At 38.7% G+C, this 60,948-nt stretch overlaps 3 protein-coding genes across 3 annotated transcripts; 1 reads left to right on the top strand and 2 right to left on the bottom strand.

Moving 5' to 3' along the window:
- The first annotated feature begins 624 nt into the window (after positions 1–624).
- Positions 625–34,821, top strand: MFSD2B (MFSD2 lysolipid transporter B, sphingolipid). The gene is made up of 14 exons (XM_087716955.1): positions 625–1,163; positions 8,289–8,414; positions 9,879–10,003; positions 17,531–17,654; positions 22,388–22,466; positions 24,580–24,728; positions 25,785–25,875; positions 25,977–26,098; positions 26,850–26,933; positions 27,284–27,364; positions 28,516–28,625; positions 29,515–29,658; positions 30,533–30,709; positions 32,020–34,821. Exons 1-14 carry the CDS (start codon positions 1,029–1,031, stop codon positions 32,066–32,068), a joined length of 1,596 nt encoding a protein of 531 aa, XP_087573081.1. The 5' UTR covers positions 625–1,028; the 3' UTR covers positions 32,069–34,821.
- Positions 34,822–38,953: 4,132 nt separating this feature from the next.
- LOC106552067 (WD repeat and coiled-coil-containing protein) lies at positions 38,954–48,775 on the bottom strand. The gene is made up of 4 exons (XM_087716954.1): positions 48,569–48,775; positions 44,555–46,467; positions 43,569–43,686; positions 38,954–39,861 (listed from the first exon to the last, which is right to left on the bottom strand). Exons 2-4 carry the CDS (start codon positions 46,442–46,444, stop codon positions 39,578–39,580), a joined length of 2,292 nt encoding a protein of 763 aa, XP_087573080.1. The 5' UTR covers positions 46,445–46,467; positions 48,569–48,775; the 3' UTR covers positions 38,954–39,577.
- Positions 48,776–51,290: 2,515 nt separating this feature from the next.
- On the bottom strand, positions 51,291–60,297 carry LOC106552059 (WD repeat and coiled-coil-containing protein-like). Its single transcript, XM_087716952.1, has 3 exons — positions 58,387–60,297; positions 53,259–53,379; positions 51,291–51,682 (listed from the first exon to the last, which is right to left on the bottom strand). The coding sequence occupies exons 1-3, from the start codon at positions 60,295–60,297 to the stop codon at positions 51,537–51,539; spliced, it is 2,178 nt and encodes a 725-aa protein (XP_087573078.1). The 3' UTR covers positions 51,291–51,536.
- Between the last annotated feature and the right edge of the window lie 651 nt (positions 60,298–60,948).

The following is a 60,948-nucleotide window of genomic DNA, read 5'->3' as shown; positions in this document are numbered from 1 at the left end:
CAAGTCGCCAGTCTCTCTCTCTCTCTCTCTCTCTCTCTCCCTCTCCCTCTCAGCCCAACCCACCTCACAGGGTTGTTGTTGGGCAAGTCGCCAGTCTCTCTCTCTCTCTCTCTCTCTCTCTCTCTCTCTCAGCCCAACCCACCTCACAGGGTTGTTGTTGGGCAAGTCGCCAGTCTCTCTCTCTCTCTCTCCCTCTCCCTCTCTCTCTCAGCCCAACCCACCTTGTTGTTGGGCAAGTCGCCAGTCTCTCTCTCTCTCTCAGCCCAACCCACCTCACAGGGTTGTTGTTGAAGGAAAATAGGAAGAGAGAGGTGTATTGGATATGTTCCTCACCTTATTTATAAAATAAAGGCGGAAGAAAAAAAAACTTTTAAAAAGCCCGTATATTTTAGTCCATTTATTCAATGTTAGGGTCACATATCACGGAACCACTACCGTAAAATGGTGTACTGTATTTTACCGTCAAGCCAGCCCTCGTGGCTTGCATTCCAGTCGTTGCAACCAGCGCCTTCCTGCAAATTTAGTTCCAAGATGAAATGCAATGAGCTGCGTACCTGCGCACCTCAGGCGGCAACTAACAAGTTGCTCCGTACAACGACAGGTTTGCGCCAACCAACCCAGCGTGTCCCGGTGGAGCAACATTCGGGTGCAGTGAAAGAACAGTGCCGGGCGGGCAGGCTGCGCTTTAAGGGAGAAGGGGATGGGGATGATTTGAGACTCGGGTGCAATGCATGGCTCCCGCACGGGGCTTTGCGCTTAAACTGGAAGCTGCAAAATGCAGGCTGTATCCTTGCCCAGAAGACGCGAGTCCGACACGAGGTGAGGCTGGTTTCCTTCTCCGCGGCACAGGAACATTCCGTGTCCTACTGAACGGGTCCGGAAGGCTCTGGACGAAGCTGTGGGAAAAGCGGCTGGCTTTTTTCAGTGTTCTCCACACAAGGCTCCCTCCTGCGATCGGTCCCGCCCCGGATTATCAAGTGCCGAAAAGCCGGTGGCAGAAATCTGGAGAGGCTACTGTCTAAACTGGGATGGCAGGTGTTGGAGCCAAAGATCCGCCGCGGGGGCAAGAAGGCAAGCTGCCTCCGAACCCTCCATTGCAAGACACCGGTCAATCCAGCCACTTTCAAGAGCCGGAGGAGTCGCTGGGGCGGTCGGTCGAAGGGGTGAGTCTCGCGGTCCTCCAGCTTGCGCCGTCCGGCTTCTTCAGGCATGTTCCCGCGCTATTGGGACAGGGGAGAACCTTAAAAGGTTTCGAAGGTGCTTCTCCGAATCCTTTCAAGACGGCGAAGGAGGCGGTGCAAATTCCTTAGTCCAGGAATCTTTGGAGTGCCCGTGACTTCTTAATATTTCATTTCCTAATATACTCATTTCCTTTGCTCGTGTCCACGTTTATACTTTACCTGTTACAGGTATAGGATTCTTCATTGGCCAAGTGTGATTTGACAAACTAAATAAAAAAATATATTGATGTCTTGGCGACTGCATGAGATTTACCATTGACTTTCTGCCCAATATTTCTTAGACTTATTGATCTGGCTCCTAGCTCCTGGTTCCTGGTGGTTTCCCCGTTCATGGACTTAAACAGTGCTTACCCTTTTGGGGAGTGCAGTAGCCAGTGGTCTCCAACCTTGGCAATCTTAAGTCTGGAGGACTTCAACTCCCAGAATTCCCCAGCCAGCTAAGCTGGCTGGGGAATTCTGGGAGTTGAAGTCCTCCAGACTTAAGATTGCCAAGGTTGGAGACCACTGCAGTAGACTACCCAGCTGGGCATCTGATAATAGGAGATAAGATATATGGAAAGAAAAGAGGTTGGTGGAATGATGGAATTCAAGTACAGTATCAAAACCCTTGTTCCTTTTAAGGGAGGCAAAAGCTTGGTCTTTTTTTTTTCACGATGCAGAACTAGATTGAAGTAGCTTTAGCTGTAAGAAGGTAAATTTTAGATAAACTTTAAAAAGTGATCAAACTACTGACAATGGAAGTATTTCAAACTGATGGTTTTCCTTGACCAGTGATCTGGCTGGCCCATCTGTTGTGGAGATGCCTTTTCAAGAGCAGGGCATTAGGCCCCCTTCATTTTGGTGGCATCATTTCCAAGGGGACTAAAACTATAAAGCTTACAGTGTCTTATAAGTCGTGACCCGTCAAAAGCGCGGAGGACAAAATTGCGCTCGACGAAAGCGCGCATGTGACGTCATCACAGCGCGACGAAAAAAATTAAAAATTGAAATAAAATTAAAATTAAAGCAAGCCGATTCACATAAAGGTAAGGGTTAGGTTAAGGGTTAGGGTTAGGTTAAGGGTTAGGGTCAGGTTTACAGCGTTAGCATTAGGTTTAGCGTTAGGTTAAGGGTTAGCGTTAGGTTTTTCGTTACGTTAACGGTTAGGTTTAGGGTTAGATTTAGGGTTAGGTTAAGGGTTAGGTTTAGGGTTAGGTTTAGGGTTAGGTTTGGGGGGGTTAGGGGAAGGTTTTAGCTTTATTTTTACATTTTTCGATCACAGCGCGATGTTTTCGTCGCGCTGTGATGACGTCAAATGCGCGCTTTCGTCGAGCGCGATTTTGTCCTCCGCGATTTTGTGGTGGAACCTCTATAAGTCACTCAACATATTAAACCAAGGTGAAATGAGCATATTTCGGCTTGGTGCAATATGTAACTCTAGGTATCCTCCTTCCAAAGGGTGCATTATGATGTTAGGGTTATTCCAGCTGAATAATACAGGCCACAAGGGATGTGTTTTTGGGAAGGAAAAAAAAGTAGAAATTTTCAGTCTGTTTTTCCCCCTCCATGATGGCAATAGATATTGGGATGAAGTTCATCCTGGAAATGATACAAAAACAAGTGTATCTTAAAACTTCAGAACTATAAAAGGTGAAAATCATTGCCTTTTTCAGGTATTTAACCAATAGAAACATGCTTTAAGTTAAACCTTGTATAGGTAATGATATTGGGGTAATCAGGTGAAGAAGTTTGTTTTTGGCTAAGCACAGTCATTATGATGCGTTCAACAAACTATGGTTACGTAAGCATGAACCAGGTCAGAGTCTATGATCTAGGCATAAGTTGGGAATTTCAGTGAATTATGTTAATAATTATGAGGAAGATGGTGTTATTTAGATCTCAGTCAGAGGGCTACAAAGAAAATTATACTGTATTGTAATTTAAAATATTCTTCTAAAACTGTTTTCAATAAGCTCTATTAGAATTACTAACTTCCAATTTCAAATAGGCAAACTAAGTAAATTATACATTTAAAACTCGTTTGCAACTTTTTTTTTAAAGTTGTCTTGGCATTGTGAGTTCCTGAAATACTTTCTTAAAGATGAATGCTCAAAGAAAGTGCCTGCAGGCATTGGTGATAAGACTTTTCTAGAATTTTATCTGACAGCTCCATATTCTGTTGTTCCTTCCAGCCTTGACTGGACTAGTCTGATAGTAATGAAGAACAGGAGTAGCTGCATTAGCAACTTATAATTAATGAATTATTCTTTATTTTATATTTTAAATGGAGTTCATTATTGTTATTCAGCTATAAAATTCAAATATACACACACATACAAAAACATACATTTTAGACCAATGCAGTTGTACTTTAAAACCTCTTTTGTTATTCATCACATTTCTGTTAGCCCATGGTGCTCTTTTCAATATACTCAGTAGTGGGGATTTATTCTCACACAAACTTGCTCCTTCCTTATTAGTTTGAGTGAGGGATGCCTTTTCAAATTGTACATAATTTCTTTGAAATTTCTGGCTGCCTTATGACAGGATTCTCACATTCCACAAAAATGTAAAATGGTTGATTTGGATTTATAATTTTGTGTACTCAAAATAAATATGAATATGATGAAACATATGGTGTTAATATGAAAAGTGTGGTGGAACAAACCTAGAATAAAATAGAATAGAATAGAATTTTTTATTGGCCAAGTGTGATTGGACACACAAGCAATTTGTCTTGCATATGTTTTCAGTGTGCATAAAAAGACAAGATACATTCGTCACGAATCATAAGGTACAACACTTAATGATAGTCATAGGATACAAATAAGCAATCAGGAAACAATATCAATATAAATCCTAAGGATACAAGCAACAAAGTTACAGTCATGCAGTCATAAGTGGAAGGAGATGGGTGATGGGAACGATGAGAAAACTAATAGTAATAGTAATGCAGCCTTAGTGAATAGTTTGACAGTGGTGAGGGAATTATTTGTTTAGCAGAGTAATGGCATTAGGGGGGGAAACTGTTCTTGTGTCTAGTTGTCTTGGTGTGCAGTACTTTATAGCATCGTTTTGAGGGTAGGAGTTGAAACAATTTATGTCCAGGATGCAAGGGTGTGTGTAAATATTTCATGGCCCTCTTTTTGATTTGTGCAATGTACAGGTCCTCAATGGAAGGCACGTTGGTAGTAATTGTTTTTTCTGCAGTTCTAACCTTGGTTTAATGCAAACTAGGATAATGACTGGCTCATGCTGAAGTTATCAAATGCTGGTGGTTTGGATTAATGCAATGTATGAAGCCAGAGCTACAATATCTGGTTCACAATTCTGTCCTAAATAGTGTTTTACTACAGTACTTCAAATAAATTATGCCAAACTATTGTGCTATACCATGCTTTGCTGAATAAATTAGTTGGATTCACAAAGCAACCAGCCATAGTTGAGCCAAAATTTCTGTGGCTAAGTAAGATTGTTAAGTGTGTCTTAGCCCACTTTATGGTTATTTCTGCCTGAGTTGTTAAGTGAACCACTCCATTGTACAGTTGGTAACACAGTTGTTAAGTAAATCTGGCTTCCCCATTGACTTTGCTTGTCAGAGTTTTGCAAAATGCGATCACGTGACCCTGGGCACTGCAATCATCATAAATATGAGCCAGTTACTAAGGGTCTGAATTTTGATCACATGACCATGGGGATACTGAATGGTCGTAAATGTGAAAAATGGTCATAAGTCAGTACCATTGTAACTTCAAATAGTCACTAAACAAACTGTTGTAAGTCGAATACTACCTATATTTGTCTGGACCCATCCATTATGATTTGTATATCACAACAAATGAGTTTCACACAACCTCTCAAACTACAAACAAGCAAATGCAAATTTTGAATAAATTCAAGATATAACCCCTAATTAATTGATTCATACATTGTGCTAAGGCTTCAAATTGTTGGTTTAGTGTTGGCTTAATATGTGGCACATACCTAAATCCTGCAATCTACAAATTCTGTGTGAGCCCATCCAATAGTGGTGTATTCACAAACTATGGTTCCTTACCATGTTATGTGAATCAATTAACATGTTTTACAAAGGGAAAACAATCTCTTTCACTAGTTACAATAGGAAAGTTCATGACATTCGAAGTAAAATAAATGACTATTTTCTGTCCTTTAAAAAAAGCTCTGAACTGAATGTCTGAGCTTTCTTGACTTACTCAGCCCATTTCAGGCCTGCTATAATATTGTTTTTCTGTCATCAGGGTAGGGATAAGTGAGGCTGATAATTATTTGTGAGACAGAATGTTGTTTGAGACTGAAAAATAACTTTAACCAGTAGGATTTAAGTGCTATGATAAGAGTTTGTATTAACTGTATTAGTGCATTTACTATTTCTTATATTCTTACCAAGGAACAAGAACAGATACCTGGTACAAAGCAGATGTTTCATTTTTTAATCTTGGCAGTCCATCACCTTGAGTGGGACTGATTTAAAAAAAAAAAGTTTGAAGTCTTCTTGTCTTTACTTGAATTTATCAGCAATTAACAATACAACAATGTGTACGTGTGTGTGCAGGTCATGGCGTATTCGGGTCTTTTCCCGTGTAAGATTGAGAGTATCTTCGCAACGTTTTGGTGAGGTCTCACTCGCCATCTTCAGGCTGGTGCCTTCGGCTTCATGCTTGTGCGAGCAAAGCGTGATCAGAGCTGCCGTCTTTCTATAAAATCTTACATTCTAGCCTTATTCTCTCATAGACCAATGTAAAATTTTATGTAATTGCCTGGATTGTGACCTGGTCTATTTTAATAAAAATTTCCACCAAAAAAGACTGAACCACTTTAAAAGAGACAAATGATTTCTTTACATTTATATTTCTTTACATTACCTATTTCTTTACATTTTTTCCAGTACGATGATTTTATATTAGAATCCATCATGTTCTGTTTCCTTGATGTTAAGTAACTTTTTAAAAAATACTTAAATGAGTTTTCCCTAATTTTGGCCAACGTTGACTCCAATGCTCTTTTATGTCAGTCATAAAATTAAAAGTAAAGGGACTTTTATATCTGATTCCCATTTTGCTTTTAACCTATTCAAAAAGTTTGTCCTCTCTTCCAATAGAATTATTTATATAGAATTATTTATTTATTTAGCAAATTGGCGTGTAATTCCCTAGCCCTGCTCATACCCTTTATAGGTAGTCCTTGACTTATAACCACAATTGAGCCCAAAATTTCTGTTGCTAAATGAAACATTGGTTAAGTTGATTTTGCCTCACTTTACGACTTTTCTTGTTATAGTTATTAGGGCAGTGTTTCTCAACCTTGGCCACTTGAAGATGTCTGGACTTCAACTCCCAGAATTCCCCAGCCAGCATTCGCTGGCTGGGGAATTCTGGGAGTTGAAATCCAGACATCTTCAATTGACCAAGGTTAAGAAACACTGTATTAGGGAATCACTGAAGTTATTAAGTTAATAATACAGTTGTCAGTGGAATCAGGCTTCCCCATTGACTTTGTCAGAAAGTCGCAAAAGGACCCCAGAACATTGCAACTGTCATAAATATGAGTCAGTAGCCAAGCATCTGAATTTTGATTACGTGACCATGGAGATGGTGCAATGGTCATAAGTGTGAAAAACCATCAAAGGGCACTTTTTTCAGTGCCGTTCTAATTTTAAACAGCCACTAAATGAATAGTTGTAAGTCAAGTACTACCTGTATGGCCCATTCCCTTTCAGTTTTCAATTTATTAAGTTTACATCCTATATTTTAATTAAAAATAATATTCTGCACTATAAACGTCAGGTATATTTCTTGTGTGTCACTAATTTTCTTCAGATTGGCTTTTTAGGTATTATTTTATGGCTCATAGTATTTTCTTTTCTGCAGTTGCCTCAATGCTCCAGTTGCTTATCCCAGTCGGCAAGGCAATGCCATGCAAACAAGTTTCTTTTCCTAGAGCAGAACAACGTATGCTGCGTCTGTGCAGGAGCCATCACATGTGGCCCTGCCTGAACTTCTCTCAATGCACAGCATAAAAGGAAAACTTCAATAACAGTTTTGAAAACAGGCACAAGAAAACATGTTTCAGACAGTCTAGATTAACTTTCCTGTCATTGGTGAAGCACATTAGGTACAGCTCAGTGGTGGGATTCTAAAATCTTTACTACTGGTTCTGTGGGCATGGCTTGGTGGGCATGGCAGGGGAAGGATACTGTAAAATCTCCATTCCCTCCCCACTCCATGGGAAGGTTACTGCAAAATCCCCATTCCCTCCCGATCAGCTGGGACTCGGGAGGCAGAGAATAGATGGTTGTGGGGCCAGTCAGAGGTGGTATTTACAGGTTCTCAGAACTACTCAAGAGTTCCACTACTGATTCTCCGGAACTGGTCAGAACCTGCTGAATACCACCTCTGGTACAGCCTCACAAAATGAAATGAAAAAGAAGAGGATGGAGATTTTTTTTTTTCTGAAGGATCCAAACTGGATTAGTCATTGGGACCAGACCACCTTTGGGTCCGATCCAGAATGGACCCTAATTCCAACATTATTCTAGGACATATATGTTTTTTTCTGGACTATTATAAAGCCATATCAGGATAATCTAGCATATCAGGAACAATATTAGGATAATCTAGCATATTTAAAATAATATTCAGAGTAACTTTACTTTTATAACTTTTATTTATTTATTTCTGCCTTACATAAATAGCACTCCAGTGAAAATTAAAATTACTTAATACCCATTTAACTAAGTACAAGGGATTTTACTGTGGGGAGGGCCAGTTGGATGATCATAGCAACAGAAAATATTAAATCCTCGAAATGTATTACAGTATTGGTAAGATCCATTCCAGAATTCATGAGCCAGTTTTTAAGATATTCAGTTCTTTTCGTCAATCTAAAAGTTAAACAAGGTAAAACCAAAAGGAAGAAGGGAAATGAGGAATGATTTGACAGCGGTCATAAAGTCTTTATATTGCATTACGTAGAAGGAGGCCTCAACTTTATATTGAATCATGTCCTGAACTTTCAAGAAATTCTTTGGTCTTTTCCTCACCTTTTCAGCTTGCTCATGAAGACAAACTCTCTGTGTGCAGCAAACTATGCTATGGCATTGGAGGTGCTCCAAATCAGGTTGCGAGCAGTGCCACCTCGTTCTTTCTGCAAATTTACCTCTTGGATATTGCTCGGGTAAGCATTTTCGGAAGTCTAAGCACCAGGGGTGGGTTTCTCGCCCCGTTCCAACCAGTTCGGGGCCGGCAGCGTCCTCGTGCACGTGTGCGGTGCACGCATGCGTACTAGCATCTGCGCGACGCTCCAGCTGCTCCTGGACGATTGCGCAGGCGCTGTATGCGTCCTGCGCATGCGTGGAAGCGCAGAACTCGTCAAAACTGGGTAAGGACCGCGGGCGGGCGGGCGCGCCCTTCGCCGTTCCCGGAAGTTACTTACTTCCGGGTTCGGTGACCAACCGGTTCGCAGGGACCGCCGCGAACTGGTTGAAACCCACCCCTGCTAAGCACCCTCAAATTCCAAGTTTAAGCTTTAGATTTATTCATTTAAGAAAAAAAATATAGTATATGGCCACCCAACTCACTCTCAGGGGCTCCCGGTATCTTATAAAGATATTGCCATGGTTGGTCATGTCATGTGTGATAACTTAACATTTAATTCAGTTTATTCAATTTTTCTCTGGATTCCATACTCAGAGAAGAAAAGCCATGGAAAGCAATTAAGATATGGATGGTTAGTTTATATTATTTTAGCAAAAAAAAAAAATTTCCACAATTTGTTTTGCACTGCTTCCTATAACGAGCTGATTATTATAAAAGTGAGTTTTTGATTCATAGAAACTATTTTATTTATTTATATCCCACCTTTCCTATTTTATAAATAACTCAAGGTGGTAAACATAGCTAATACTCCTTTTTCCTCCTATTTTCTGCACAACAACCCTGTGATGTAACTTTAGCTGAGAGAGAGTGACTGGCCCAAAGTCACCCAGCCAGATTTCATGCTTAAAGTGGAATTAGAACACACCGTTTCCTGGTTTGTAGGACAGCATCTTAACACATAGACCAAACTATCATCTCAATGTTCTCCGCATTTAGCGTTCCCCATCATTCAGAGAGCAGAGGGAGGTTCACTCTTGATCTAATAAGGGAAAATCTTTTTTGAATCATCTGTCACTGTCGGTGCCTTCATGGACCAATCATGTAATTTTCATACCAGCAATATTGGTTTTCATTGTATTTTTCTGTAACCTTCGTCCAATATTTTGAAAAACTACCTCTAAAATCTATGGAGTGTGGATTATATGACATCACACACACACAAAATCAAATGAAATTGTTTATGAAGCACAGTTCAAGGTTTGCTGTCCTATTTCAGAGACAATAAACATGATAACTCTTTGGTGACCATTAGTTACAATTAAAATATGGCATGATGCAATATTTATTTAAATATGTGGAGCAAATTCCAGATGAATAAAATTATTTCAAATGAACTAAAGTTTCTCATAGGACATTGTAGTCAAAAATGTCCATGCTTTATACAGGGCAAAATATTGTGATTTGGGCAAGTTATTTAGCACTGATGGCTTTTTTAGATAAGTACGTTGGACTTCAGATAACTGCTGCTTGGGTTTTTTTCCAGATCCCACCATTCCAGGCCTCCTTGGTGCAGATCCTTGGCAGAGCATGTGGAGCAGCTGCAGATCCTCTTGCAGGCTTTTTTATTAATCGGACCAAAGCAACCAGATTTGGGCAACTCATGCCTTGGTAAGCAAAGCTAATATCTTTTTCTTCTTTGTTGATGGCTTAGGAGTTTTTTTAATGCATTCATTCACTTGCATAGTCTCCAGTCCGGGTACACGTCTTTGAATCTATTTGGCCTGGTTCATACACCACGCTAAAACTACATTGGTTGCTTCATCTAAAACACTAAGAATAAATCGTTTAGAAATGACTATAACTTTTGACCAATGGGTAAGCTAGAACAGAACAGAATGGAATAGAGAATGGAATTAGACTAGAGTAGAACAGAACAGAATAGAATGTGAATGGAATAGAGAATGAAATTAGAGTACAGTATAACAGAACAGAGCAGAGCAGAACAAAACAGAATAGAATAGAGTAGAATATAGAATGGAATATAGAATGGAATTATCCTAGACATAATAGAATATTACAAGGCGCATCCAGAAAAACAAATGGTACTGGTTTTCCTTGATGCACAAAAAGCATTTGACAATGTAATTTGGAAATTTAGAATAACACTATTAAACAGGATGAAATTCAGAGGAAATTTTTAAAAATGATAGAAAAATTTTATAACAGTCAGGCAGCCAAAGTTCTGATGAACGGAGAACTAACAGAGAAGATCGAAATACAAAAGGGAGTCAGACAGGGATGCCCCCTCTCTCCTTTGCTGTTTATATTAACCATAGAAATTTTATTAAATGAAATTAGGAAGGACCAGGAAATAAAAGGTTTGAGACTCAAAAACGAAGAATATAAGGCCCAAGCTTATGCCGATGACTTAGTATTTGTTCTAGAAGTCCATTAGAATCCAGTCTGAAATTAATTGAAAAATTAGAAGAATATGGCGAAGTGGCAGGATTAAAAATCAATAAAGTCAAAACAAAAATGATAATCAAGAATATGACAAAAAAGCAAGAAGAGGAACTAGAATTAGCAACCAGAATGCAAATAACTAAGAAAGTGAAATACTTGGGAATCTGGGTGTCTGAAAAATGTTACACAATTAAGGATGATAATTATAATAAACTAGTGACACAAATAAAGAAAGATTTAGAAAGCTAGAAAAATATTCAGCTATCACTAATGGAACGTATAGCCACAGTCAAAATGAATATTTTACCAACAACCTTATTCTTGTTGCAAGCCGCACCTATTAACCCGGGTAAAACTTTCTTTCAAGAATTAAACAAAATAACTGCTAGGTTCATTTGGCAAGGACGAAAAGCAAGGATTAAACTAAAGTCAATGCAAGATAGCAAGGAGAGGGGAGGTTTAGCATTACCAAATTGGGAATTATACACATTAGCAGTAACAATTACATGGGTGAAAGATTGGATAGAGCTAAAGAATAAAAGAATTTTGATCTTAAAAGGCCATGATTGCAAGCAGGTTGGCATACATTCCTATTGGATGATAAAAATAAAATGCACAAATACTTTCAAAAACATTTAATTAGAAGAGTATTATTGCAAAACTGGCTCAAAATCAAAAAAATCCACTATTTGAAAATCTTGAATTGGCTATCACTGACAGAAAGGACGATCCATCCAAATTTTATAGCTATGAATAAAATGCTAAGATACAGGGACATAATTGACGGACAGGGAAATTTAAAAACAATTAAAGAATTGGCAGAACAAAACATGAAAGTTGACTGGCTAATCTACTTGCAAATCAAAACTAAACACAATAATGACACTAAAATATATGACATCGAAACAGAACCACACGAATTGGATAAAATAATTCATAGCTCGGATAGAAAGATGATAGGGAGAATATATAAATTTCTCCTGAAGCATAAAATGGAAAAGGAAATCGTGAAAGAACAAATGATAAAATGGGTACAGAACTTTGGCTATAATATTGAATTGGATAAATGGGAAAAAATTTGGGGAACAAATTTAAAAGTGACACTATCAGTTGCATACAAGGAAAATCAGTACAAAATGTTTTACAGATGGCACCTGGCACCAACAAGGTTAGCTAAAATCTCAACAAATACCTCCCCAAAATGCTGGAAATGTGAATCAATATATGGAACATACTGCCACTTATGGTGGACCTGTGAGGAGGCTAAAATTTTTTGGAAAAGGATCAAAAAGTGGCTAGAGGTAATAACAGGTGTTAAAATAGAATGGAAACCTGAAGATTTTTTTATTAGGAATAATGACTATGAAATATAAAAAAGAAATTCAGTATTTAAAATTACAGATAAGTACAGCAGCAAGGATTGCCTTTGCCCAGAAATGGAAAAACAAATTAATTCCAAGTGAAGATGAAATAATAAGAAAGGTTATGGACTGTGCTGAAATGGACAAATTAACAAAAGAAATCCAGGGAAAAGAAGAAACAGAATACTATCAGATATGGGATAAATGGTATAAGTGGATGGAGGAAAGAAACAAGGAGCAGAACAGAACAGAATGGAATATAGAATGGAATTAGAATAGAGTAGAACAGAGCAGAACAGAACAAAATAGAATATTCTTTATTGGCCAAGTGTGATTGGACACAGGGAATTCGCCTTGTTTGGTTATTTTCAAATAAATAGCACTTTCATTTTCTGTTATTCTTTATAATTTTTTTCATTGATTAGTTTATGTTTGTATTCATATTCCAAACTCCTAGTATGGTTTAAATTGGACTCATTTCCTCTTCAAATTACCTCTATATGTTTGTAGTTTAGGCTAAGATACAAAGATCTCATAACAAATGAACTAATGATAAATATTCTTCTTGTTACAAAAAGAAACCAACCCACAATATTTGTTGTTCTGTTCTACAAGTGATAATCTACACTGGGAAGAGGAAAAGGGTGCTACATAGCTAGATATTAGCATTATTGTGGTTGACTGTTGTCTTATCAGCCTTTTACAGAAATTAGCCTCTTGTACAATTCCTTTTTTCCTCAGGAGAAACTGATGACTTTACAATTTTTTTTCTTTCAAACAGATTGTTGTCCTCAAGTCAATTAGAATTTAAAAATAAATTATTTTGTAATAGCCTTAGCGGGCAGCACTATATAGCTGTGACCTTGCTTGATCTTAATGATTTGATCCAGGTTAATACGTAGATGGAAAACAGCCTGATAGATGTAAAATCCGCTTGCTAAACTGAATAGTTGAAAACATTGCAAAAGAAGGCAATTGCAAGATACTTCCATAAGTCACTAAGAATTGAGTTTTACTTCAGGGCATTTGTATTTTTTTTAGTAAACCTCTCAGCCAAAGCCCCATGTCCTATTTCCACACACACACACAAAAGCCAACAGAATCTTATTGTATCATAAGTTTAGTACATTTATATTTATTTCGATGTACGATTCCTTAAGCTATTACCCATTTTATCACATGGCCAGAGCATTACTCTAATTTATTTATTTATTTATTTTTGTACTACTTAATCACCCATCTCTCCCTTGGATGTCTCCCCTTATATTTCTTTAGTTTATTTTCAGAATTTTAGATACAACAGAGCTGATTTAGAAAATACTGGGATAGGCACTGAACATAATAATGGAAGAATGTACCTATGTTAATTCTAAATGGTCTCTTTAATCTGTATAAACAGTCCTCAGCTTAAAACAGTTCATTAGTGACCATTCAAGATTACCACAGCACTGAAAAATGTGATTTATAACCATTTTCATAGTTACGACCTGTGTGGCATCCCCATGATCATGTGATCAAAATTCAGATGCTTGGCAACTGGCTCGTATTGATGACCCAAAATTTGCTGTGTCCCAGGATCATGTGTGAACACTTTTTGTGACCTGACAGTCAAAGTTAATGGGAGAGCCAAATTTACATAACAATCAGGTTTCTATCTTATCAACTGCAGTGATTCACTTAACAACTGTGTCAAGAAAAGTCGTAAAATGGGGCAAGACTCAATTAACCAATGTCTCACTTAACAACAGAAATGTTGGGCTCAATTGTGGTTGTAAGTTGAGGACTATCTATACTTAACAATCCATCACCTTTAGGGTCATCCTTATAGATTCTGTCCTCACAACCCTGAGCAGAGCCCTGGTGAAATTGCCGTCTCCACCACCTCCTCACTGACCCATGGAAGTACCTGCCATTTTGCAGGGGGGACTGGGAAACAGTGAGTTACAGACCATGACTCATTGTAGTTCCCACTCTGGGGAGTCTCCAAAGCCCCCTGTCCCTTCACTAAGGAAGAGAGCTTATCCATTAACTGTTGGTACATCTCTGCCCACACTACCATATTAGCAGTTATCCAAGTTGTTCTCTTGTCTTTCCTTGCCACCAACAGCTATTAAGAGATTTCAGTTTTCAGCCTTGTACCAAACCAGTCAATCATGATCAGCTGTTGGACCTTGCTGCCAGCTGATTGGATACAGTGGCCAGAGGGAAGTCGGAAAAAGAGTGGAGATAAGGCCTTCCCACTTCCCGCCATACAACCTATGGGTTTCTGGGAAGCATAGCCTGAAATTATGATCCTGTAGCAACACTGCAGTGGCCACAACTTTGCAAATACAACTTGGTTTGAAAATCCTTGAAATTTCAATTACAGAGAAGTAATGGGTCCTGAATCTTGGATGCATTCTTTAAATTATTTGAAGTACCTTGAATTAAAAATTGTTTTCCTATTGAAGGTTACAAATAGGCCAGCAGGAGAGTTTTAGTAATACATAGATGATTTCATGAACATGTTTTGTTATGTGATGGGACTTTATATGTGTATTTCATTTTATTTGGCAAACACTCTTTCCATGCATCCAAAAGTTTGGGAGTGTATGGCAGGCAGAATGGTAATGTGCATGGAATAACAATTCTTTCCTCATTACACTATATTTGGTGCTGTTGTGGCAGATGAATTCTTTATATAAGCGTCAAAAGGTTAATTGATGCAATATTCTAGAAGCAGAGAGTTTTGCTTGATATAGAATCCAAACATGTAGAGCTAACACAAGCTTATCTAGATATATCCTAGAACTATACCACTCAGAAGACTGATTTGCCCATCCATTCTGAAGAAGACAAACCTCCTGAGCCAAATCATTTTATCACTTTGAGTCTCAAATTGGAAAGACATAAAAGTAGCAGGTACCTCATAACCATTCTGGTATTCCCCTACATAATCTCCGTGACCCAACAAATGCGCGCACTACAAAAGCGCGCCGACGAAACCGCAGCACGAAAACCATGATGTCATCAATGCGCCGACAGAAGCGCGATTTAAGTTAAGGTAAGGGTTAGGTTCAGGGTTAGATTCAGGGTTAAGTTTAGGGTTAGGTTCAGGGTTAGGTTTAGGGTTAGGTTTAGGGTTAGGTTTAGAGCACACTTCTCTCGGCGCGCTGTTGTCGGCGAGCTTCTGCGCTCATTCATCGGCGCCATTTAGAACTCACGGTTTTGTCACCGCAGTTTCGTCAGGCGCGCTTTTGTCGAGCGTGCATTTGTCAGTGAACCCATAATCTATACGCACAGTTGTCCTTTTGAATCACAGCTACTCCTCATTCAGCAACTGAGTTGGAACTGTCAACTTAATTGTTAAGCAACACAATCTCTAAGTGAAATTGTGAATGTACTTATGTACTTACTTCAGCCTTCCTTTGCTTTGCAGACCCGTGAATGTTGTAAATGCGAGGATTGGTTGCAAAATTAGTTTTCATCATCGTCATAACTGAATTGTCTCTAAAACAAGGCAATTGCTAAATGAGGTCTGCCTGTAAAGTTTATTCCCTTTTGAGGACTCTATGTGTTTTTTTACTCTGAATTATATGAATTGTGTTAACTTACAGTATAAATTGTGGCTATTTTACTATAGGCCTTCATAAGCAGGTTCTAAAATGTTCCACCTTAAGAATAAGGTAGAAACATCAAATATGCTGAACTACGTTTTTCATGAATTCTATCTTTTTCTTTTGTTGTTCATTATTTGTGATAATGTATTCTTGTCTATGTTGCATGAATAGGATGGTAAAAAATGCTCTTCAGATAATACTATTCTGATGGGATTAATCTGCGTGTTATCTATTCTTCCCAGTTTTTGTTAATAACAACCATGGTCATCTGATTACATTGTGTAGTAACAGCTTTACAAGAATGCTGGAGAGTTCTGTTATAACTAGAGGTCATGCTCTGGGAAATAACTGCCTTTGCTCACCCCTCACAAACAGGCACAGCTAGAATTTACTGCCTTTTGTCCCTTCATGTTACACCGGCTTGACTGATACACAGAACTGTTTATCAGGCATGAGTTCATTTAAAGGTTGTTTCATCTGTTTTTCTGATCAATCTGTTTATTTGGTCTTGTTGCCATGAAAATAAATGGAGGCCACATCAAGCCCACATTCATAAAAACAGCATTTGGACGTCAGTGACTGGTACCAATACGATAACCATGTTTAAAACTAATCATGGCTAGTGATTACCCATGGACGTCACAGTAAGACTGTACAGCAGATTGCGGTTATTTGTAGTTTGCCAGTCAGCTTTCCCTTCTTTGTTTATAAACACCATTCAGTTTATGAAATTCTGTATTGAACCATTTGTAAGGATATTTTCATAACTGAAATTTAAATTAGCATTTAGATTTTCGGTCTCAGCAAATGATGAAATATAGAGCCTAAGATGTACCGTACATTCAAATGTTAAATGGCTGTATTCTGCTTTCTAGGAGGGAAGAAAAGTAATTTGAAAAGCAATATTTTCAGTTTTTGTTTTGATTTGTTTTATTTCAATATTTATGAAGTATTTATTATTTTATTCCATGTACTCTCAACTCCTGCATAGGAGTAGTCATTTCATTCATTTCATTTATTTCATTTATACTTTATTTGTATGCCGCCCTTTTCCCTGAGGGGACTCAGGGCGGCTCACAATTGAAGGGGGGGGGGGAAGACAGACAAGTTACAAAACATAGAGTCATACACCGTTAAAAACACAACAGTCACACCATTTGAGTGGGGTTACAAGTCGTTAGCCCCAGGCCTGTTGGAACAGCCAGCTTTTAAGGGCTATGCGGAAGGTCTGGAGGGTGGTGAGGGTACGAATCTCCACGGGGAGTTCATTCTCATGCAAGAGCCAAGGTGGCGCAGTGGTTAAATGCAGCACTGCAGGCTACTGCTAGATCAGCAGGTCAGCGGTTCAAATCTCACCGGCTCAGGGTTGACTCAGCCTTCCATCCTTCCGAGGTGGGTAAAATGAGGACCCAGATTGTTGGGGGCAATATGCTGACTCTCTGTAAACCGCTTAGAGAGGCCTGAAAGGCCTATGAAGCGGTATATAAGTCCACTGCTATTGCTATTCCAGAGGGTCGGAGCAGCCACCGAGAAGGCTCTCCTCCGGGTAGTTGCCAGTCGACATTGGCTGGCTGATGGAATTCGGAGGAGGCCTAATCTATGCGATCTTATTGGTCTAGAGGAGGTAATTGGCAGTAGGCGGTCTCTCAAGTACCCAGATCCAATACCATGAAGGGCTTTGTAGGTGACAACTAGCACCTTGAAGTAGTTTATCTGAGTGGAGCTATTCTTTCCATTTTAACTTCATGAATGCTTGTTTGTTTTCACTCCAGGTTGTTGGGTTGTACACCATTCACAATTGTGTCCTATATCTTGATGTGGTACTTACCTTCCTTCACATCCAACCGAATTCTGTGGTATCTGACTTTTTATTGCCTTTTCCAAGCCATGAGTACAGTAAGTTGACTGGTACTGAAAATTATGTTTTTAGATATAGCAAATATTATGTATTTCTGGCTTATCATATCAGTGAATTACACATTTTTCTCAGATAAAATGGTGTACCTGTTCAGTCATACAATTCCAAAAGGGAATACTACCCATATTTTTTGGAGTATAAGATGCACCTTTTTCTTGGGTGCTGCTCTGGAGAATCCAAGCATGGATTAAATACAGCAAATCTGCCCAGGACTGAATTGAAACTTTAAGCCATGCCTCTGGTGCCGGCTATTCTTCAGATTTTTTTCAATTCAGCTAAGCCCAGCAGATGCACTTCCAGTTTCTCTTCATTCCTAATTGACTGCTTGGACTCTCTAATTGTCTATTTACTTCAAAAAGATTCTATTCTACTTCCTGATTATTGGAGCAGGCTTGGTGAGTCTCCCTTGATTTTAATTCCCTGGTTCTCACCAATTTCAGCCTCTCCGGTGTCCTGAGTTTGCTCGGGCGCAATGTGGCCACAAAAGCGCACATAAACCGCCAAGGGGGCACCTGCTCCAGGTCCCTGGTTGAGGAATCAGAGCGCGTGGGAAGGTGGGCAGAAAAACACCTGTGCTCAATCCAAGCGGAGCACATCTCTGGGGTCCACAACATCCAGGTGGACTGTCTGAGCAGGGCCACGGTCGATCACTCCGGGTGGCGCCTGCACCCAGACCAGTTCCACAAGTTGTCTCAGAGGTTCGACCGTCCTCTGGTCGACCTGTTCACTCCCCCCCCCCAGAGAACACACACCTCCCCAGGTTCTTCTCCAGGTTCCACACCCCGCAAGCCGAGGGGGTCAACACTCTCCACTCTCTGTGGCCACCGGGTCTGATGTACGCCTTCCCCCCATTGCCTCTTCTTCCCAGGGTGATTCGGAAAATTGTGTTAGAGGAGGTGGAAATTCTGCTTGTGGCTCCCTACTGGCTCAGAAGGACCTGGTTCACTGACCTGGTGAGTCTCTCTGTCAACCCTCCTTGGTGGATTCCCCGGCACGAGGTCTTTCTCAGCCAGGGGGTGCTTCAACATCCAGAGCCCCAGTGGCTACAACTAGCTGTCTGGCACTTGAGAAGGACCTCCTAAGTAGGGATAACCTATCCACGAAGGTCATTCACACCATTCAGGCATCCAGGTGGCCTTCTACAACCAGAATATATGACACAATGTGGAAGGCCTTCGACAACTGGTGCAGAGAGCACGAGGCTGAGGCTACTATGGCTACGATTTCCCAGATCTTGGACTTCTTACAAGACAGACTTGACCAGGGCCTAGCCCCTAACACTCTTATATGGCAGGTGGCGGCCTTGGGCGTCATCCCATCATCCGCAGTTTCCTACGGGGTGCAACCAACCTGAGGCCTCTGGTTGTTCATAGGTACCCCTCATGGGATCTCAATGTAGTGTTACGGGCTCTCATTGCCCCGCCCTTTGAGCCCCTCCATTCGGCCAGTCTCAAATAGCTGACATTTAAGACAGCCTTTTTGATTGCCATCACGTCTGCACCGCGAATTTCCGAATTGGCAGCTCTGTCAATTTGCGAGGACTTGTGTTTGATTCAACCTGACAGAGTGATCCTCCGTTTGGATCCGGCATTTATACCCAAAATCAACTCTTGGTTTCACCAGGCCCAGGAGGTCATATTTCTGGATTTTTGTCCACAGCCCAAACATCCCAAGGAGAAAAAGTGGCATATGTTTGATGTTCGTAGAGCGATATGTAAGTACATCAAACGCACGGCTGCCTTCCATCACTCTGAATCACTTTTTGTTGCATTTCAACCGGCCTCCCAGGGCCGCAAAGTTTCTTCTCAGACCATCGGTTGCTGGCTACGGCCCACATTCTTCAATCTATCCCGGTGCCATGCCATATCACCACTCATTCTGTGAGAAGCGCCGCCACCATGGCAGCCTGTGTTACCCAGGCACCGATAGAGGAGATTTGCAAGGCTGCAATGTGGACTTCCTTGTCTCCCTTTGTTCAACACTACAGACTGGACAAATTCGCCTCTGCGGAGGGGGCATTTGGGAGGTGGGTTCTCCAGGACATTCATACCAGCGGAGAGACCCTGGGCGCTTCCGCTCCCCGCCCTAGTGACATTTAGCTTGGGTATGTCCCATGCTTGGACTCTCCAGAGCAGCATCCAGGAAAATGACCATTGGCTTAGCTGAAGGGTCCTTTTCTGGGTGCTGTGAAGGAGATTCCAACCTCACCCAGCTCTGCTAATTGTCATATGGTTCTGCGGAACTATGGATATTTGTTTTGACTTCCTTGACTTTGTTCCTGAACTTCTCAGCACGCATTGTCCACGCCTTCATTGAAGAAAATCTGAAGAATAGCCGGCACCAGAGGCATGGCTTAAAGTTTCAATTCAGTCCTGGGCAGATTGGCTGTATTTAACCCATGCTTGGATTCTCCTTCGCAGCACCCAGAAAAGCACCCTTCAGGTAAGCCAATGGTCATTTTCCCTCAAAAAAGAGACTTAAAATCTGGGTGCATCTTACTCATTGGATACAGCATTTTTTGCCTCCTGAAACCCCGTCTCCTTCACCAAAATGGCGTGCATAGCCTTTAGGAGGCTTCCAGAGTGCTCCTGGGTGCTGGGGAGGGCAGAAATGAGCAAAAAATGGGCCCCCAGGAGCACTCTATAAGCCTCCTAAAGGCTATTTATGCCCTTTTTTTAAAAAATGGGCCCGTTCAGGAGCACTCTGCAAGCTTCCTAAAGGCTATTCATGCCCTCTTTTTTTTTTTTTTTTGAAAAAAACAGGCTATTTTTGGGAAGTCTGCAGAGTGCAAAAACTTTTTTTTTAATTTGCCTCTTCAAAATCTTGGTGTGTCTTATACTCCGAAAAATACAGTATATATCTTTGGGATAATTACATTAATTGAGTAATTCAAAGAGACTTAGCAAATGTAGCAAGTAAAAGATGCTGTTCATTATATTTTTAATTACCATAATTCCTGGAATTATGGTCATTAAAAATATCCATTAAGATCTGGAAAAAGATCTCCTACTCTAGCAGGGGATTGTTCTAGAAGACCTCCAAGGTCTCTTCTAACTCTGTTATTCTGTTTACAACTACAGCATGTCAGGCTTTTTGTCCAACTGGATCAAAGTAAAAATAGCCATGCTCCCAGAATGCCAATGCTATATTACAAAGATGAAAAAATGTTTGGTGTTTTTTGGAATGTCCATTCAATGATTGCTTGATCCTGTTGGTTGGCATATTTTTAAAATTATGATTGAAGCATGGCTTCTGTGTATTGTAGAAATTATCTCCCTTTCACAAGAAAAAGTCCGAAGGAGTCTTGTAGCATCTTTTCCTACTAATGAATTTTATTATAGGGCATAAGCTGTCTGAACTGCAGCTCATTTTCATCAGTGGGTAGACTAGCTTACCGTATATACTCGAGTATAGGCCGACCCGAATATAAGCCGAGGCACCTAATTTTACCACAAAAAACTGGAAAAGTTATTGACTCGAGTATAAGCCTAGGGTGGGAAATGCAGTAGCTACCGGTAAATTTCAAAAATAAAAATAGATACCAATAATGTTTTTGAATATTTATTTCAAAGAAAAACAGTAAACTAGTGGTGTATTCAATGAAATACTTCACTCACCTCATGATGCTGATGTCCCGCTGTGATGATGATGTCCCGTGCAGCCGCGGGAGCGATGTCCCGCCTCCTATGACACACGGCACAGTGATTCCTATCATTGGATCACTATACCAGAGGAGGTGGGACATCGCTATGTGGCTGCTTGCCATAACAAGGAGGAGGTGGGACATCGTTGCAGAGCGGCAGGAGGGGGAGGAAGGGGAATCGTAAGACAGCCCTGCATTACATTAGAACGTGAGGAGGGGGGATGGTGCGGTGCGCGCTGCGCGGCAAACTGACACAGAGGGAGGGGAAACTCACAGGGGCACTGGGCCATTCACGAGTGTCACCCAGCGGCATGGCCCCACCCCTTTTTCTCCTCCATTTCGGGCAAATTTTTCACTGACTCGAGTATAAGCCGAGGCGGCTTTTTTCAGCCCAAAAAGTGGGCTGAAAAACTAGGCTTATACTCGAGTATATACAGTAACTGATGCAGGATTTAAATAGATTGGATGGAGCTGTGAGTGGAGGGGAAGGTAAGGTTGGTTATGCAGATATGTTACATGTGAGATAGATTACAAATATCTTATCAATTAACAATTGACATGTGTTTTAAAAATCCCTTGTATTTGTTGAGACCTTCAGAGAGAGACTGAAGCCTTTTGAAATATGCATGTTCAATCATCTAGTAATACTGTCAAATTTTTGTTTTTCCAAATTGATCATTGCAGATGGTCGTTTGTTGGGTGATGCTGCTGGTGTACATTATTGTACTATAATACTGCTATCCTGTAAAAGTAAAGATTACATGGCACTATTGTGATGGTATATCATAGTTCACTGGAAAAAAATATATTATAACACCATAATACCATCATGCTATTTTTTATTTATTTTATATATTAGTGTGTTGCCTATAATACTGATCAAAAAAGGTTGGGATTTTTAAAATTAATAATAACACTATTTTATGCTAAGAAATATCTTATTAACAATTTTCCAATGCATCCATGTTATGAGTAGCAAAAGTCACTATGCAGGTTGAAAATAAAATGCCATAATTATTTATTTCTTTAAACTATTTGTGATAGAGCTGCTAAGTATTTTTGCTATAGCTGTACCAGGTGCCATATTCTGCTCTCACCATGTTTCTGAGCACAGATCAAGCAGATCGCGATTCAGCAACTGCCTACCGTAAGTTTCAAAGCCAGCTTTTGATTCTGGGAGGGTGGAGGAGACATTGGGTAGGGTGGGAATATAGCAGGGGTGAAATTGAGCAGATTCTGGAGAACCAGTAGCGAACATTTTGAGTAGTTCAGAGAAGCGGCAAATACCACCTCTGGCTAGCCCCAGAGTGGGGTGGGAATGGAGATTTTGCAGTATCCTTCCCCTGGAGTAAGGAGGGAATGGGGTTTTGTAGCATTCATTAGAACCACCCCAACATTTCATCTATATAAACCTAATGGCTGGTCAAATGACCTTCCTGGTTTTATTCATTGTTAAATCCCTTTGTTTTTTTATTTTATTTATTTTTTATTTTATTTTATCAATTTCATATATACATTCACAATTATATGATCTCATAACTGTTATTAATAATATGTATTTATAACAATTTTTCCTTACAGTTGACAATATACTTGAAGATTGCTTTCTTAACATCCCATAGATCCATCTTATCTTACAACGGTCCTACTTCTTCTTCCCTCCCTCCCTCTTTCCTTCCCTCGTTTCTTCTCTCCTACTCCCCTTCCTTCCCTCCCTCCTTCCTTCACTCCCTCCTTCCCCTTCCCTCCTTTCTTTTCTCCCTCTCTCCTTCCTTTCCCCCTTCCTTTCCTCCTTCCTTCCCCCCTTCCTTCTCTCCTTCCTTCCCTCCTTTCTTCTCTCCTTCTCTCCTTCCTTCCCTCCTTCCTTCCCTCCTTGCTTCCCTCCCTCCTTCCCTCCCTCCTTCCTACCCCCCTTTCTTCTCTTTCTTCTCTCCTTCCTTCCTTCCTCCTCTCCTTTCCCTTCTCTCCTTCCCCTTCCTCCCCTTTACCCTTCCCCTCTTCTTCCCATTCCTCCCCTTTTTCCTACTCTTACATCCCTTTGATGATATTAAGACAATACTGTTAGTAAAATGAGAAAGTGAGAGAGAGAAGGTTAGGGTTAGGGTTAGGGTTAAGGTGACTATTTGACATTACGGTTTTTTTTTTACAATTCAGATTAACGTAGATAAAAACAGCAAGATACGAAATAGCTTTTGAACTCACTGCAAACTTTACTGTGTTGTAGGTCTATGTCTGCTTTTTCATGTTCTTAGGGAAAAAATCATCTTTTGACATTCACTACAGACCCTCATGATGCTTCATATATTAACATGTTCTTGAGCAGGTTTTTGAAAAACAAAACAATTCAGGTGTTAATTAACTTATAATGCCAAACTAAACACTTGGAAAACTTTTCCTTCTCCTTACTTCCTTTGCAAATTCTGAATTTATTATCCACCATATGAATGGAGTAAATGGAAAGCACTATATGAATTGTTCCAGCTCTGATTTGAAGGGCAAATACAGGCAATAGTTGAACAATTCAAACACAGAGACAAACTGCAGTTTCTGTTAATAGAATAGAATAGAATAGAACAGAACAGAACAGAACAGAACAGAACAGAACAGAACAGAATTCTTTATTGGCCAAGTGTGATTGGACACACAAGGAATTTGTCTTTGGTACATATATTCTCAGTGTACATAAAAAGACAAGATACATTCGTCAAGAATCATAAGGTACAGCACTTAATGATAGTCATAGGGCACAAATACGCAATCAGAAATAGAGAAACTTAGAAAGAAATGGAGCAGAGAAAAGGAAATGTGTGGGCCTGAGGCTCAGTCAGATAGAGACAATTTATGACATGTAAGATTTCCATTTATCCTCTGGGGTCTGCATTATGCTGGAAGAGATAACTTTGTAATAAACCATTGGTCTTTAAGTAATCCCACCTTTTTTATTTCCTTGCACATATTATTTCCTGAATTTCTGAATGCATGTTACAATGGCTCCCCGCTCTTGTTATAGTACGGTTTGATATTCACTGCAATATACATATAAATCACTGTTTTACTGCTGGAAGCTGGCTAGAGGGATGTGTATGTCAAAATCTACAAGATGTGCTGCTTTTACACAAGTGATGGAGGTTTTTGCTCCTGAAACTGCACCCAACATTCTGCAGATTTTGAATGCCCTGTGGAGAACGCTATCTCTGCCTGTGGTTCAACATTCATTAAACAACCCAGATTTGTACAAGTGGTTTGTTTTCTTCCTATAGGAATGGTATTTGAAGTTCTCGGAACACTGATTGGAGCTACACTACATGGTCAGATAGTTGCTGGTGCTCACACTTCTAGCCGCTGTATCCAGAATGAAACTATTGGGCTGCAGCAAAACAGCTCTGAAGTCCTAGATGTGTCTTATGGAGTAAGTCAAAAACCATTTTGTCATGTTTTTCTAATGCTACATTACACTAGAACGAGGATGACAAATTTGATGTAATAGACCCAGATCTTAAAAATATTTTTGCAAAGCAAGTTTCATTTGAATTTAGTGGAACTTGCCAAGAAATTATTCTTATTTCAGTTTATGTCTAATAACTGTATCTCTTCACTGTGATTTGGAAATGATGGATCAAGAGGACTTGTCAAAAGGTGGCAAAGATTTGTGTAGAGATGAGAGATAAGTGCAAAATCCGGACGTATGCCTGATATCATTTAATTCACATAATGGAAAAGCATAAATGTGTAAAATTACAAAGTTTTACATGTGAATTAATTGTATGCAGAATGGGACAAGGAATGATGGGGACATTAGTGCGCCCGGTTCACTCTGGCCCCTATTCTAGCCAACCTATTGTGGGTGTTCATTCTCAACTAGCCCTCCACCACTACTCCTGCCCCACCACTGGTCTCCCTCTCCCCCCCCCCTATTTGGCCATCAGCAGTTCGCCCTAGTTAGCACATCAATGTCACCAAAATCAGTTATCATTTAGTTCTGTAAATCCTTTAGTTAATTTCTAACCAAAATTAATTCTAGTAATTTCAGTAATTACCAATAGCACTTAGACTTATATACCACTTCATAATGCTTTACAGCCCTCTGTGAAGCAGCATATAAGTCTAAGTGCTGTTGCTATTTGTAATGCAACTGCTTTGGCTCTTCTACTCACATTTTAATATATAGTTACATTATAGATGTTAATTTAGATATTTAAACTTTATCCCTGACAGCTTTAGTTCAGCAGATTTATAGAAGACAGAGGGAGGTACTGCCCTAAGAATAAGATCATGCAGACAGCTGAAGAGGAATTCCCATGAACACAGACAAGACTGATAGTTCTTCATTTGTGCCAACAAACTAATCACTTTACTTATAGAATTGCTTATCATTAGAGCTCTATTTTGTTTTAGGCTATTGTTTGTTTGTTTTATTGTTTATTTCTTGCTTGTGTCATTTGATTGAAATCTTCTGTCTTTAAAGAAAAAAGTCTACATGATTGCAGCTGGGCTGATAGGAGGCATTTACCTTGTCGGCATTCTTTCCCTATTCTTTGGAGTGAAAGAAAAATTTGGTGAGCATATTTAAAGCTTATTAATATTTCCGGGTGTCTATTTTCTTCATTTAATCTACAATCTCATATAAACAACATTGTATATATTCCACCCATTATAGATCCATACACCTTAATGCCAGACAAAAAAGTTCCTTTCTTTAAAGGACAAAAGCATGCCATGAAGCATCAACCATATTTGATATTTACAGCAGCATTTCTACTGATTTTAACAGCAGTTCAGGTAATTCTTACCTATCCAGCGCCTGCGTCAACTTTGTTTGTCATAAATTTCATTGAAGAATCTATACAGCTGCATCATAAGAACTTGATCATATATACTGTATGTGATCTTATTTTCCCTAAAGAGCAATCCTATTTTCCCTAAAAATCAGCAAAATATCTTCGGGGGGGGGGGGGGGGGCATTCAGAGATTTTACTGATTTTGGCTATCATGGCATTTTTTATTATTTATCAAAAATGTATAGATTTTTAAGTTGAAAGTCAGTGGGCGTGATCCAGTGGTGTCACAGTTACAAGTTTGCTAACCTCCTTCCTGGATTCATATCGAAAGAAAAGATACAACTTATGGCACAAAAAGCAGATATTTTTTAATATGATTTTATATAAAAGCATATCATATTGATCATTTATAAGAATGATATATAGTCATTTTTAAATGATGAAAAAGCCAATTACTATGTAATCATATCAAGAAATAGAAATAGCAATTAGACTTATATACTGCTTCACAGTGCTTTACAGCCCTCTCTAAGAGTTTTACAGTTAGCATATTGCCCGCAACAATCTGGGTCCTCATTTTACCCACCTCGGATATATGAATTGTAAATGAATTGTATCACTATATTTATCCATCCTCCTTCACATTTGAATCATGTCTACCCTCATGGCATAGTTCTGTTTTCTTTTAATGATATTTATTAAATGTATATGCCACTCAACTAGTAGAACTCTTTTCTTTTCTCTTGTTCTAGATTGAACAAGGAAATTTCGTTCTCTTTTGTACTTACGCAGCTGATCTTCGGAGTCACTTTCAGAATTTAGTGCTGATTATCTTGGTAAGTGTGCAGACAAAACTAAACTTTTGTGTGTCTCTTCTTACCATATTTCAGTGGTCCATACTTATATGAAAATCGATTTTTCATGACTTTCTCCATTTATACCTAACCTTTGCACGATATAATAAAAGGACAAATATACGTTTCTGTCACTCTGGTCACCTTCGTAAACTCATGGTTATCTCTTCTGACCCCATCAGAGTCCAAGCTTCTGCCCCCTTGTTATGAAATGTAGCTATTGATATTTATATGGTACTGCAATCTTCAAATTGCACACTAAATTCTCTTGGAAGCCATAAACATTTTTTTCCCCTTTTCTGACATTTTTTTTTTCCTTTTGTAATGTATAGGTGTCAGCTACAGTGAGCGTTCCATTCTGGCAAAGATTTCTGAAGCATTTTGGCAAAAAGAAAGCAGCATATGGAATATCGGTAAGTAGGTTGCTAATAGTTATGGCTGCACAGCATTTCAGATTTCGGAAAGGTGCTTCAGAGCATATAGAGGCAAGAATGGAGCACCTGTCTGTAACTCTTTAAGGCAGCCATGCCTTTTCCCATGATCATGTGGCAACAGCAGAGGGCAGCTAAGATATGCCAGGTAAAGGCGTGGCAGCTTTAAATAGTTCTAGAAGTGTTGGGTTTGTGCTCCCCTAAGCACTTTGAAACACCCTTTTAAAAATGAATTTAAGGCACTGCATAGTCCTAATAATCAAAGAACTTGGAATGTAATCATTTGATCAATAGCTTTTTCTATCTAGGCCATGCCTTTTAAGCTATTTGTAAACCCTTTTTTGAAATCTGTGATCTCCCTTTGAGATGACTTGATGACTTAATCGTAGCTAAGTCTCCTGGTTCTTGTTCTGTAGATTAAGAATATCTTCCTGTTATGGTTTATATTCTGTTCAGACCAACAGACTCCAGATTATGTAGCTGAAAGCTAAAGGGACGCTGTCTCTAGGAATGACACCTCTTGTCCTACACATTTTCTATTTATAGTGGTTCTGAAATAGAAGGATAAACAGTACAGCCAAATGCTCCCTATTTTTCAAACTTGACAGCTTTAAGATGTGTGATGTTCATTTCTCAGAATTCTCCAATCAGCTGCCTGGGGAATTCTGGGAGTTGAAGTCCATACAGTCTTAAAGTTACCAAGTTTGAAAGGCACTGTTGCAGAGCATGTGGCCAGTAACACGTATTCTTGATATACATTTTTTAAAAATAGTGCTCTATGACCCCCAAAGCAGGAGGAAAACCAGATTTAAAATTAAAAGGGTGATTTCTGCAGCAAAAAGACCATTCACCACTGTAGCACTTTGAAGCACATGCTTTGCATACGGAAGATTTAAAGTTTTGTCCCAGGTCTGAAATTCTAGCACATTGATACCAATCATTGCCAATGATATTAATCTAGACAAGTTGGTGGTGACTTCCTACACTGCTAATCTATAATAATTGTCATTGTCATGTCTGTATAGTAATCTTAATCCTGTTTATATCATTGTCCATTTGAGACATTATACTTTCTTAGACAATCAATTTAGGGTGAAATGATTTATTTTTCTTCTTATATTCATTCATTCTAGTTGATGATTCCTTCTGTAATCATGTTGGTGACTATCCCTAATATCTTTCTTGCCTACTTTATGGCTTTTGTATCTGGACTTAGCATCGCAGCGTCTTTCCTCCTGCCATGGTAAGAGTCTCTTGCAGAGAGGGGAGCATAAGAGGTAGGGTATGCAGGGAATATCTGCTACATTTGACTAAAAGCATCACTTTAACCTTTCTATGATACCCTGTGGTCTGCCTCCGGAAGATGCTTCATTTAGTTTAATTAAAAATTAATACTGATGGAATTGATTCTGTGCAATGATATATAGCAGCGTCTTTAGGGCTGGGAGCTCTTGGGGTTATGGAAAATCCCAATCTTGAGGCCTCAGATTGTGTCATCAGAGATTCAGATCTTTCAAACATCTTGTTGAGAATCTTAAGATAAATGAAGAGACGTCTAAACCTAATGATTGAAATCCTAGTGATTTTTAACAGCAGTTTCAAATATCCAAAAGCGGGGGGGAATATAGGATTAGGCAATAAAGCATATGAAACCCTCCATATTAGCTATGTATAAAATATTATTTAAAGTATTTTAATAAAAATATTATTTTAAAGCAATATGAAAATATGAAAATATAAAAGCTTTATTATCAAAAAGTGCATTTAATTTTAGATCAATTAAATTCCACTCACTAAGTTTTGAATCACATGATTTTTAAAGTCATTTTTTTTTAAAAAAAACCTGGTGCTTATTTTAAGATGTCTTTTAGTGATTGTGCACAATTTGCATATTCTTAAACGGTGTATATGTCACATGATCACTAGTTTTGGTTTTTGCACATTATTTTTATTTGCAAGGACTGGAACGATAGAAAAAGAAGAAAGGTCTGCGTAACTGGGATTTAGTGTTAGAATAAAAACTAGCAGAAGTTTAAATGGCAATTACACAGATAGTTGCTACTCTTTCTATAGTATTCCTATAGACCTAGCTGTGATGTGCATCTTTTTAATCTGATAATTGTTGATTAAAGGTCCATGCTGCCTGATGTAGTTGACCATTTTCGAATGCAGAACATTCACTTACCAGGGCATGAAACTATCTTCTATTCGTCGTTCATCTTTTTCACAAAGATGTCAACTGGTATCGGAATGGGAATTTCTTCCTTCAGTCTACAGTGAGTGTTTTAAGTTTTGTTTTGTTTCAGATCTTGCATTGGTTCCATTCAATAAAGAGGCACAGGGATAAGCAATCTGTGGCACTCCATGTATTTATAAATTACAACTCTGGCATTCTTTACTATTGTCCTGGTGTCCTAGGAATGTTAGGAATTGTACTTTAGCAACTACTGTATTTTTCAGAGTATAAGATGCACCTTTTTCCCTTCTGAAAGAGCGTGGAAATGTTGGTGCATCTTATACACCAAATACAGACATTTTTGGCCTCCCAAAGCCCCGCCCCCTGCATCCCAGTTTTGCAAAAAATGGGTCTTTTTTTTTTTTTTTTTTTGCAACAAATGAGGCTTTTTTGCCTTCCCTCAGCCCCCACCAGCACTCTACAGGCTTCAGCAGGGCTGGGTCAAAGCAAAAATGCCACTGTTTTTGCAAAAAATGGCCGAAAAAGTGAAGCCTGCAGAGTGCTGCAGAGAAACATAGAAAATAAACAAGCAAGCTATCCTGGCACACAGGGTGGAACCAGTTCATCCATTAAGTAAAACAAGTTTGCCAAGCATTGTAGCTACATATGGTAGGAACTAAGGGGCTAGTTTAAAGGAATTGACCAGTGTTAATGGAGATCAAGATACTGTTGTTATGATCATAATGAATGAATTGCTCAGACTGCTTTATAAATATAAGAGGCATTGTTTTAAGGTCAGCCACCAGTGTTAAAAAGATTGGTCTTTACATAAAAGAAGCCGATAGGAGAAAACCAGCAAAGCTTAGAAAACAACAGGAACAACATTCAAATTGAAGGTGGAGGCACAGAATGAGGGTTAGCTGTGTATTATTATTTGAATGAATTACAGTAACAGTTGCATGAATTTTTTATAGATTTGTAGGCTACAAATCAGGGATGTGCACACAGTCCACCCATGTTGTCATCACGCTGAAAATCTTGGTTGGTGGAATTCCATCCATCCTCATCCTTTTAGGCTTATCCATACTTCTGTTGTACCCAATCAACGAGAAAACTCAAAAGGAAAGGAAATACACCTTTGAAAATTCAAGGTAGGTTTAAACTAATATCAACCTCTCCTGGTGTATATCTTTCTTTGGTGAAAGTAGTCAAAAGTCAACTGTATTATAATAAAAAATATTTGACATTTACAGAATGCAATATATTTTTGTTTGAACATCACATTTCCCATTTTGAGAATATCCCCATTTATTCCCCCATGTGCATTCATACACAATAACCTGTGCTTCTGATTCCTAATAGATTCAGAAAGTTTATAAATCAAATAAAATATCCACCCCAAAATAAATTTAAAGCACATTGTAAAGCTAATTCTTTGAAAGTTGAATCTGTTGACTTTTGCAGGCTTTCTTAAACTTACGGTAAATCCAATACTGATTTTCACAGTTTCAGAAAAACCAGAAGTTAAATTTGGAATTATGTGCATTCAAAATCTCTACTCCATCATAGGACTAAATAAAACACTAGCCTTTAATAGAAATTCCTTGACTTACAATCACAATTGAGCCCCAAATTTCAGTTGTTAAGTGAGACATTTGTTAATTGAATTTTGCTCCATTATACAGCATTTCTTACCACAGTTGTGAACCACTGCAGTTGATAGATTTGTAGTTTGGTTGTGAATTTGGCTTCCCCATTGATTTGGCTTGTCAGAAGGTTGCAAAAGATCATCATATGTCCGTGGGGCACGGCCATGGTCATGCGTATGGAACAGTAACCAAGCATCTGAATTTTGATCAAATGATCATGGGGACAAAGGTCGTAAGTGTGAAAAATAGTCATACGTCACTTTTTTCAGTGTCGCCGTAACTTTGAACGATCGCTAAATAAACTGTTGTAAGTCAAGGATTGCCTCTATTCTCTCCTGCAGACTTGTGTTTGGTTTTGGTGGGTCTTGAAATGCATCTATTTTGCATTGTCCTGAAAATGGCTTTTCCACAGAGATGACGTACAAACAACAGGAAATAAATTCTAATAACTTGACCAGAGATTACAAGCTGTTAAAATTAAAGGCCATTTTATTGATTTGGATTCTGAAGCTAATGGGCTAATGAAAAACCATCTTAACGTGGCAACTTTTGTTTCTTTTTATCAAGTGAGCAGCCACATTGTGTACCAAGCAGCAATTCACATCTTAAACAGAGAAGTACATTAAGTGATGTACACGTGGCAATTAACCTGCTAGATTTTTAGCTTTTTTCTGGAAATGTTTCACATTATATACATCTCTGAAAGGAAAACTCATGATTAAAAGATGGGATCCAGACCCAGCAGATGCCATGTTGCAATTACCATTTAAACTGTTTTTTTACATGAGATTCTTTCGTATCTTACAAAACAGGAGGAATCATTTGAACACTGGAAACATTTCCGTAGGAAAGCCTGAATAAAAATAGAAATCCAGCGGTAATGAAAATGCAACCAGAGGGGACGACTTCAGCATCCTTGAAGGCATTTGTCTTATTCCACCAGTGTTTAACTACCAATATACCAAGGCTGCTGTGATAAAAAAGATGACGCTTTGGAGCATGGCTTGGACATCCTGTATAATGCTGGATTGCTATGAAGCCTTGCACGAGCTAATTTATAAGATGCAATAGGTGGTGCTGTCTCCTTTCATTTACAGTACAGTACATGTTATATACTGAGGAGAACAGCTGCATGGCGAGTTGAAAACTATGGTCTTGTGAGTGCTATCCATATGCTGTTAACTAAGATAGTGGTTAGAGGCAATTTCAACTAATTATAACATGGTTCCTACCAAAGGAAATCCCATAATTTCTATTGATCACAGAATTCCATTTATTTTTAATGCAATGCCATTTAATCTACTGCTGCTTCTGTTTTTTGTACAGATTTTTAAAATCTCACCTTTATTATTTTATGGATTACTCAGGGCAGAGAAGATACCTAATACTCCTTCCTCCTCTTATTTTCCCCACAACAACCCTGTAAAGTGGGTTGGGCTGAGAGAAAGAAAGAGAGTTACTGGCCCAAAGTCACCTAGCTGCAGAGGTGAGTTGCTCCCGGTTTGGCCCAAATTGGGCGAACCGGTAGTGGTGGCAGCGGGTGGCTCCGCCCACTCACCCGGACGCGTCACCCACACGCACAAGCAAACCGGTAGTAAAACAAAAATGGAAACCCACCAGTGCCTAGCTGGCTTTCATGCCTAAGGCAGGACTAGAACTCTATCTCCTAGTTTCCATCCTGGTGCGTTAATCACTAGATAAGGGGTGTTAAACTGGCGGCCCACGGACTGGATGCATCATCCATGGGCCACGTCTACCCCAACTCCACGAATGGAGCAAATATTGCGAAATGTCACGTGACAGCAACGTGACACAGCGAGTTTGACACCTGTGCAGTAGATCAAACTGGCTTAAGTTTCTATTCATGTGTGTGAATCAAGAACTTATAAAATCCAGTAATACTTGACTTTGGTACTTCCTTAAACTCAACAGGTTTTGAATAAGCCAAAATGTTCTTTTAAAATAGCATAGATATGCACCTTAAAATACATCTTTCCTTGATAAATGGAATGCAGGGTGAAACTCCGTAATTCCAAGTTTCAAACATATTATTATTTAAGAGCCCACTTTTGGATGAACCTGATGGAACAGAACCCATGAATTCTAAAAGTCTGATCTTCAGGCGTTTTATTACATTAAATGGGGCTAACATAAATAATACAGGAGGATGTAGTGTTATCACTAATTGTGGAAGCATATATATGGAGGTGCTCCATCAACTGAACATTTTGAGAAGCATTATAATTAACATTGTAGAAGCTATGAGTTCCCTTGATGGAGGCACTAGTTTGCACTGTTAGTACTTCTAAACAGCATTTTCACTGAGAGGCTCAATGGCAATTTTGTGTGCTCCAGGGAATGCTATTGAATTTTTTTTAAAGGTCTATACAGTAGAGCCGAGGTGGCGCAGTGGTTAGGGTGCAGTACTGCAGGCCACTTCAGCTGACAGTTATATGCAGTTCAGCGGTTCTAATCTCACCGGCTCAAGGTTGATTCAGCCTTCCATCCTTCCGAGGTGGGTGAAATGAGGACCCAGACTGTGGGGGCGATATGCTGACTCTGTAAACCGCTTAGAGAGGGCTGAAAGCCCTATGAAGTGGTATACAAGTCTAACTGCTATTGCTATTGCTATAGTAATTCTCTCTGTGACAAATGGACAGGGCAAACATTTGATGCAAACTTTATAAGTCTGACACTTAATAGCCGAAACTATAGTCAAATATATTTGAAAATGGATCTTTATTTTTGTTCATGATTTCATAGATTAAAATCACCCCTAGATTAGAAAAAAATGTATTAATGCAAATGAAACAGCATAGTAAAATAATAGTGTGTGTGGCAGGCCAAAGATCCTAAAAGGAATATGGCTGCAGGCCAGACAGCTTAATTATTTTGAAAGTAGTTCAGTGCTCTCAGTAGACGTTATGAAATAGTTGGAAGTTGGGCAAGAGCTGGGCAATATTGTGATTTAGTATTAATTTTCAGTAAGGCTTGAAAAAAGGTATATCTGGTAAATTGTGTGTCCACTTGCTTTTAAAATACACATAAACAGACACTGTTGCTCACCAGATGCAGCTCAGTAGAATATGATCTAAAATAAATTAAATTATTATTTATTCATATGCAAGGATCATAGTAATGAGTAAAGTAGTATTCCTGGTTGCAGAATTAAGCATAATTGATAGAATAAGGACAACATAATAATAAATGTTATAGCAATTGTGCCACCCTCTGTTCAATTCATCTCACAAAACCCTCAGCCATCTCTTCCTTCTTTAAGCTTGCTAAGAAAACTGAACAACATGAAGGGAGATTTAGGTTCTCAAGTACAAATTCCAGTGTCCTTTTTGATTTAATGCGCCTAAGCCCCACATTGAGTTAATGTCTTATTTGACTGGGAGGAGAGCACAATCTTTGTGAATGGAATCAAATTTCATATATTGGCAGCAAATCTTCAGTAACCTCTGGAGGGCAGCAAAGATATTCAGACAATTCTCACTTCGAGGTCATCTAAGTTTTTGCATCTTGGGCCAGAGTAATTTTTTTTGATAGTTGGTATTTTTAAATAATTGTTGCAATGTTGTCCTTTACAGTTGTTCGGGGTTATTTTCCCTCCCCCCCTCTTTTATTTAACAAAATAGAAAAAATAACTAGGGAAAAGAAAAAAAGCAATTCAACAATAGCAAAAATGTAGAGAGCTTCTCGTAGGTATGAAATTTTGTGGAAAGTTTTCAAAAAAAAAAATAGGTAGTCCTTGACTTATGACCACAAATGGGCTCAAAATTTCCGTTGCTAAGCAAGGCAGTTAAGTGAGTTTTGCCCCATTTTGTGACCTTTTACCACTGTTAAGTGGATCATGGGTTGTTAAGCGAATTTAGGTTCTCCCATTGACTTTGCTTGTTGGGAACCATCTGGGAAGGTTACAAATGGTGATCAAGAGCCAAGGTGGCGCAGTGGTTAAATGCAGCACTGCAGGCTACTGCTAGATCAGCAGGTCAGCGGTTCAAATCTTACCGGCTCAGGGTTGACTCAGCCTTCCATCCTTCCGAGGTGGGTAAAATGAGGACCCAGATTGTTGGGGGCAATATGCTGACTCTCTGTAAACCGCTTAGAGAGGCCTGAAAGGCCTATGAAGCGGTATATAAGTCTACTGCTATCATATGACTCCAGAACAGTGCAATTGTTCAGAAATACATGTCAGCTACCAGCCCAAATTTTGGTCATGTGACCTTGCTGCAACCATTGTGTGAAAACTGGTCATAAGTCACTTTTTTCACTGCTGTTGTAACTTCAAAGGTCACTAAATGAATCGCTAAGCCGAGAACCAACTCTAATCATATTTCATGGTTGCCATCCAGACGTGCCTTAGAGCGGTACGATGGCCTAGAGGTGGACCTCTCTGCTCACAATCTGGAGGCTGTGAATTCGATCCCAGGTAGAGACAGGTATTTCTCTTTCTGGGCACAATGAGAATGTATCTGCTGAATAGAACTCTGCATTGCCAAAGTAAACAGTTCCATTCAGTTGCCCCCAAGGGATTATAGGGTTATTAAAAGAAAATGATCCAGTCATACCTTACATCTATAAGCAGCATATTCTTAAGTTCCAAGTCACTGCAGGTGTTCAGTAGACTGAATAAATGGGTGGGTGGTGTTAAGTCACCCTGACTCTAAAATGTACAGTATGAGAAATAGTTTGACTGCAAATAATGTTCGTTGTATAGTTGGCTCAATGCTTATTGAATAAATCTGCTAAGACTTCAATGTATTTTGCTCCGCAATTTATCTGGAATATTGTGCAGTGGTTTTATCTAGGACTTAGGACAAATACTAAGCAGTATACTTTGGGTGTATGTGTCTAAACATACATGCATTCAAGCACATGAAGAGTGTTATCACTATGCTATACAGACGGTGACAAGAAAACTATCAATTCCTCCAAGAATATAATAGGACACTATTGACAGCAGTCAGCAAAATTTGCAATGATGTGCAAACTACTGGAAAACTTGAAGTGATGACATTTTGTTACCTGTACAATATTTTAAATAAAAAAAATGGAATTGAACCTTTTATAATGGCTTTACCTGTGTTGAACCAAAAGGAATAAAAAAGAAGTTAAACTATTGGTTTATTTGTTCCAGTCAGGAGAACCAATTTGTCCTTTTGGGGGACTTGAGAAATTGCATTTGAGAGAAATAAAAAGCTACCTTTTCCCATTTCCTTTGTCTTTGTAAAAATCTGCTTCTTGCATTTGTGTGTTTATCATGAACGTTTGTAAAATGAATAGAATATGAGAAATACATACTGTACATCTATGGGGAAGAGTTAAATGTTTTTCATAAGGCTTGTTGGAGACATATAGATGAGTTTGAATAGTAGAACTATTTAAGCAGCCTCAAAGATGACATTCTAATATTTATTTTTCCCTTCAATCATGTTCAGTTTTTCGGCACTGCCTGGACAAGTCCCTGCAGTTTTCTTGGCAAGGTTCTTTGGAAGAACCTTCCTCCTATGGCTGAGAGAAAGTCACAACTGGATGACCTTGGGCCAGTCCCATTTTCTCAGCCCTAGGGAGGAGACAATGGCAAACCATTTCTGGAAAAACATGCCAAGAAAACAGCAGAGGCTTGTCCAAGCAGTCTCCAAAAATTGGATATGATTGAACAGAAAAAAGTAGTCTCAAAGATGATGTTTTAATAACTTAAAAGCTGTGGTGAAATTCCATTTTTTTACTACCAGTTCTGTGGGCATGGCTTGGTGGGTGTGGCAGGGGAAGGATACTGTAAAATCCCCATTCCCTCCCCACTCCTGGGGGGAGGATATTGCAAAATCTCCATTCCCACTCTACTCTGGGGCGAGCCAGAAGTGGTATTTGCCAGTTCACTGAACTACTCAAAATTTCCACCACTGGTTCTCCAGAACCTGCTGGATTTCACCCCTGCTTAAAAGTACTTAAAACCTCAGTGTGATTTTATGGGGAAGGGGTGAAGTTCTGTGTTTTCCCTTGGTGGCAGCCAGCTCTGCAGAGGCTTTGGAAAGCGACCATTGCTGGAATGTAACCAGCACTGCACCTCAAGAACAGCCATTGAGCTATCTTTCATGTTCCTCATCTACTGTGATCAAACTTTTCACCTCAGCACTGCTGATTTTCCTATTATTCAAAATAGTGTGAACATTCAAAATGCTACTTACATTTAAAGAATGTGCGTAAACATGTCATAATTTAATAGGGATGGAATCGTTCATTCTGCTAAATCAAAATCAAAGAAATTACTTTGTTTGACCCATTGTGTGTAAAGCCAGATCTTTATCTTGAAAGTCTCAAACCAGCTACTTTAATTTACTCACATCAGTCTTCTAATGTTTTAAAATCAGGAGTTACTACAATAAGTAAATTATAATAATGACAGCTGTAAAATAAATTGCCACTGTGCTTCATTTTTCGATTATGCCTAGCTAGATTTTTTTTCTGGCTGAGAAAAAAAATACAGTAATTCCTTCTTCGAACAGTTGAGCCACTGACTTCTAGTCCTCAACTTACAATAGTGCATTTAGTGACGGTTCAAAGTTGCAAAGGCATTGGAAAAAGTGATGATCATTTTTTCACATTTACAACTGTTGCAAAACATCCCATGGTGATGTGATCAAAATTCAGACAATTGGCAACTGATTCATACTTATGACAGTTGCAGTGTCTTGGAATCATGTTTTGCGACCTTCTAACAAACTCAATGAGGAAGCGAGATTCAATTGACAATCACATTACTAAGTTAACAACTGCAGGGATAGCCCTTAAAAACTCAGATGACAAAGGTCATAAAATGGGGCAAAACTAACTGTCGTGCTTAGCAACAGAAAAATTGTGTTCACTGGTGGTCTGAAGCAAAGGACTACCTGTATGTTACATGATCTAATATTGTTAACATGTAAAAACTAGAATGATGTGATTCATGAATTTAAGATTTTTAATGTTGAAATTGTCCTAGGATTAGCAGAGATGGGAAAACTGAGCTGTCTGGGCAGGTAAAAAATTAAGTACTTTTATACATGCCTGGAAACCTTTTGTAGGCTACTGAAAATGGAAAAAAGTAAACTTGTGATTCCTGGATTTGATTATTGAAAAAGGATTGAATAAGAGGCTGAAGGGATTATTATGTTAAGGCAGGAGAGGGGATAATGATTTTATAACTGCTGTAAAGAAAACTGGAAGTAGCTTTTTAGTTACCTTTCCCCTCCTTTAACTTGTTTTCTGTAATTTTTCTTTAAGTTAAATGAAAACTTTGGTATATTGATCCAACTAGAAGCAATCAATAAATTCTCATTGCACAGCTTTCGTGCCTACAATAACTTAACTTAGCTCAGTCTGTTTTCCAGACTGATAAAGATGATGGTTGTTCTTTTTTTTTTTTTTTAAAAATGCTCCTTTCTAAACAGCACTATAACCTTGTTTCAGTATGCCTAAGGATTGCCAATGTAAAATTGGATTTGTGAGACTTATTTTGAAGATCAGTTTAGCCCCTCGTCATCCATTATAATCCAGCATTCAGAGCATTATTTCAAACTTGCTAGTTGACAGCCTTCAACTATTGTGAATTAAGTTATTTTTTTAAAAAAAAAATTAATTAGAGTTATTTAACTTACATGCATATTGGAAAAGTTTCTTGGACCCAACTGAGTAAAAAATGAATCAAGCTTAGTTGCAGGTACTAAAGGACTTCAAATATCCAAAGGACTTTGGTACTCACTAGTAAAGTAGTTTTGTAAATGGTCTCACAACTTTCAAGTACATTTGTAACAGGCACTGGTACAATAACAAAGTTAAAAGTAGTATAATGATGCAGAAACTACAGGTATAACAATTTGTCTTATACTATAGTAATAAACATAACTCAGTTTTGCTTTCTACTTCTAGAATCACTAGAAATCCACACATTTGTTTCCAGTTTGTTCATGCCACTGAGGCTTCTTCTGAGAAAATGCTAAGGGTCAAACAGGTCTCTTTCCTCAAGAAAAAGCCCCTTTCAGCTTTGGCAAACATTTAATGTTCAGCAGAGAGAGAAAAGAAAAATTGCTAATAGAATCTAAAAATGGAAATATGTTCAGTCAGCCTAGCAAATAGGCTTTGTAGAGACTGAAGTGCCTTGCACAGCTGGTCTACTACCATTACCAGGCAGGAATAATTTAAAATTATGTGTCAAAATGGCAAGTAAGCCATGGAGTAATAGTAAAAAAAAAATCAAAGGCAAGAGCAATGATTTAGTAAAATATCACCCTTTTGTGAAAGCACAATATATAATGGAGTCCACACTTTAATTATGCTTCATGAAAGATTTCACTTCTATGTTGATCAACTTGCAAACAGTCACGATTAAGAAGAGATGTTGTTTTGCTCATAAGAATAGCTGTCAATCACCAGACACGGAGAAGACTCTTCTCTCAAGGCTTGCATAGAGCTGGCTGTAAAATCCAGACTTTGGGAGGAAAGCTTCCTGTATTCCTCAGTGGAATTGACCGCAACTAATGCTTTGCAGGAAGCACTGCTGCTGTCATTAGACATAGCATTCACATCCCTTATAGTGATCTCCTGTTGGGATTCAAATGTTAATGGAATAAAGCCCTCGCTGTCTGCCGTAAGAACAATCCAGGACAAATCTGTAAAAGACAAGAGACACAAACGGTATTTTAAGGAATTCCAAAGAGAAGCAGTGACTGTTGGCATTGGCAAGATACCTGAGCAGTTTATGGGCTTCCTTGCTTATCTCTATACAAAGGCCAGTTTAATACCTCCACTAGACCAATAAGATCCCACAGACTAGGCCTCCTCCGAATTCCATCAGCCGGCCAGTGTCGACTGGCAACTACCCGGAGGAGGGCCTTCTCTGTGGCTGCTCGACCCTCTGGAACGAACTCCCCGTGGAGATTCGTACCCTCACCACCCTCCAGGCCTTCCGCATAGCCCTTAAAACCTGGCTGTTCCGACAGGCCTGGGGCTAAAGACTTGCAGCCCCACTTCGAATAGTATGATTGTTGTGCTTTTAATTGTGTATGGTTTTTATGTTCTGTAACTTGTCTGTTTTTCCCCTCCCTTGAGTTGTGAGCCGCCCTGAGTCCCTTTCAGGGAAAAGGGCGGCATACAAATAAAGCAAAATGAAATGAAATGAAATGAAATAATATTAGACCAAGCAGTTAGGGTACAACATATACTGGGTATAAAATTGGTTTCTCCTATGATTTCTAGATTCATTTTTCCTTACCGAGAAAATTGCTAACAATGCATCTTGAGAAAAAAAACACTTTAAATACAGATGGTCTTTGACTTACAACCATTTGTTTAATGGCCAAAGTTAACAATAGCCACTGAAAAAATGACTTATTACATTTTTCACACAACCACTGCAGCATCCCCATAGTCACATGATCAAAATTCAGACTCTTGGCAACTGACTCACATTTATGATGGTTGCAGCGTCCTGGGGTCATATGGGGTCAGCCTTCTGACAAGCAAAGTCAACGGAGAAGCTAGTTTCACTTAACGGTGTTATTAACGTAGCAGTGATTCACTTAACAATTGTGGCAAGAAAGATCATAAAATGAAGCAAAACTCACTTAACAAACATCTCACTTATAAAGAAAAATGTTGGCTCAATTGTGGCCTTAAGTCGAGGACTACCTGTAGTAGACTATTTCAAGATTTTTTATCAGGCTGGAAATAAGTCAAGCTAAATTCCTGAATCAAGTTCACAAAAACCAAGGGCAGGGGTGGGTTTTGGCAGTCACTACTGCCAGTTTGCTCATGGGTGTGCAGCGCACACTTGATTCGCGCTGCACGCGCAATGCAATAAAAATTGCTCTGCGCAGAAGCAAAAAACAAGATGGCGCCACCCAGAGAACCGGTTCGGCGGCATGGCAGGCCTGGGTCACTGCCGATTCCAGCGACCCAGGCCGCCAAACCACTACCGGTTCGGTTGAACTGGTAGGAACCCCCCACTGGCCTACGGGTGCTATTACAGGGCTTAAACTGCACTCTTAAAATTAATGGTGTATAATCTGGCAGGCAGGTATAAAGGTCTAAATTCACTCTCAAGGAGGGAAACAGCATAAGAGAAAGTCCACTCAACAACTGAAGAAGTCACTATTGAACAACCTGCTCTGAACAATTCTGCTGTAACCTAGTTCTCCTGCCATGGCTGACACATAGATCCACACATTTTTCATGTGGTTCCTGCTTAAAATTATGCCTCCAATGTCCGTGAACATTCTTGTTTGCTAATCAGATGTCCACCAAAGGCTAACATACACGACTGGATAGGAAGAGGTGTTAAACCCTGGAGCTGCCAGAGCTCCAGTTTCTATGATGAGTTTCTTTCATTGGTTATGTAAAGCTGTGTTGCAAGTGACATCATGAGAAGATTGCAATCATGTGAACCTTTAATCTTTCTGCTTAGTGTCTTATTTGAACTAGTCAGATAAGGCCAGCACTAAGAAAGATTTTCAAAATATCTCTATAGGCACAAGCAAACCAGCCTGCATATGTAACGTAATATTTAAGCCGATGTATCAGTCTGATATTTAAACAAGAAGACTCCAGGTCATGGGTGAAATTATAACTGTTCATTATAAACTGTTTGTAATTAACAAAGCATCAAATTACTGAGAACTGATTAGCTGTTGCTGAATTAGATCCAATTTATTTCCTTTATTTAGATGTACAAACCTATGTGTTTTCAAAAAATGGCAGACAGATATAGTTCAAGAGATGTGAAAAGAATACAATCACTAAGTATGAAATAATAATAAAGGTTTGTGAGAATAATTTAGACCACCAAATAAAGGATTTGCTCAGGTATGTGATAGCATCTATGTAAATTTGGCTACTGTAATCTAAAAAAACTAAATAGAGTTAGATGTGGGTATACTTGGATAGGAACCACCAAGGAGTCCCTGGGCTATAAACTAGACAGAAATGCTGAAAAAACATACCAGAAAGAGGCAGTGGCAAACAGTTGTCCTACTGTAAAAAAAAAATTCCTTAGACAAGTCCATAAAGTCACCAGCAGAACTCAATTGAAAAGAGATTTTATCATCACAATCCAAAGATTTGGACAAGCAACAGAAACTTGTGGGCATTCTATTGGACCGTAGGTATACAGTATGCCAAGTTTGTTTTACAATAAGACCAAACTCAACCTTCAGCAGTACACAAACACTTCTTCCCACAGCCATGATAAATAATGCATCCAGTCCTATTTAAGGTTCTCCTAATCATATTCTAAATTATTTTCCAGCTATCTCCAGTCATTGGTTCAAGTCTTTCTCTGTAGAAGAACCAAAATGAGTTTGTTCCACCTTGCTCCTAGCATCCAATGTCCGTGACGCATCAAAACTGTGCTCGACTAAACCGCGCCCGACTAAACCGTGTCGCTGACGTCATCAACAGGGCGACAACAGCCAGCGCGGAGAAAGAAGGGCGCTTTAAATAGCGCTTTGAAAGCAAGCCGATTCAACTTAAGGTAAGGGTTAGGTTTAGGGTTAGGTTAAGGGTTAGGGTTAGGTTAAGGGTTAGGTTTAGGGTTAGGTTTAGGATTAGGTTTAGGGGGGTTAGGTTTAGGGTTAGGGCTTAATTTTAGGTTTAGGGTTTACAGCGTGCTTCTGTCTCCGCGCTGTTGTCGCCCTGTTGATGACGTCAGCGATGCGGTTTAGTCGGGCGCGGTTTAGTCAAGCGCGGTTTTGTCGGTGAACCTCCAATGTCAACTGAAGGCCACTGTTTGTTTTTTTAGGTTAAACATTCCCAATTCTTTTCACTATCTTGAATATGAAGATCTTCTATATATTTCCAGACTCTTCACCATTCTGGCTAGCCTCTTCTAGATTTGCTAATTTTGTCTGTGTCCTTAAAATATGGGGCCTATGGAAGGTTACAGTATTGAAATATAGCTTACTAGCACAGAGTGGAACTACTACTTCTTGTGACTTGAAGTATACTGAGATATTGTTAGTTTCTATCAGGGATAGGGTTATGTACTCCAGCCCTACCCCTTCTATTTTGGCCCTCCCCACATTTTTATAGAACAACGGTTGTGAAACTCTTTCTCCATTCAATTATAATCAAACATGATTACATTCCTCTTTCAAACTTTCAATAATAAAGAGATGTTATACATGGAGCCATTTTTTTTAGTTGTGATTTGAAGAGAACTATTGATGCCTGAAGAGAACAGAGTGTATAATCAGTAAAAGAAAATCCACTGTAAAAAATGTAACTATTTGGAAATGCCATTTATATATAAAAAGGAACAAATATTTTTCCACTGACACGTAGGCTTGTTATTAGTGTTCCCAAAGTTAGCTTTCATACTTACTGTGCTGCATTTCAACTACACCCACATTGAAAACCTTCTGAATTATGCTCAGACGGAGTTTCCCATCACAGAGGATAACAGCATGCTCTTCTGAAGTAACAGATCCTGAAGACTCCTTCTGTTAATAAAATTTTAGGTATAATGATTCATTACAGCTAGCCCCATGCTCATGAACCCGGGTTTCAAAGGGTGGAAATAGATGCCATTCAGGTACAGTCTTGTTACTTAGTGCCATACTTTATGCCCATTGGTAAGAGCTGCATACATAGAGATACTACTAAGACTGAACTTGCACAATTTTCACTTTGAATATTGTAGTACTTTGGGCATATTCAGATCAATGGCTAGAGCAAAAGATGTCACAAATGAACCCAGTTCAATGTTTGTTTTCTCTGTGTCTGTAGGTAAAAAGTACTGTCAATCATGTCTGATAGTCACTATTATCTATGAAATAGGTGCATGTAATTTTTATATGTGCAAGACAATACTTATTCATACAACGCATAAACACACATACACTTATTCATGGTCCTTTCTCCAGCCCACTCCAGGAGATATGTTCCTTCCCATGGAAGGAAAATTAGGTTAAGAAAAGACAGCTTCCTTAGCATCATCCAGCAATTCTTGAGACTTAATGGAGATTTAAACCAAGAGTTTTTCTTGTCTTAATTAAGTGTGCCTCTAGCCAAATCTACTGGCTCTCAAATGGCATTTCTGGAATATTTTCAACCTCTTGAAAATTACTTTTTAGATTGCATTGCAGTGACAATTCTAGAGAGTCACACTGATGCCTCCAAAAAAGTCCAAATCTTCCCTCTCCTATCTTTAAAAATAGTTTTACATAACTAGATTGTGGCAAACAGCTTGTTGCTCTTAAGAAATTTTACAGCAAAACTCACAAGGAAAGAATTAATATTACTAGTTTTTAAGTACAGCTGGCTATATTAAAACTGTGACAGCATACTCTTTTTTTAATTGAAAGTTACCTGGCAAATCACGTTAACAAAAGAAGGTTCACAAGATGATGGATACTGCGGAACAATTTTTTTCCCGGATCTTAGAAGCTCAGTTATCTCAAAAAGTTGATGCTGAAGTTCTGCAAAACTGTAGCACAGTTCTTCTAGATTTTTAGAGATGCAATTAGCTTCTTTTTCACTTTGCAGTAAGTTCCTTTTTACTTCATGAGAATGCATTTGTTTATCATACGAATTAGAAGTTTCATGAGATCCAACTCCTGATGTGTTTGAAGTTGGTATATTTAGTGATCCTGGAGAGTTTTCAAGCTCTTGAAGAACAAAGGAATGAGCTATTGGCTCAACGTCTAAAGTTCTCAAATCTTGAGGGAAATTATTGGACATCTTTTTCTCAGCAGAATCCACAATGCTTGTTGGCTGACATTGTTCATCAGCGATTTCTTCTATCAGTTTTTTCTTCCCAGAGGATGGCATGCTCATGCAGTCTGGGAGCAGCAATCCTTCCCTCAGAACATGACCATCAGAAGAATGCCTTTCAACACATTCTCTTTTCACGGGTGTGTTCCTAAAACAAACCTGAGTAGGCCCCAAAAGTGCCGAGGGGCCTTCTCTAGAGGTGATCCTTTTGACGATCAAGCGGAGAATGTACTTGTCAGAGCGTGAAGATGGAAGAAAAGCAGGATCCATTAATTTTTGTTTTCCAACCAGAATCAGTAACAGTTTCTCTGTTAAGAAACATAATCCCTTTGGCCTCTCATTCTTCTCCAGTTGAATTTGTTGAATGTTAGGCAGGAGGGATGAAGCTAAGGAATAAGCCAAAATTATATTACAAGTATTGGAGGCAACTACCACAGTCTGTGTCTTAGAGTCAAAAGCCAGGATATCTGGGACCAGGACACCCGGGATGCTGACTTTTTTGCTAGTTGTCGCTTTTCTTTCAAACGTTACCAAAATCAAATGTGACGCATCGTGACCGCTTCCAGTTAGGTAATCCTTGGATCTTAGATTAATGAGGGAATTTTTTTCAGAGAGGTGTTTGCTCGAAGGCAGATGAGTCAAATCCACTGGGGACGATGCTAACATTTCCTGGTCCGTTAACTTTTTTCCATCATCTACAGAGGCATCATCCTCATATTCTAATGGGTTACTTTGAGAAGGAATTGAATTTCCCATAACTTCATTTGGGATTTCAAAGGAAACACCAGCATTTAAGCTGCAGATCTTATCTAGTGGCAATTCAGTAGCAACTGCCACTTGTGCATTCACGGTTGGTTCAATTGCACAAACATAGCCACCTACATCCAATATTGGACAAAAGGAGCAGGCATTTAAAGTTTTCTGATCATCATCCCACATGTAGGAATGGAGTGTGCTACCTATCCCGATCACCAGACGTTTGCCTCCCTCAGTCCAACAAGCACAATGAATGATACCGGTACCTTTGATATCGGCTTTTATTCTGGAGTTATTGAGTCGCACCGAATGGAGCACAGACGTTTCTCGCGTAGTGAGCACCGCTAAGATTTCTTTTTGGGGATGCCACACGCAACCCTGAGGAAGTATAGGAAACAGCTCGCTGATTTCACTGATCTGATAAACCATCAGCTTGTTTTGTTCTGAAGCACTGTAACAGAGTTGCCACATTGTAATGTGTCTTTTATGCTGAATAGCAAGAAGCGCAGGAGCGTCTGGCGCACAAAACGGACCCCAGTAGAGTCCGTGAACGTGTTCAAATTGACCCACGACGTTTGAATTGCCAAAGTTAGGTTCTCCATTACGCTGGTACAAAGAGGTCAGTATCACTTGCTTTCCGTCTGTCCAAGCAATCCCATGCACAGGATGGATGGCCTGGTGTAAGGCATTAAGGCCAGTTCTCAAGAGCTTCCCTTTTCCCAGCTCCATGTTTAAGTTTTCATGGAATACATCTGTAAAGAAAACAAATACTGTTTTAATTCTCTCATTACTAATTTCCAAACCAGTGAAGGCAAATTATTAAAGTTTTATAATTATATAACCGAGGTGGCGCAGTGGTTAAATGCAGCACTGCAGGCTACTGCTAGATCAGCAGTTCAGCGGTTCAAATCTCACCGGCTCAGGGTTGACTCAGCCTTCCATCCTTCCGAGGTGGGTAAAATGAGGACCCGGATTGTTGGGGGCAATATGCTGACTCTCTGTAAACCGCTTAGAGAGGGCTGAAAGCCCTATGAAGCAGTATATAAGTCTACTGCTATTATAATTGTCTGGTACTCTTTCATTATTCTGTTGTGGATTTTGTTGAGCTTCTTTTAATTGATTCATTGGTATTCAACCTGACTTAGTTTCTCAATGTTCTAAGTAAATGAATTGTCTCAAATGAATTTGACAGCCACATTTAAGTACAGGAAAAGACAGAAGATCATCAGTTCCCCAGCATATATAAAGGTATACCTTATAAGAAATACACATTTTCCTTTCCATGAATTTGGAAAAGACTGTAGTTCAGGAAAAAGCAACAATGGGTATCTGAATTCAGCTTCCCAATATTCTGGAGCTGTATGTTGTGACATTTTGGTATATTGGAAAAAGAATTGCTCAAAATGATCAGCCTATTTTTGACTTATGGGACACTGTAAGGGTAATGTGAGAACAAGAGGCCTAGCAAAAGCAATCTAATCCCATTGTCACCCAGAAATCACCACATAATAAAACCAATTGGGCCACAATCACACTGCAGGAATCTATTTGGCTACTGAATTCCAGGAGCATTTTCTGGATACTGAACGCATAAAATCTGTCCCACAATTAATATTCCTGTTCTAATCAATTATGAGGAATATTTCAATTTTTAAATTAACCCAAAGAGGTTGTTCATTCAGGACCAGGAAAATGTGATCCTTCAGATATTAGTAAAGTACAACTTCCAGCTGCTGCAGTCAGTTTGGTTAATGCTGAGAGATTTTTACAGTTTAGCACCAATTGTTCCCTCTCCTTGTTTAAAAATGAACTGGATGGCCATGACACACATGTGGCTATTTTGTATCAAATTGTGACTACAAGTAGTCCTTGATTTACGGCCACAATTGAGCCGCAAATTTTTCTTGCTGAGACATTTGTTAAGTGAGTTTTGCCCCATTTTACGACCTTTCTTGCCACAGTTGTTAAGTGAATCGCTGCAGTTGCTAAGTTAATATCACAGCTTATAGTGTTACACAGTTAAGTGAAATTAGCTTCCCCATTGACTTTGCTTGTCAGAAGATCGCAAAAGCCCAGGACACTGCAACTGTCATAAATATGAATCAGTTGTCAAGCATCACTCAACCTTGGAGATGCCACAACGGTCGTAAGTTTGAAAAACAGTCATAAGTCACTTTTTTTCAGTGTCGCTGTAACTTTGAACTGTCCAGGACTATTTGTATCCAATTGAATCAAGTATTTTCCAATGGGGAAAAAAAAATCCTTACATCACCGGCTCCATATTTCAAGAATGGGATAAATTCCAGAGCCGATCTCAGAATAACCATGAGTTGTAATGGGGAAGAAAGCAGTGGAAATATATAGACATCAAGCTGAATATAGTCTCTCGTTTGCAGGCTGGGATCTTTCAAGATGTGGCACCTTATTTTTCCCCACCAAGATTGCAATTTAGAAGAGGCTCTCCTTCCCCACTATGTGGGACATGACGATGGGGAGATCATCCGTCACTCCCTATTTCAGCCTTTTAAAACCCCGCGTCCCCAGAGCTTGTCGGGATAAAAACTTCACCTTAGGAAACCGGCGTAACCAGTGGCGGGGGCAGATGGGAGCTGTAGTCCAATCAGAAACCTAAAGACCGGCTAAGTCGAAAGAAAAAAGACCGGACAAGACAGATTCGGGGTTTTCGAGAGCAATTTCTCATTGCATTCCCCACCCTTGCGCCTTTTTTATTCTCCCCACGGGCAGCGCCTCGGCTTCTTTTGCTGAGCCTCCTCCCGGTTCTGACCGCCACTCCTTCAGATCCAACGCCGCCTCCGTTCGTGCCCCTATGGTTCCATCCCCGCATCCATTTACCTCTCTAAACACGCGATCCGGCTGCTCGTCTGTGTAACGACAACACCCTCTTTTCACGCCCACTCGGTGCTCCGTTTGCTGCCGGAATCCCAGATTCTCGTTCTGGGGGAGGCAGAATCGCCGAGCAGGAACACATGGACTTACCCCGTCTCGCCACAAGGGACGCTGCTGGCGGAGGCTTTCCGAAAAGGTTAAAAAAGGGAGGCGGGCTCTAAAGCTTATAATATAGGCACGCATTCCCTTGCCTGCCTATGAGGTGCTCCGTCACCGGAGCTCTATTTCTCTATTGGCCCGTGTGTGAGCTAACAAACGCCCCCTTGCGACAGAAACGCGACTCAGGAAACTTCATGCTCCGGCAACCCTTCCCGTCGTGCTGTTTGGTGGCGTAGCTTTCCCCCCCCCCACTCGCCCTTGTTAGGGGGAAAAATGGCGGGAACGTTGGGTTGATTTTGGGGCTTACGCGGCTCCTGCAATGCGGGCTTCGTTTTTTTTTTCTGGAAGAGAAGCCTTTCCACAGTTTTGCGTTCCTGAGGCTGAGGCCAAAAAGTCAGAAAGTAATAAAAGCTTAAATGTCTTTTAAGAACCGCAAATGGGTAGTGGTTTAGAACAGTGGTCTCCAACCTTGGCAACTTTAAGACCTGTGGACTTCAACTCCCAGAGTTCCTCAGCCAGCTTTGCTGGCTGAGGAACTCTGGGAGTTGAAGTCCACAGGTCTTAAAGTTGCCAAGGTTGGAGACCACTAGTTTAGAAGACCAAATCGCTCCCGTTTATTGTTTTCCTTGGTTTATTGTAGTCGTTGATTCTTGTTTGTTTTCTTTAATACTACAAGCAATAAGTTTTTTTTTATTTTTTTCTTATTGTACCGTTCTGTGTAACGGCATTTTTTAAAAAAAAAATAGGGAAAGCTAGAATGTTTTATTAACAAAGTATAACGGCGTATCAAGAGTTTGAAAACTTTTACAGTTATCCTTTGTAGTAAAATTGCACAGACTCCATGATTTAAGAAACGCTTTATTGTCGCGATAAGGTACAACAGAGGCAACAGTTGGGTTATAAATGTATTTAGTGAACTAAGCTCAGTTATGATTTGAAGTCAGCTTTATTATTTTCCCTTCAAAACCAATTTAATGCTATTTATCCCTCCGCTTGCTACTTATTACGAAATATTGAACATTCAAGAGTTCACAAACTTTTAATGAAGTTTGTGAACTCTTGAATGTTGAATATTTCATAATAAGTCTGAAATAAAATGATGTGTTCTCCACACGTCCAAAATTAACGATAATCTAATTAAATGAATCAGAAACATTACTGCGTGCATTAATTTACTGTATTGAGAAAATGATCCAAAGTTATATATTTGCAGCAAAAAAATATATCAGTCTTTGCTTTCAAAGTAACCGGTGTGCCCAGAATTCTTTGGGAAGCAATAACTGCAACTAAACATTTCCAATAATATTTGATCAGTCCTGCACATGCACTTGGAGAAATTTTTGCTCATTCCTCCCTATAGAAAGCCTGAACTTTCTTTGGAACGATCTACCCCCTGAGATCCAGACCCTCCCCACTCCCTCGGCCTTAAGTCTGTTAAGACCTGGCTGTTCCGGCAGGCCTGGGGCTGTTGATCTGGATTGACCTTCAGCCCCATTAAGATCGAGTGCATGTTGTGTCCTTTTAATTTGTTTCTGTCTTGTATTTTAAACTTTTAAAAATACTTTTAAACTGTTTTTATGTAAACCGCCTGGAGTCCTTCGGGACTGGGCGGCATACAAATCTATTAAAATTGGAAATTGGGAAATTGAACTGGGGATTTAGGTGGGCTTCACATGAACTGCCTACTTGAGGTCCTCCCACAACATTTTCTTTAGGAAGGTCAGAACTTTGGCCAATCCAAAATAATATTTCCTTTAATCATTTTTGAATTAGATTATCTTGGGGTCATTGTCCTGCCGCATGACCTACCTTCTCTTGAGCTTCAATTCATAGGCAAATACCCTGACATTTTCCTTTAAGATTTATTGGTAAAATTCAGAATTCATAGTTCCATTGATGACAAGCTGTCCTGGTCCATAGGGGGCAAAGCAAGTTCAAACCATGTGGTTCTATGTGTTTCTTGCATTGGAATGCAGTATTTACCCTTCACCAAACAATGCTTTTCATTTAAGCCATAGAATTCTATTTTAGTCTCATCCATCTACAGAACATTCTTCCAATAGCATTCTGGCTTATCCGTGTGATTTTTTTGCAATCTGTAGATGAAGTAGCAATGTTCCTTTTGGAGCAGGAGTGTCAAATTCAACAAAGGACTGGCCCATGGTGCCTCTGCCAGTGAAAATCGAGCTTGGGAGGGCAGCATGTGGCCCTCCTGAGCTCGATTTCGCTGGCAGAGGGCTGCAGGAGGCCGTTGCAGCCTAAAACGGAGCTCAACAGGGCTGCAGGATGTCGAGCTGGCCATGCTTTCCCTGGCCATGACCACCTGCCACACCCACTCAGCTCCCCTGAGGTCAAACATAACCCTGATGCGGCTCTCAATGCATTTAGCCCTCCAATTATTTGTTGCTTTCATCGGAGTATTCCCCATGCTAAGTGGAAGAAGTCTTAAACAGTTGTATTATGTTGTTATTAAAAATAATAATATATGGTTTGTTCATCTGCAGAGTTTCCAAATGGCAGTACCAACTTTAAATAAACACATCTGATAGATTTTTTTGCACATAATATCTGATTGGCTTCAGAAGTTATTCTTTATTTTATTCTTTATTTTAAATCCAGTATTCCCTTCTTAGTGTTGAGAACCGTCCTGATTAGAATGTAGAGTAAATCACTGAAGGGAAAGCACATTGCTAGGCAACTTTTGTAAATTACAGTTAAAATACACTTGAAAGTCCCGGTAATCATATTCTAATGTTTCAGTTCATTTATATTCCAAATGTTTTTTTAGTTTCCTGAGTCTCACCATGCTTGGTGGTTATGATGACAAATTTGCTTTGAACGTGTAACTTTCTTGGGGATCAAAATTATCCTTGCCATCCCTTATGATGATCTCCTGCTTTGCTTTAAAAGCTACTGGAATAAAACCTTCACCATCAGCAGTAAGAACTATCCAGGAAGGACCTAGGGAAGAGGGAAAAAATGTCAGATGTATGCATGAGTTAGATATACAAGTACTTGTCTAAATGTTAAGTATATAATCCTTCGTGCTTCTTTTAATAGGTTTTTTTCAATACCGTTACAAAAATTAGATGTCTGGTTTCTGTTTTAAGCCAAAGTGGATAGACAACACAGCTAATTATTTTTTCACCTTTGATACTTACAAAAAGATAATCTGGCTTTGATATGATAGTTGCATATTATACATACATACATTTGATATATTTTTCTATGAAGCCAAATGAAGTTACCTCTTGTTACAGAGATAAAATAGCAAGCTAATTTTAATTACTGCAATGTACAACTTTTTAAAAGAATAATAGAAAGCTTTAATATTTGAGTATATTTGAAAAGAATATTAAATATTTATTGTGTATCCCCTTTGTTTTAGTTGTTTAGTTAGTTTAGAAAAGTAAACTGTAAAATTGTAAACTCATGACCTGAATTTCTTGATTACTGAAAATAATTATTTTAATTATTTTTAAAGTTTCTTTTAAAAACTATATTCTAAATTCTTAGCTTGTTAATGTGGTATGTTGTGCATAAGGGAGCTATTCTTGCTCATATATGCATTTTTGATAAATTGGGAAGTTTAAACAAACCTAGTAAAAACTATTTCTTATGATTTTAAAACATTTAAGGAGAAGCAACAAGAAAGCTTATTGCACAATTTTATCAACTTTGTTAAAGATTAAAACTGCATTTATGTTTTGTCATGAGTCGTTTTGACCATAGTTTGACTGAGTTTAGGCTACATGCTAACCCAAAACAAAGCAAGTTACATATGGCTTAGCATCTTTGTTCAGCCAGTTATTTAATGACAATGATTTTTTTCTTTACTACTAACATGGGACTAGATCTGACTAAACATTTGTAGCTTGATAAGATTGTTGTGATATAAGAGGGCAGTTTTATCAGGCATCATTAATCAGTGCATAGATGTCTGAGATCAGAGGGATAGACTGATTTTGCAAATTCCAATAATCCATAATTTATTTAATCATTTACTAAAATCATAATTAATCTTATGCAATTCTATACATAAATCACTAGGCTCAGTGTCTAAAATCATTGAATACACTAAATTATCATGTGGTTTGAGCAGAGGCAAAGTTGCTTAAGTGGATTAGATAAAGTGTTACTATCAATTTATAGGCAGTTCTATATTTGTGAATTTGCTTACTGGCAAAAATGTTTTTGTACCCCCAAGTCTGTATTCACAGCATTGTCGTCCTTACTGTCTGGCATGTGGGACTGCAAAACAATCAAAATTACCCAATATGCAGACTCCCAATTTAAGGTTTCAGCATTTGTTAATTTGCTAATATACACAGCATTTTCACAGAACTACAAATATATGAATTGCCTGTATTTCCAATCCATTTTCTACATTAATAAATAGACTATTCACAGTCTTGCCTAGGCTCAGGAATGAAGGTCAACTGAACATTGTACTGTTGGGTTGGGGGGGGGGGTGATCTGTGTAACTCAGGTTCCCAAAAGTTAGTTTTCACTAAAATAAATAATAAAGAGGACTTGCCATGTTTCATTTCAACAATATGCAGATCAAAAAGTTGCTGGACTAAATTCAGATGGATTTTGCCATTATATAGTAGAATATTGCGAGTTTCTTCAGCTATTGCTCCATTTGAAGAACGCTTCTTCAGGCACATATACATAAACAAAAAATATGTTATTAAAATATTGGTGATATTTAAAATCAGTCATTCAATTTGTTAATCCTATTCTCAGAAACAGAAAAGAGGTAGCCTGCTTCGTGTAGGAAGCAGCCAAACATGTCTATTCTTAAGATAACCCCATGAAATCAATATGAACCAATATGGAGATGTAAGACTGAAGCAGCTCAGAAATAATATTTGAGTACATTGGATATGTGCAATGCCTAGCAGCCCAATCAATTTGATCTTACCAGGAAAAGCAGCTGGTAACCCCCCTACTTTTGGGAATCATCATTAATGATCATCATTAAGATGATCATGAATTCTTATTTTTACTGCCCTGTGGAAGCAGCTGAAAACAGCTCTTCCAGAGGATATTTGAGATGTAATGCTATAATATTGATTCCTTTTATATATTTATATATGTACTTTGTCATGCCATCCATGTATTCTTGTTTACTCCTGCAAAGTCTTGAGAAAGCAGGGAATAAAAATAATAAATAATAATGTTTGAATCAATCTCAATTGGATTCAGGAATAGCACAAACTCCACAATCATAGTTTACAAACCACAATGGCTGGGATCAGAAAACATACATTATACAACAATGGGCCAAACTACACTATAGTACTGCATAATATTTGAGCCCAAGCAAAACATAATTGGCTGAGTTTAGTCATAAATATTGTAGTGTTATAACAAATAGTGGGAAAGTATACAGTCACTTCCTTCAACCCCTAGAGATTACTTATAATGACTTGTACATCTAGGTATGAAATAAAACTGAAATGAGGGGAGGTAGAATGCAAGAAAACATGCACAAAAAATAAATAAATCAAGAAGCAGGATAAGAAATGTGTTTTAAGAAAAACAAACCACTTGAGATACATACATAGCAAACCAAATATAATGTATCCAGCTATATCCAATGATGGATAAAATTCACTTGCTCATTCCTGTTAGATTAATGAAATAGCAGTAGTTAATTTCATTTGTGTGATTATAGAAGAGCGTGTTTTATACAATATGCTAAGTCAGAACCAGTGAAACCAATTTTTGGCCTAGTACAATGTGTGAACCAATTCTTATTTCAATGTTTACCATAGATTAAGTGTCAGATATTTTTTTCCTGAATAATGAGTGAATTCTACATTTGGGACAATTTGTGAGTGCACAGAGCATGTTGTGACATTACTAATAGATAAATATTCATATCCTTAAGATTAGTCATCACACAGTATTACATTATTTTCAATGGCTTGTTTTACTGCAATAATTATAACATATTCTATTTCTTATTATTCCATCATTCTGGCTGCAGTCCTAGATTATAAGGTAGTAAAACCGTTTTGTACTTACTAGGATTTCATTTTCTTTAATACCACACATGTAATCATATTCACACTATGTCAATTGAAATTTGCAATATTTCTCAACTCAAATTTCTGCAAGGAAAACAGCAATGGGGATGGTGGGGGATATGCATGTATTTGAAACTAAGGAGTACTAGAACCTTGAATTAGTTTTCTTAAACGCAAGGTTAATGTTGCATTCTTACATTTTGAAATAAGCAACACATCAGACTGGAGATGATGATATTTTGTCTCCAGTACTATGTTGTGCTTTTGGAAACATTAAGCACCAATATTTCTCTGCCTTGATTGAGTGTGCAGTGTGCTCTCCAATGTGCTGTTTTAAGATTAGGTATTCTCTGTTGGAAAGAGGTGGGCCATAGATTTTTTGCTAGGTATGTTCTGAAGAAAACACCTCATAATTGTTTGCTCCACAGCTTCATGAGAGAGGAACTTGTGGAGTCATCTAGCATTCCTTTGAATTTGTGAACTCCTAAGAAGTTGGCAGAATTTTCACCATTTTGGGGGGCTCAATCCTTATTGCTCCCAGATTGTCTAAGCAGTGAATACTTCCTTGAGGGAACAAGTAAAAACAGCACTATTGAAAGAGGCAATGTATTCTGCCTTGAACCACAACAGTTATCATTCATCTCCAATTTTTCCTTTTTCATTTTGTTGTCACTAGCTCCTTAACCAAAATGTGTATTTTCCTGAACCTCAAATCGCACATAAACCTTGGGGACAGGGAGACAGCTTCTTTAAGATACAGTGAGTGAAGTCTTCCCATTTACGGACAGCTTAATTCCAGTTTTTATTTACAGTCTGAAAGTTTGTTTTATAAATCAAATATAAAGGAATTAACTCCCAATACAGAAATGCAAATGAACGTTCTTTTCAATTCAAATCAGAATCTGGGGCAGGGAATGATGAGATGTGGAAAGAAGTAAGGTAAAAACAGTCTGGTGATTTTCAGCTGCTCAGAGCTGGCTGATGGTTGATAGCAATCACATCTTCTAATTTTAATGGAAGATGCACTGGATGCCTGGCCCCCTGCAGGGAATTGTTAGATCTCTTTGACCATGTGCACCCAGGGTTAGCTAAGCACTAGAGGATTTTAGGATATAAGGTGAGTGGTTACAATCATTAACATAAATAAGTCAATTAATGCTAGACACGGAGTGGCAGATTAAAAGGCCTGGCGTGACATCCAAACTATCACAAGGCACTTGTGGCAGAACTTGGAGGATGCCCACACCAGATCTAAAGCATCCTTGCTTGCTTCACATCTAAATACTGAACATTTAAGAGAAGATAAATCTGTTTCCATTGGGGAACTACAACTCCCAACATGTCTCAATATATTCATGCTGGCTAAATATTTGGGAGTTGTAGTTCAGCAACATCTGGGGGAAAAATTGAGAGTTGTACTTTATTTCCCTAACTCTGGACTTTTTCCTTCTTGTATTCTGTTTGTTTGCTTTGATGCAAACTGCTATAAATCATTGGGAAAATATCATTACCAAACAGAATGCCATCTGTTTCATACTACCACCCACTGAGTAGAATCGCAATTAAGAATTAATCAGACTTCCAACCACAGAACTGTTAGCACCAGAGAATGTAGACTAAGTAACACAATTATCATCTTGAATAACAAATACTATTCTGTTTTTTATATATTCAAAATTTTTGTTTATTCTGAACGTTATCCTTTTCTCTCTGCTTCAAATTATGCATCCAATATCTCCTATTTTAATTATTGCCCTTCCACCTTTTCAAATGTTATAATGCTACATATGCTATAAAACATCAATTTTACATTAATCTTCATCGGCTTTCATAACCGTGTGTGTTTTCAGTCTACTTCCCAACTGCTTTCCTGATTGCAGTTATTAAATGTGACTTTGATAAACTGCAGTCATTCTAATCTCCTGATTCGGTTAATTGACTTCTTCAGACTTATTTTCCTCTCTGTCCTCTGCCTTCCACTACTTGTGTATGTTTAACTTGGTTTATTATCACTTTCTGTTCCTTTAATATACTGTTGACTTTGACTTGGGTGTGTGTGTGTGTCATTTTATGATCACTGAAATAGCTTCATCTTCTAAAATCTCCTTAAAACAGAATATCATCCAAGTGGTTTATGATACCACTTTTTCCTTGCAACTTTGTGATATAAATGAGTTTGTTTTTAACCAAAGAAGTGTGCAACATTTTCAGATCCAAAGGCCATGTATGGTCTTTTAGTACTGTGCTAGGAAAACTAAACAAAAAGTTGGAGTTGATGGAACTGGAGAAAAAGAATGTAATTTACATTTATATTGAATCACAATTCAATACAGCTAACAACATGATTGCTGTCAGGCAGGCATTTAAAGACTTTCTCTTACATAAAATTAACATTTTGATACAACTTTGGGGAGTCTTGTGGGACATCTGCTTTTAGGAGGCCAAGTACAGAGGAAAAGAAAAAGGGGAAGGAGGATAAATGAACTACCTATGGATATATGTAGGGAATCATGTGTACAGTCACAGAAACTCTTCCCTAGTGAGATGGATTATGGACATCATCTATCCTCCCCATCATTTGTTCTTCACTTCTATGGTGAGTGAACATGGGAACAACCAAGAACAATCCTGAATTTCCATTTTTCCTTTACACCTACCAAAATTTGACGTCGGCAGCCCTATCAATTTGATAAATAACTATTTCTAATCTGTCTAAGCAACATAATCGTACATTCCCCAACCCTCTGCTTCCATTCTTTTAATGTTCTGTGAAATGCAATGTGTTAATAAGCATATTCCAAATTTTTAAAATACATCCTGCATCAACACAAATGCTTTTAAAGAAAAAGTTAATTATTCAGACATCTTTTCCAGCTTCTTCTCCTGCAAGGAAAACAGCAATGAGGATGGTAAGGGATATCATGTGTGTGTTTGAATCTAACAGGAATATCAGAACCTTGAATTTATTTTTTTAGACTGAAGGTTAATGTTGCATCGTTACATTTTGAAATAAACAACACATCGGACCAGAGGAGTAGTGCTTTGTCTTCAGTACTGTCTAATGCTTTAGAAAACATTAAAACAGCAAGAATTAAAATAAAAACAGTGGAAAAAAGAATGTTTTTATACATAATTTTTGTGCTGCATGAAGATGTGAGGAAAAAGAAAGGAATTCCTATGCTCTTGAGAAGACAAGAAAGCCTGAAGCATTCGGTTTATTTTTATTTTTAAATTTTTTTCATTACGTGAGCAAATATATTTCTCAATGCTTTGAATATTTAAATGAATCTTTTAAGCATGTGTACGATTACTAACATATATTGATCCAGTAACTTGTTTTTCCAAAAATTATTTTAAAAACCACATACTTGAGTATTTATTAAAATAAGTAATGCCTTCAAATTGAAAAGCAAATGGACATATAATACATCAATGACAATCACCAGAGCAAAAAAGAATGTGCAAAACTCACTTCTCTAAAGCCAAATATGAAACACAATAGCCATTATTCCCTGGACAATACTTCATACAAGCACAGAATGATGCAGCCTGCTAAATAATTTAAAGATTTCGTCAATTGGTTGCAAGTTGCCAAAACAACTTACAGGGAAAACGTTTTACAATTACCTGGTATTTGATGTGTATGAAAGGTGGTTCTTGAGAAGAAGGGTAGACGAGAGATAATCTCCTCCCATTTTTAGTGTGTTCTATTAATTCAAGGAGTCTCAAATGTAAGTCATTGAAACTGCTATACCATTTTTCCAGATTAATGGATATTTCAGTTGCTCTTTTATCATTATCCAATATGCTATTTTTAGGAGAATTTAAAGATTTGTGTGCTACTTTAGATGAAGTCGATATATTGGAAACTCCAATAGGTGGTTCCGCACCAAACAAGGCCATTGACCGATTAATTGGCTCAGCTTCCAAAGTTTCTAGAACGGATGAGTTTCTCAAGGCTCCTTTTTCATAAAAAATGCACACGTTGGATGGGGATGTTTGTTCATAATTAGGACTTTTCACTTCCAGCCTGTGTTTCCTTCTACTGGGTGACTGAATAAAAGTATTAATTGGTCTTGAGAGCTCCTGCTCCACAATACAATCCTCTGAAGCAAAGTTCTTAAAATGTCTTCTTTTCTCAGGAAGGCTAACAGAAGGCTCAAAAGTGAACGACAAAGTTTGGCTAGTCCCAGATTTTGATGAAGAGTCTTTGCCAGATATTAATTCTTTCATCAGCAATCTGACGACGTATCTGTCTGAATTAGAGGAAGGAATAAATGTGGGGTCGGTGAATTTTTGCTTGCCAACCAAAACTAGTAAAAGTTTATCTGTCAAAAAGGACATTCCTTTGGGTCGCTCGCTTCTGTCTAGTTGGATCCGTTGCAAGTTGGGCACACAGGATGATGTAACCGAAGAGACCAAAACTATATTGCAAGTATTAGAAGCCACTGCGACCATTTGCGCACTAAAATCAAAGGCAATTACATCAGGGACCAAAATGCCTGGAATGCCGACTTTTCTAGTTGTGGTTCTCTTTCCTTCATAAGTGACCAAGATCAACTGTGAAGAACACTGACCACTTCCTAAAGGGCTGACCTTCCTCCTCAAAGATATACGACTGCAATCCAGTTTCCTGTGGTTTTCCTGGATACTGGTTAAATCAATTGGGCCTGATGAAGATGAAGCAACAGAACGCACTGCTACTGATTTATCCGAATCAAAAGACTTCCTTCTCAAATCCATTGAGTATTCTTCATCCCCAAGCACCAGAGTAGACTGCGAAGAATCTGTAGACATAAAATCCATTTCAGAACTAATTGGTAAATCAAATGTAATACCAGCATTTAAACCAGGCACCTTATCAGGAGGGAATTCAGTAGCCACAGCAATTTGAAAATCCAAAGTAGCTTCAATAGCACAGATATAGCCTCCAACATCAAATATTGGGCAAAAAGTGCAAGCATTCAGTGTTTTCTTGGCCTCATCCCAAATATAGGAATGAAGAGAACTGCTTATAGCAATAATTAGACGATTGCCTTCCTTGGTCCAACAAGCACAGTGGATGAGTCCCCTGCTTTTAATGTCTGCTTTAACCTTGGAATTGTCTAAACGAACTGCATATAAAACAGAAGCATCCCTTTTGGTAAATACTGACAAAATATCCCTCTTTGGGTGCCATGCACAGCCTTGAGGAAGCAGCTGGAACGGCTCAATAATTTCACAAGTCCGGAAAACCATCAGCTTATTCTTTTCCAAAACATTGTGGATTAGCTGCCAAATGCTCACACGCTTCTTATGCTGAACAGCAAGCAGAGCTGGCAAGTCGGCAGAATAACATGCATTCCAATAAAGTGCGTGGACATGTTCAAATTGACCGATAAGAATCGAATCGCCAAATCTCCATTCTTTGCCATGAAAATGCAATGGTATCAGTGTGACTTGCTTGCCATCTGTCCATGCAATTCCATATATTGGATGAATAGCCTGGTATAAAGCATTAAGGCCAGTTCTAGGAAGTTTAGCTTTTCCTAGCTCCATTCTTGACATCTTCTATTGCTTGCTCTCAAGTAGAGGTTCCATCAGACTCATTAGAACAGCTTGATGATCAAAGTCTTCTAGTTGTAGACCAATTCCATGTTAGTAAGTGATGGCCTTTCTTTTAAGATTGCAGCTCCCTTCACTGTGAAATTCTACTGCTATTACTCTAAGAATAAATCTACTTCCAGACTGCTCATTCTATGTTCTTTTCCTGGGAGAAGCTAATGAGCTTTAACTAATTACTGATCTCATCTATTGCATTTTCTTATAAGGCTATTTTTAACTTTTAAAGACTGGACTTTAAAAATAGCACTTTAATACCTGAAGTATATCAAGATCTCTTCTGTATGCAATAGAAGAAAGCTTTGAGTGCTGGAGAATAATTTTAGTCGTAGCATGAACTGAACAACCACGCTCTTCTACTCTTTGAAGGGAAAACTAAGTAAAAAAGAACCATATCTTCAAAGAGTAACATTTGTAAATAGTTCAAAGCAAGAAATATTAAGGATAAACAAAAAAAAAAAACATAAAATATTACTGTATTCTGACTGATACTGCCATTTCCTTCTGCCGCATCTAACCTCTTTTCATTTTGCTCCTTTTAATTTGGACAAGAAGAATGTACAAATATTTATTTCACATTTGCAGAAA

Source organism: Thamnophis sirtalis, unplaced genomic scaffold (assembly GCF_051295495.1).
Source record: "Thamnophis sirtalis isolate CommonGarterSnake01/CBP01778 unplaced genomic scaffold, rThaSir2_p1.2 scaffold_5, whole genome shotgun sequence".
Classification (NCBI taxonomy): domain Eukaryota; kingdom Metazoa; phylum Chordata; class Lepidosauria; order Squamata; family Natricidae; genus Thamnophis; species Thamnophis sirtalis.
This window is presented reverse-complemented; position numbering and strand designations above follow the sequence as displayed.

What these genes read in the sequence shown, in the direction of transcription:
- MFSD2B (XM_087716955.1), top strand. Translation starts at nt 1,029, where the DNA reads ATGGCAGGTGTTGGAGCCAAAGATCCGCCGCGGGGGCAAGAAGGCAAG. An exon ending in TTTGGGCAACTCATGCCTTG is followed by an intron (nt 10,004 to 17,530) that starts GTAAGCAAAGCT and finishes TTTTCACTCCAG; the next exon opens with GTTGTTGGGTTGTACACCAT. An exon ending in AAGCAGCATATGGAATATCG is followed by an intron (nt 27,365 to 28,515) that starts GTAAGTAGGTTG and finishes CATTCATTCTAG; the next exon opens with TTGATGATTCCTTCTGTAAT.
- LOC106552059 (XM_087716952.1), bottom strand. Translation starts at nt 60,297, where the DNA reads ATGGAGCTAGGAAAAGCTAAACTTCCTAGAACTGGCCTTAATGCTTTA. An exon ending in TCATACACATCAAATACCAG is followed by an intron (nt 53,380 to 58,386) that starts GTAATTGTAAAA and finishes ATGTGCCTGAAG; the next exon opens with AAGCGTTCTTCAAATGGAGC. An exon ending in TATTGTTGAAATGAAACATG is followed by an intron (nt 51,683 to 53,258) that starts GCAAGTCCTCTT and finishes CCTCTTCCCTAG; the next exon opens with GTCCTTCCTGGATAGTTCTT.
- LOC106552067 (XM_087716954.1), bottom strand. Translation starts at nt 46,444, where the DNA reads ATGGAGCTGGGAAAAGGGAAGCTCTTGAGAACTGGCCTTAATGCCTTA. An exon ending in TTGTTAACGTGATTTGCCAG is followed by an intron (nt 43,687 to 44,554) that starts GTAACTTTCAAT and finishes TTTTATTAACAG; the next exon opens with AAGGAGTCTTCAGGATCTGT. An exon ending in TGTAGTTGAAATGCAGCACA is followed by an intron (nt 39,862 to 43,568) that starts GTAAGTATGAAA and finishes TGTCTTTTACAG; the next exon opens with ATTTGTCCTGGATTGTTCTT.